Source organism: Lampetra fluviatilis, chromosome 26, assembly GCF_964198595.1.
Source record: "Lampetra fluviatilis chromosome 26, kcLamFluv1.1, whole genome shotgun sequence".
Taxonomy (NCBI): domain Eukaryota; kingdom Metazoa; phylum Chordata; class Hyperoartia; order Petromyzontiformes; family Petromyzontidae; genus Lampetra; species Lampetra fluviatilis.
Genome location: NC_136300.1, coordinates 7,353,880 through 7,425,968, shown reverse-complemented (window position 1 = coordinate 7,425,968; position 72,089 = coordinate 7,353,880). Strand labels below are relative to the sequence as shown.

The following is a 72,089-nucleotide window of genomic DNA, read 5'->3' as shown; positions in this document are numbered from 1 at the left end:
ACCAACACTGACCAGTGCGGTGAAGTATGGTTAAGCAACCCCCATGACATATATAGGCCTTCATCCAGCAGTGGAGCGACAAGGGGATGAATATCGTTTATTATTACCACGTGCTTAAATAAATGTAGCTCCAATGCATCTCTACATGTAAGAAAAAAACATGTTGTTTGTGTAATATGAAATCGGGTGTTGTACAAGTCGATTGCAAAACGTACAACAACAATGAATAATGTCAATGATTACAGCAGCTCCCTGCTCGCGTAACCATTGGGGAGGCTCAGATCTTCACTGCTGGCCCTGACCCAGAGTTGGAAACTCCACATTCCCATGGAACTAGCCAGTCTCTGCTCAGCATGACCAGGAGATGGCCATCATCTTGCTTACCCCCAGATAGATGATTGGCCGAGTGTACTGCCAAGGACCCAAACAGATCGAACGGTTTTGAACAGGGAAATATGTACAGTGCATGCAGCTGGTCAAATCAAGGTCGTTGGATGTATTGTGACAACAATGAAAAAACGCATCCTTTTACTTGATACAGCTATCGTGCTGTGACGGTTCCACCAGAAGACGGAGGCTTTTGTTGCCTCCGAAACGTCATGATTTTTATTTTTATTTTACTTTTATTAATTTAAAATTTTTACCTATGTGACTTTACCGAAAAAAAAAACCCTAAGAAAAAGAACGCATCGTTGTGATGAACACCCCCTTCATCAAATCCACTGCTAAATGAACACCGCCCCATGTCGCTTCAATTACGCGGGGGAGAGGGGGTTGTTTGACCATACTTCACCACTCTGCTAAGCATGGTGAAGGTGGTCGGTGGTTGGGAGGTGGTGGGGTGGGGGAGCAGAGCCGATTCGGATACCGCCACTCGCCGCTGATGTTCGACGCGACGAGGAATCAAACTCAGGACGATGGGCCGTGGTTGGATATCTGTAAACACACGCGGGTATTGCTCTTTTTTTTCATTTAGATTGAGCTGTGAAATGCTGTATATAGTGCAATGATAACGCCTTAATGAGCCAATAGTTTTCGCAAATCCATCTTAACAAGATCTTTCCATTTACGCTCTTGTCTCGCCTGTTTTATTTTCCGTATGCTTTGCTGACTAATGTGGCCTTTGGGACCCCGAGTTATCAGCGCCGGTGATGCCCGTCAGCTCCACACAGTCGCTCTCGCTGAATTATTGCGCTAAACTCGCGTCGGCTATGATCTATTATGGAGCGTTCGCTGCTAAATCATGGAGGTTGGCGCGATGCTAACCATTTAACTCTCGCAGCGTTGCAACGAGCGGCCGTCTCTTCGGAGACCGCACGTCACCTGCGCCCTCTCTCTCTTTGTAAATAACGCACGCGTCCGCTGCGGGAAGGTTGTTATATTGTTGCTGAAATTAATGTCGCGTTCAAATGTCCGGTGTTTACACTGCACGGGCGGCAGCCGGGGCGACCCTGTGGTCTAGCAGAAGGCTTTGGCTCGCGACTCGCAGGTTCCGAGTTCAAATCCTCAATGTGGGGGGTTGACTGAGCCAATCACCATCGACTGTTTGGGGTTAATGCAATGCCACTATTTTGTACTTACATCAACGTGATTTGTTTTTGCTCGTCTCCTGTTTACAGCTCTGAGCCGGAGGTGGAAATTCCGCGTTCCTACGGTGGGGATCAGTCAATTCATAACACAGCCACCGTCGACTTTCCCAACAATGCGGTAACGATTTTATCGACCCTGCGAGGAAATGGGTTGAGTCAATCCCTGCACAGGATTTGAACTCGCAATCTGTCGATTGTGAACCGCTGTTCGCTCTACCGCTGAGCAACGTCAACGCCAACTTATTTTTGGAAGACAATTACATCGTTGGTGCATGGAGTGACTGGCTCCCGCCATGAGAACGTGGAATTTATACCGCTGGCTTAGGGCTGTAAAACATATATTAGTACCATACAAATGTGTTTTTAAGGAAACCACGTTGACGTTTGAATCCCAATTATTTACGATGTATGATTTCGTTTTTTGAAAGTATTCCACGCATTTCCACGATGTACACATCTGGGTGCAATCTTCTGCCATCAGCCATTGCGTCTGGTTCTCCCAATATTCAAATCTGCGTCTTCACAGGGATGACAGATTGTGCTGGAGCAAAAAATACTTGGGGAAGGCCACGCCGCTCGTTTTTATTTTTGGCTAGGAAAGCTTGAACACGGTGCAGGAATGAGCTTAGCCTTAGCACGGCTTGTACTATAAAATACAAAAATCCCCCGTATAGTTTTAACAGACTGCATGGGCAAGTGCCTTTCGCGAGCACCTAGGAAGGCCGGGGCAGAACTCGAGGTGGTGGGTGGCAAACACCACGCCCGGCCACCGCTGTCTCCCAATTGACGATGTTTACACATCGCACCAGGTACTCATTTGAAGCTGAGTCGACCTAGGGGAGGCCCAGGACCGGTTCACTGGTGTTGGCCATGGGCGGGAATCGAACTCGGGTAGCCGGGTTCGTAGAGCAGTGCGCTAACCGCTGCGCCACCGTTCCCCACACATGTACAGACACGTGCAATTTTATCTCTGCACCCAATCATGTACATTCGCAATGCTCCCACAAATCCCCCATTAATAAATGTGTTGAGCCCTTATTTGTTTTGCCCGAAGTATTTACTGTTTCGCTGAGCCGATAGCGTAACGAATGGACCATTCTCTCCAACGCAAAACGATTTGTGAGTCTGTCTCAATGTAAGGCCGCCCATACATTTTTTCTGCTACCCTGTGACATACAATATGGGACACATCATGTACACACACACAGATACACACGCAGATACACACCCGCACACATGTAAGCCATACGTTCACCAAACAAAGATCCCCCGGGTAGCCTTAACAGACTATAGGGGCAAGTGCTGTTAGCGAGCACCTATGAAGGCCGTACCGGCACACGAGGGGGTGGGTGGCCAGCACCACGCTCGACCGCCTTTGTCTCCCCAGTGACGATGTTTACACACCGCACCGAGTCCTCATTTGAGGCTGACTCGACCTAGGTGGAGGCCCAGGACCGGTTCAAATAATCGTCACTGTATGTTGGCCGTGAGCAGGAATTGAACCCGGATCGCTGGGTTCATAGCGCACTGCGCTAACCGCTAAACTATCCGCATACACGCAGATAAACTTTGTACATTGACACGTATATTTAACAACAGCTATGCACACAGAGAATAACATAAACACCCTTTAGCCCACGAAGGCTGTTTGGGCCAGCCAGTGTTGTTAGCGAGGACTTATGAAGGCCAGCATGGCACACAAGGTGGTGGGTGGGAGTGGCGAGTACCACACCTGGCCGCCTTTGTCTCCGCAGTACCGCCACTCACACAATGCACTGACGTAGTCATTGAAGGCCTGAGTCGATTGAAGGCCTGAGTCGACCGAAGAGAAGCCTCAGAACCGGTTACGATAATCACCACCGATGTTGGTATCGAACCCAAGCTTCGCCGTGTTCGTCGTGAAGTGCGCGAACCACCACTCCGTCGCTTCGCTTTGAACACGGCCGTAGACGCCATGCGATGCGTTCCACGATTTTTCGATGAATCTGAAAACGGGGCCTAGTCATGTAATTTCGGACGATTACAGTCAATCAATCAACCCATATTGGGCCCGATTTTTTTTTTATTGATTGTAATTTTGATTGATTGTAATCGTCCGAAATTACATGACTAGGCCCCGTTTTCAGATTCAGGTTCATCGGAAAATCGGGGAACGCATCGCATCGAAAACGGGGCCTAGTCATGTAATTTCGGACGATTACAATCAATCAATCAACCCATATCGGGTCCGATTTTTTTTTCTCGAACTGAATCGGCTCTCGGACGCAAGCGACTCCATCGAGGCGTTCCACCGTGCCCTCGTCCAGAGGCATCGACCGTGGCTGAAGGTGGTCGGTGATTGAGAGGTGGTGGGGTGGGGCAGAACCGATTCTCATACCGCCACTCGCCGCTGATGTTCGACGCGACGAGGAATCAAACTGAGGACAACGGGCCGTGGTTGGATATCTGTAAACACACGCTGGTATTGCTCTTTTTTTCATTTAGATTGAGCTGTATATAGAGCAATGATAACGCCTTAATGAGCCAATAGTTTTCGCAAATCCATCTTAACAAGATCTTTCCAATCGCTGGTCTCTCCTCGGCCAGGCGTGCGGCACCAGCTGGTGCGTTTTTTTCCAGCGCGATTGTGGAAAAAAAATATATTTTGGTTTTCAGGTTTGATCTCGAATTGTGGCATCGCATGAACGTGTGCGATTACTTACACCGCAGAAGTGTGGTGCAAGGCGAGGAATCCGTTCTAGCATGAAGACAGCGTGAGTGAAAACCTAATAGATATTTCTCTTCTTGGTTCTTTCGGTAAAGTCACGTGGAATGGAAATAATAAAAATGAAACATAATAAATTTATTCTCACGACGTTTCGGCCACAACGCAAGCAGCCGTCCTCAGGTGAAGAACAGGTCTGTCGAGAAGACAGAGTCTGAATGACACACCCCAGGCTTGGAGGGTCTATTTAAGCTGGGATGGAGGGGGAAGAGCGAAACTTATAGATATTGTTTTTTATTTGTTAAATCCGAATATCGTCCCCTAGTGTGCACACGTAGATTATATATATACACACACACACGCGGTCAAATATACTACACGCATCCACACGCAACGCACAAGCAGTCTGTACACAGAGAAAAACAAACAGAAACAACACGGACGCATTCTTACAAAAAAACCCTAGGTAAATAAACAAACAAATGCGAGCCCACACCTCCCCAAACTAAAACAAAGTTATCAACGCCAACGAGTGATTAACGCCGACGCAACCGCACAATGGCGGTGGTAGAGAGAGGGGGGGGGAGGGGAGTGAGAAGGGAGGGTGGGGGGGAGACTTTGGGGCTTTCAGATTTTCCACCGCACGCGGCTCGGTTCTCATAGCAGCCGCGCCGGGCCCAGCCGTATCGCGGATACGGCGAAGCGGCGCCGAATGATCGAAAAGCCACTCCGAGCGCGCGTCCGCCGCTCAAAAAGGGCCGCTCCCCTCGCTGGCGGAGGAACCCAGATCTCTTTTTTTAATTCCTCCCGTGCCCAATCCCAACCCAGAGCCAAACATATCCAGCCCCCCCCATCCCCTAAGCTCCCCCCCCCCCCCGACAACGCTCTCAAGTGCGCCGCGCTCAGGTCTCCAGCCACGGTAATTGCTTGTCGCTCGGGGGCGAAATGCGTTGTCCCATTCGAAGGAGCCTTTAATTACTCTTCATTAGCCTTATCGGTGGCTCGCAGGCAGTGCGTGGTACAATCCCCGCAGTCTTGCGGGGGCGACAGATTGACATTTTCAAAGTGTATGCGTCTGCGTGGCATTGTGAGCTTTTTTTTTTGCCTTTGTCAATAATGCCATTCTCGTTTTGCCTTTTGTGCGTCGCTTTTACCTTGCGACGAGATGATGCGGGCGAAGTGTGTTTTTTGTTAGGGAGGGTGGCTGGGCTGGGCTGGGTTCACGGGTTGGCACGGGGCGGAATGGATGATTAGGCCTTTCTTTGACCGTGACTGAGAGGCACGGACTGCCTGTTTTTATTTCAGCCTTTGTTTTGCTTCATATAGTGCCGCAGCTGTTCCCAACAATAGCGGCGATGATAATGTCATTTGGCCATTCACGAAAGCCTAAAGCCCCGATTCTCAAGACTCTTTATCAGCAGGATTCTGCTTGGGATGTTTGGCGAGCTCCCACTTTTTGTCAGTCTTTATTTTGTCTCACGTGGGAGTTAGCCGGATTTTCCGGAGACGACATCATCATCATCATCAATCATCGCAGTGGCATCAAAACCCATAACGAATTCGTTAAATACAATCTGATAATTATTTATTGCACAGTAATTCACTATGGCCAAAATGATAATGGCTGATACCATCATCATCATCAAATATATATTTTTTTCCATCACATCAAGACACTATAATGTGATGATGATGGTGGTGATCATCATCAGCATCAAAACACGATACCGTGATGATTAGGATGATGATCATCATCATCATCATCAATTACAGCATATAAGCATAAACACCCACAATGCATTGATCAAATTACAATTTATTGCAGTAAAGATGAAGGCGCAGCCCTGCAATTGATGGCATAAGCCACTGCTGGTGGAAGAGTCCTCCATGAGCACAAGCTCTGCAGATCCCATAGAGAGGATATATTGGCCTACTCTTCCACGTGGACCAGACGTCTTAAAGGTGGTGGAAATAGCCACGCGTTATCCCCGAACACAGCACGTGTTCGTCTGCGACATAAGGAGCTTCCTAGCGCAGCGACGACTCTGGAAGTGCAGCGTGAGAAGCGTGGCACTGCGTCGCGCCGCGGCAGCATCTATTTACGGGCAATTCAACAAAGTGATGAAAAAAAATATTAATACAATGGCTTAGATTTTTAAGTGGCACGTCATGAGATCATTTTACATTAATAAAAATAGCAATCCATGGCACTTAAACGGTGATCCCGCTGTGCATTATCAGCGGTGTTAAATTGCTACATCACGTAGAGCAGTTAATTTATCAAAGTAAAAGCCAGATTAGAGTAATTTAGGGCTTTTTAGCAGCTATAATAAACTCTCAAATGCTATATTAACAACACCGCTAAGCGGCACAAATAACTTGATACCACATGCGGAGCAGAAAAGCCATTCCGCTAAATATTACATTAGCACATCAATGCCTGCAATCTCTCTGCTGCAGAAATATAATGGGATACCGTTACTGATAAATTGTCTTGTTGCCTACACAAATACTACACTCTGCTATATACATTGCACGTGTTTTTTTACGAACTTCAAATTTGTCCTCGTCATGGAATGGGTTTAGGGGTCACCGGGAGAGATTCGGGCACACCCAATGCTTTGACTGAGCATGGAGATGCTTGGGTTTAGATTGACGGATTTGCTCTGGAAAGAACATGTGGCATAAGCCAGAGTACACAGATGATGTCCATGAGCATGGGCTGATCGTCAACATAATCACTAGCGATGATCAATCCACTGCTTAATGAACGTCTCTCTCGAGCCACCAACCACCTCTCGCTGTCCTGCATTGTAACAATCCACCCAGCGCCTGCTTGGTTTCCTCACTCCATCTCCATGGTGGACGCCTCCTTGCTCTGGGTTGTGTTCCCTCTTTCACTGGCCGTCATCCCCTTCGAGCGGAACGTTCTGCTCGAGCCCGCTCATTTGTGCAGCATTAACAGTCGACAAAATGTCTCTGACCTGCGTATGCGAAAGAAGTCCAACAATCTTGCAGGAATGCGTGAGCAAAGTTGTTCAACACACGTTTGCTCTCTAAGCCACGTGTTCCTCTGTTTGTGTTTCAATGTCATTTTAATTTTATTTATTTTACCAGGTAACACCCACTGAGCTATATAGCTCTTATTCTTAGGTTTTTTTCGGTAAAGTCACGTAGGTAAAAAATAAAAATTAATTAAAGTAAAATAAAAATAAAATAAAAATCACGACGTTTCGGAGGCAACACAAGCTTCCGTCTTCAGGTGGAACCGTCACAGCACGATATCTGTATCAAGTGAACGTCTTGATTATTTATTTTATTTTTATTTTACTTTTATTAATTCTAATGTTTTACCTACGTGACTTTACCGAAAAAACCTAAGAATATGAATCATTGCAGTCACGAAAGCTTCAAATCTAAAACTATATAGCTCTTTTTCAGAAGCGACCTGGCCACAAATGATAGCTCAACAAAGTGAAATATCGCGTGGACATGTATAGCAGCCAAATGCTCGAAACGCATGTTTCTAAATGTGGAGGGAAAAAACCGGAGGACCCGGAGAAAAATACACGCGACCACGGGAAGAACATGCAAACTCCAAATATACAGCAGGCGTCAGAGTCGAGATCGAGCCCTCGACCTCCTGCATACCAGGCGAGGTAGTTAAGATCTCGCCACCTAGGCTCACACAAATGCCACGCATTCACCTCGCCATGCTGCGCTGTCCACTGTTCAGCTTTTGTTCCACCTTTTTTCGACGTCCACGTCTCTGATCCATGCCACAGCATACAATTCAGCAGTGGTTGAAAACGTTCTTCTTTAGGCACGTGCTCTGTATTGCCATTCATTACTGAGGGGGGCAAGGCAGCCCGCACCTCCGATTAGCACGGTTGACTCCGTACGGTGCGAAAGAAGTTCAACGCGCATACATGCACACAGCCCTTGCCTCCACAATGCTGGATTGCAAGCACGGGTCATCGTGTCCTCTGCACCAGATCAGACTCTTAGGTTTTTTTTGAATTTCGATCGCTGAAGGTAAAACGTGGGAGAGGCGCGGCCCTGCACTTCCCTACTGATGCTACTGCTGATAGAAGCGTATCCCACTAGACGGAGCTCGATATGGTAGTTTGGCCTCCTGTGTCTACAGTGGCCAAACGTCTGGAAGAGGTGGATGTACCCACACTTTACCCCACCACGTGCACACTCATGGATGGCCAGGGTGGGGGAGGGTGAGGCTGAATTGAATGCACGTGCCCATTGTTTCAACTTCCGTGCCGGGCACTTCTGGGTTTCAAGTCGAGTGTGTGATATATTTTTTAATAACCCCTTTGTTCTTTGTTTTTTTTCGAAAAGGTAAATATGAATAAAAAATGAAATATCTAGCTATATGGATTACAAAAACACAGAGGAATAGGGGGGGGGGGGGGACGAATACTCACCGAACCTGCTGGTTCCCGGTGCCTTCCACACATATCTACAGTCAAATAAACACTTGCAGGCAAATTATATTTTTGTATGTAGAGGAATAATACTCACTGCTGAGGTCACTAGCTACTTTCTATTTTTCTGTCAGGCCACAGACTTTCGATCATCTCTCAAAGCATCCTGGTTACCACCACCACATTTAACTAATTGAACAAAACTTAACAGTCAATTTCTCCAAATACAAAGACCCCCCCCCTTGTAGCCTTAGAATAGGCACAGAACCGGTTCAGATAATTATGCCGGGTATTGATGACCGTGAGCAGGAATGGAACTCGGGTCACTAGGTTCGTAGCGCTCCGCACTAACCGTGACACCACCGCTCCTCATAATGCACACAACGACACAGATCCCACCTATATAGCCTGAACAGACTTTTTGGCCACGTGCTATTAGCAAGCACCTATGAAGGCCGGCATGGCACACAAAGAGGGTTGGGTGCCCAGCACCACGCCCTGACGCCTTTGTCTCCACCGTGGCGATCTTTACGCACCGCATCAGGTACTCATTTGAGGCTGAGTCGACCTAGCGGGAGACCCAGGACCGGTTCAGATAATCGCCACCGGTGTTGGCCGTGAGCGGCAAAATCGAACTCGGGTGTCGTAGCTCAGCGCGCTAACCACTGCACCACCGCTCCCCACCCTCGCTCCCGGTCTCCCTTCCCTCCACCTCCCCTCCTCCTCCTTCCTTCGCTCCCTCTCGTCCGCTCCCGCTGCTCCGGGATTGACACATCCGCCACGGTGCGTGAAGGGGGTACGGCCCGATCGCGGCGTGAGACCGCCGGTCATTCATCATCCGCGCCCGACAGCTGATTTCACGGGCACACCTCGCCTCCGCAGTGAACGCGCGCGCATGTGTTGTGCCGTTGTGCGTGCGTGCGTCTGTGTTGTGCATGTGCACGTGTGTGTACGTGTGTGTGTGTGTGTGTACGTGTGTGTGTGCTTGTGTGGGCAGAGGGGGAGAGGCGGTGTACCGGTTAGCGCGCTCCGCTACAAACTCCGGCAACCCGAGTTCGATTAAACGCTCATGGCAAACACCAGTGACGATTATTTGAACCAGTTCTGGCCCTCCGCTAGGTCGATTCAGCCTCAAATGAGTACCTGGCGTGGTGCAGAAACATCGCCACTGGGGAGACAAATGCGGCTGGGCGTGGTGTTAGTTTTGTGGCAAGCGGTAGTATAGTAGTTACAATATTGTATAAGGAACATTAGGATGCAAATAGTCAGTATTTCACATGGGCTTACCTCTCCAAAATGGTTCCGTGTTAACTTTAACACGCAATATTAAGATTTGTAATACAATTTCTGGTCTGATTGCGGAAGTAAAACGCGTGCCGTACGCCCTCCTCAACACCACACATTCAATGAATTACTAATTACTAGAAACCCACGCGTATGAATAATTCTACATTGGCTTCAACTCCTGAAGGTCCCGGCATATGGAGCAAAACGTCGGACAATGTGCCACAATCATGAACACTTACGCACTGATATTCATTTACCTATTGAAAGATACTGTTTCTCCTTTCTTTAATGGCTTTCTAGTCATATGTTGAATCGTGGATTCATATATATTTATTTATTCAAATTTCATTCGGAATCTGGAATGAATCCCATAATTCATTTGGCCTATGATTTCGTATCGTTTTATATATTATACAGTATTTTCAAGATAAAATACAGTACTGTAACATTTCACAATTACTGCCATGAACAGATATCGGTGTAATTTCTACGGATCTCATCGAATGCATTCAGCAAATGGGATTCTTCAGGGTACAGAGACGGGGTGAAAGTGTGTGGGAAAGCATATTTTACAATCCTGTGAATGAGGCAGTGAAATTTGATGCAAGTTGGCAAATAGTTTCCGATTACCAGATATTGCATTATTATAATTATAATTATTATTTTTAAATAACTAATTCAAGTATCCGACTGTATACCTGTGGGCCTGAGCCAGTAGTGGAAATTCCACATTTCTCAACCAGGGACCCATCTCTCCTTTGACAACCACTCTTGACTTCCCAAACGTGATCGTTGATTTATTAACCCCAGATGGATGATGGGCTTAGTTAACTCACCCGAGGAAACCCACACATATGATGGATTAAAACTCAAGAATCCATTACAGATTAGGTGGCCAGGTTGCACTGAGGGATGATACTATATGAGATCATTGAGCCGGCGCTGCTGAGATTCCGAGTTAGTATCTGGGCGGCCAGATGCAATTAAACTGGGTTCTCAAGTAGACTGAGTTGGTGGTCTGTGCCCATTCACCGATGGCTTTATGTACACTTTGGGTTTTCAATTCATTCGGTTTTCTCCAACTGAGAATTCCCACACTTCATAATAAATGATACGTACCAAACACTGCTTGCCGGACACGCGAAAGCCCCTGAATGTAGCTCAAGAGGCCTCCTGATGTGAGCAATATCTGTGCCATCGTCTTCCAGAGCTGCATATTGGTCAGACATCTGTTCAGCCATCTCCTGCCTGTGTCATACCACTGCAGGTTACGAGCTTGATACATTGGGTACAGATTCAACACATTGCCCCGAAACAGGAAACACACCAAATAGGCAACGTTGTTGTGCAATGGCCCTCCTTCAGGGCTATCCAGGGCTATTTTCCAAAACACCGTCTATTTCATATCTTCATAGATTTTTGTTGTCGCCTCTCTCTAGGACAGTGTTGTTGACGACTGTGTTGGGTTTTGTTATATGTGTGTGTGCACCACTGCCAATGGAGTATGTTGTGTTACACATTGGACAATCTGTACGAGATCCACCAAGCCCCCGTGGGCCATCACACTCGGGTTAAATACGATTGCAAGGCCGCTGTATACGTTAGAGTGCGTGATTTGTAAGGTTAAACTATTGGACAAGCTATACACACACACAGATACACTGAAATAAGTATAACACATGTTCAACAGATAGGACCGCGTGTGCCAGAAAATGATGTACAATAATATTTCTTAGTCGATAAGACGAACACACAATAATGTGTACTGAGCACATGGCTCAATAGCTCTGTTTGTATGATGTCTTCAGTCTGTGTGCTGGGTGTTTATTCAATAATAGCCATTCATAACGGCTAACGAATTACCTATTGATTTCATGGGCAAGATGGAAAAGCTAGACAGTCACGTTTTTATTTAAAATAACAATAAGCACATATACATATATTAAACTCAGTTACAATAAAACATGGTGGAGTGGTGGCATAGTGGTTTTGCACACAGCGCAATGATGCCGAACAACTAAGTTTAATTCCTGGCCAAGGCTCACATCAGTGGCAGCGACATCTGAACAATCTATGGGCAGCCCCTACACAGAGTGGTGGGAATGGTCAAACAATCCCAATAACTGAAAGCCATAGGGAGGTTTCCATCCAGCAGCGTACTGATCAAGGACCGTGCGTCCAAGCATCAAAACGTACAAAACGACATTTACGAAATCTGTAAATGACGTGAAAACCCCATCATAGCAGGCATATAGTGCGGCCCGGAAAATCACGAGTTTTAAAACAACACACCGACGCTTGTAAACAGCACTCGGCGTTTGGGCATTAGGCACAGAACTATCAGCAGTTCCTGAAGAAGTGTACTGTGGTCCTCTGGGCACGTGTCTCGAAGCCCGGGAGTTGGTTGCGCGATTCTTTGCCCGCGAAATGGTGCTGAAATAATTGAAGCCAGAGGCTGACGGGGCCCAGTCTGCCCAGGACCGGTATTTAATCTTGCACCCTCGCGACTGATAGTGAAGCGCTCAACCCGCAGCGCCACTTGACCGGACACGCATTTTAAAGGTTCAGAATGATGAGCGATGCATGAGTGCAGGCAATTTTCCGCATTAGCTGGCAGTGATTTAGAGCTGGATGCTCAAAAGGTTCCCTATTTACAACATTTCACAGCGGCTCTCATCCCCCCCCCCCACCAGCCCCGACAACGGCAAGCAAACAAAAAAAATCCTTCCATTTGAATAAAAGCATTTGGTACACACCCGAAAAAAATAAAAACCGGTGGCTTGTGGGAAACTTGAAAAAAAACGCCGCCGCTACGTCCTTCAGTTGTGTTTAATTTGGAGAGATGGCAGCAGATGGGGAGTTGTTTAAAATTGTTTGTACAGAACAGTGGGGGTGAGGGGGGGTGTCCTTCATGGAGTATTTGTAATTTAAAGTAACAAGCAGGGGAAAAAACTGGAAATCAGAGGACAGCCATGGGCAGAGAAACCTGGGCCGGGTGGTCCTGCACAGCTTAAAATGTGGCAGGAATCCGGCAGCATTGATGGCTGGGGAATTGAGAGTAGGACGCAATTAAATACACAGTGCAAGATTAGAAGTGATCTCAATCGAAAATTTCGCTAATGGGAAACAGGGTGGAGCGGTGGCACAGCGGTTAGCGCACTGCACTATGAACCAGGCGACCTGCGTTTGATCCCAAGCCAAGGCTAACGCCAGCGGTGAGTGGAATCTCCCCTAGGTCGATTCAGCATTACATGGGATTGCCATTTTGGTTGAGTGCTGTTTGATGAGCGGTCTATGCAGGGCTTGTGAGAAGGTTCGCGACCTGGTGAGGGTAAGAGACAAATGAAGGGGGCTTCAGAAGTTGTTCTGTGACGTAAACTTTCAGGAACTATTATCTGTCACAACGTGTCCTGCCCGCCGTTAGTTCTGATTGGACATGTTCCTCTCTGATGACGTGATGCCAATAGCAAGATTGGGATATACAGCACCGATTAAGAGAAGCAAATGCCTGTGAACAAAACTAAGCGCGCTTGGGGACTGCAAGTCACCGGAAGTTATAATGGGCGATGTTCAAGAATAATGGCTGGAGTGGCAGCCAAGGAACTAGAGAATGGTCACAACGGAGATGGAGCAAGGAAATCGGCTTTGTGTGCAGGTGTTGGGCGTGTTATCGCAACTGCTGGGATCATATGGAAATGGCTTTGGGAGGCCTTCCTTGAGCAGTGGATCGGTATAGCTGAAGACGACGATGATGATGATGATGCGTATCTCTTACAGTAATTGGGAGAGAAAAAATGTAAGCAAAACCTTTGGCTAAGGGCCAGTTACGATGTCACTTGCAACGGATGTTAGCCATGGTCGGAAATCAAACTTAGGTTACTGGGTTCGCTGCACCGTGCACTGGCCACTGCGTCACTGCTCCAACCACTGCAGCAAAACTTCAATATCTGACTGCATATCAGCTTCTGGAGCAGTGCTCTTCACTAATTTTCAGAGGGGGGACACTATCGCCGATAAGACATCATCGGTGTGTGGGTCGCCACACATTTGAAACCATTGGCGGTTTGACAGCAGCACGCTGATGATGGGGGTGTTGTCACGTGCAGTGTATTGTCGGGGACCGCACGTCAGGGGGCCGCACTCAAGGCCACCAGGGGCCGCACCAGGGGCCTGCGGGCCATGCAATGAAGAACGCCGCTCTCGATTATTTATGTCGTGTCTGATTGTCGGCCGCGGCTAACAGCAGTGGCGAGCGATATCGGAACCGGTCCGGAATTGGCCTCCCCCCACTACTTCACCAGCTCGCACTCAACAGCGTGGGGAAGTATGGTGAAACGGCCATCATTGCAACAGTGGGGAGAGGCCTTCATCCAGCAGTGTATTGGCTCAAGGGCTGCCCGTTATTACTCTGGCAGAAACCTAAGTGAGCTCAGCTAAGCGCTTTTTAGTTCACCAGGTAAGGCCCTCTGAGCTATTTAGCTCTTTTTTAGAAGTGACTTGGCCACAAATGATAGCCCAACGAAGTGGCTTATCACGTGGAAATGCATAGCAGCCGAATACTCTCAACGCACGTTCCTCAATGTGGAGGGAAAAACACCGGAGGACCCGGAGAAAAAATCCATGCGACCACGGGAAGAGAGAGAGAGAGAGTGACACTCAAACTTCAAATATACAGCAGCAGGCGTCAGGGTCGGGATCGAACCCACGACCTCCTGCACACCAGGCGATGTCGTGAACATCTCCTCGCCACCGCGGCGCCCAAAGCTTTGGGCACCGCGCCGTTATCCGCCAGGCGTGTCCCCCTCCGTGCGTGCCGCGCGGTGCGTTGCCGCATTATGTATGGAGGCTGCCGGTCTGCGGGTCGTACATCACTCGGCGTTTCCCGTGACTTCGGCCGTGGAGAAGGCGAGAATCTCGCCGGGCGCTCTCGCTGAGGGGCCCCTTTGAATTGGTCACCCAAGGCGCTCGCTATCGAGCAGGGTCGATAACTTCATTAGACGCCGCCCGCCTATAGCTTTCACAGCCCGTTAGCCTTGAGGCCACTGAGCATTATAGCGCGCACACACACACAAGATAAAGATCCCCGTATAGCCTTTACATTGTTTGGGGCAAGTGCTGTAAGCGAGCACCTATGAAGGCCGGCACAGTACACGAGGGGGTGAGTGGCCAGCACCACAATCGACCGCCTTTTTCTCCCCAGTGCCTGATGTTTACACACCGCGCCAGGTACTCATTTGAGGCTGAGTCGACCTAGGGGAGACCCTGGACCGGTTCACTGGTGTTGGCCGTGGGCGTAGTGCAGTGTGCGGGCCAAAAACATACCTGCTAAACCAAGGTGCAACTCGTGCGCACACTCATACACGATGTGTTGTGGTTGCGCGCTTGCTGATGGAACACGTTTTGCTTTCTTGCATGCGGAAGGTCGGTGCTGAGATTGAGAGCACTTGAGAAGCCTTCTGTAGGTAAGGCAAGTTCAAATCCCGGTCGAGGGTTGACTTAGCACACCATCCACCCCACCACACCACCCCACGGCCGAATACAATGAGCGGGAGGTCATCGGCGGTTGTCCTGCGGTGAGAATGATCGCGACCGTATTCGTGTGGCGTTCGCAGCGGGGACTCGATTCCCCTAAGAGATACGAATGACGCCCAATCTGACTTGGGCACGGAGGATGCGTTTACATTAGTTTGTCTTCCTGTGCACGCCGTCTTCAGTGGGAAGTTAAAAGTCGAAGCGATCCCTCGCTCAAATGACCACTGAGTCGGAGTGCCCATCTCAAGTTTACAGCCCTGAGCCAGTGATGGAAATTCGACATCGTCACTGTGGTAGACTATTTTATCGGCCCCGGACGACTGATGGGGGCTGAGTCACCCCTCAACCAGCATTTGAACTCGAGGTCCTTCCGATCGCGAGCCTCTCGCTCAGTGGTAAGGAAGAGGGTTAAACGCACACTGGGCTAAGATGTGTGGGCCTTAACTGAGTTTCGCTATATATATACGACTCTGTAATATACTGTCTCTCTGTAATACAGCGGTTTGAGCCAGGAAGCTCTACGGAATTGCAGCTGAAGTTGTTGTTAGCTTACGAGCAGCGCGGGCTGTTTATCACTGTGTCCGCAGAGCTGCTATCGATTTTGCGAAATAAATAAGGTCTGCTGGGGGAGACTCCGGGCTGCCCGGTGATGGGTGATGGTCGGGGTTGGTTTGAAGTGTGTTGGGGGGGGTGGAGGGGGGCATGGGGGTGGGGGTGGGGGTCATATTAACGACGATACAAAATAGAAAAAGACAATGCCACGTCATCCATCATTGGGAAAGAGCCTCGGCACACTTAAACGGGGCTGTCTCTTTCTGCTAACTCCGCTTTAGCTCGATGCGGATGTATGAGCGTGTGTTCGCACAAAGGCATGATTAGCCAACTGCTCATGCCCGCTGTATACAAGCTGCAATCGGATCGCTATTGTCCTGTTTGTTTGTTTGTGTGAGCGCGCGCGCGCCCGCACACTCAGGGCACGCGTCTTTGTCTTCGCGTTGAAGGTGGAAGGGGTTCGAGCGCTGCGCTAAGAAAACCCCGCGCGCCGAGTTCGATTCACGCTCGCGGCCAACATTAGGGTCTGGGCGTCCCCTAGGTGGACTCAGCCTCAGTAGTAAACATCGCCATTGGGGCGTGGTGCGGGCCACCCATCCCCTAGTGTGCCGTGTCGTCCTTCAGAGGTGCTCGTTTAGAGCGCTTGCCCGAATAGTCTGCTCAGGCTATACGTGGAAATCACTCACTACTGATGCTAGCCGTGGCCGGGAACGAAACTCAGTTTGCAGGATTCGCGGTGCGGTGCTTGAACCACGGCACAAACCGCTTTCCTATCCCATAGATCGACTCAGCGTGAAAATTAGGACCTTATCAACATCGGTAATTGGGAGATAAGAACGACTGTGCGTGTGTACGTGCCGTGCTGGCCTTAAGCGTTCACTTCGTGCAATAGTCGCCTCTTTTATGCAAGCTAAACGCAGTACGGGCGCAGACGTATTGCTGCCAACAGTGGTCTTCCTATGGAGAGAATGACTGTCACAAGATAAATGTGGAAGTTACATCACGGGCTACATGCCGTAAAGAGGAAATGACCACCGCCACATTCTGAAAATGACGTCGCTTAAATGAAGGCAATTACGAAGAAAGAAACAGAGAGAAGGATGTGACCATCTCAGATCGGCAGGTGACGCAGTTATTGCAATAGCCAGTGGACATTCATTTCGAGAAATGGTCGAAGAGCTTCGTGAAGGACGATGTAAAGTTGGGCTCAAGGTAAATATACCAGCAAAGGAAACGTCACGTGGAAAAAGTTCGCTGAACAGAAGAACATAATTGTCGGAAGAAAATTATTGTTGCAGGCATATTGGGAAGAGGTGCCAACTGCCTCGTCTGCTATACAGGAGGTTGTGAGTTCGATCCCGACCATGAGCCCTGTATATTTGGAGTTTGCGTGTCTGTCTCTCTCCCGTGGTCACGTGATTTTGTTTTCTCTCCGGGTCCTCCGGTTTTTCCCTCCACGTTTAGAAACATGCATTGAGATTATTTAGATGATTTTGCTGCTATGAATGTCCAAATGATGAGACGCATTGTTGAGCTATCATTTGTGGGCAGGTCGATTATGAAAAATAAGTGAATACCTCAGTGAGCTTTGCATGGTAGAATGGGGATGTCTACATCATGGGACCTAGTTTGCCAGTCGAACACCGTTTGAGACGAGGCCCAAAAGAAAGCTGTCTCTGGTGTGGACCAACCAGTTTAAAAGACAATGCATATATTATCAGAGTATGTTTTTGTTTGCATTCTGACTACAAGTATTGTGGTTAATGCAGACATGATCCCTTGTAAATTATGGGTTTTTTGTTGCCAGAAAAAAGGGGGAAAAAAGATTCTCAGAATGGGGATGGTTTAGTTTCATTCCCGTTTGTTTGGGTGATGTGTTTACCTTTCTTGTTCTTTGCACGACTATCGTGTTTTTTTTTGTACTGTTTGTTGTTGTAACGCTCTTACCCGCCCCTACTGGACATGTGGGAATTATAGAGCTCATCGGATTCCTCCGGTATGAATACATTGATTCTCATTCTGAACAGCGGCGGCGTTGCGGAATGTGTGGCGGGATGTGTGGCGTTCACTCGGACGGCCTAAGGCCCGCGACCGATGGCACAATTACGTGGGGAGCACTCTTGCCGTCTTACACGCGTTAAACGTTTTACGTTGTTTACGTTTCTTTTATCCACCCTCCTCCTCCTCTCCCTCTACCTCTCCCTCCTCCTCTCGGTCATGTTTACATCCAATGTAAAAGTGAAATGCAAAGCCGGAAGGCCGCTCTTATAAACTGGCCTAGCCCGGTGCGTTATGCTTGTCACGTTACTCCAATCGATTATGCAACCCATTTCGTTTGTTTGTTCTGCTTTTGTGCCGACTTGATTTTGTTCCGCTTATATATATTTAAAAAAAATGTTTAGTAAAAAAATAAAAATCGGTTCAAATAGGTGCTTGGGTGACTCCGTGGACTTAGAATTGTCATGTCAGGCTCACTTGGCGGGTACTGCCAAGATCCTGGGTCAGAGGTCGCAACCGGGTACCCGATACCCGTACCCTACCCGATACCCTGCTACCCGTACCCGGCCGGGTACGGGTACCCGTTTGCAACCCTGGTGCGGCCGGGTACGAGTAGGCCGTGAGTCACTGGTGAGTAACTGTCACTCATTTCCCAACGTCTTGTCTCTTCTCACAATTCAAGTTCCTAGAATCAACCTACCCGCGCCTGCAACATGGCTTCATCCCAGAGGTCGCAATCAGGTACCCGATACCCGTACCCTACCCGGCCGGGTACGGGTACCCGTTTGCGACCCTGGTGCGGTCGGGTACGGGTAAGGAATCAAAACCCGTTTGCGACCTCTGCCCTGGGTTTGAGTCTAATCACGTGCCCTCCCCTCCCCCAGACTAAACAGGTTTCTCAAGCGTAGAGAGTTGACCAACTGCGAACTGGACTCACAACTTTCCAATTGTGAGTCGTACGCTCTAACCGCAGTGCCACCCATCCATGTAAGACACGTAGAGGACCCACTTTATTATTGAATGCTCTGACCCACCGTAATTGAGTCCACATTGTGTTATTTTTTTTGTTTTGAAGGTCTTAAACTTAACAACGGTAGTTTACCACGGCCGACCCAAGTTTCGCGAAAAGTGCAGCCGCCGCTAAGTATCCCTTAACTCGTTAAACACTGTTATACAATTACACTTCCTTCGCTGGCAGTTAAAGGGCAGTTTACGACCTATTTAAGCGCTTTGCGACAAACGAGTTTTCCTTGTATTGACACGCAACAGTTATCGAGGCTGGGCCCTCTCTATGGATCGACGCGGCTGGCGCAGCGTTAATTAACAGTGTATTAACGCTGAGATATACGGCCGCGACTCTTGCGTTTAAATGTACCTACATCGGTCCCAAGCAGAAGGGTGACCACATTGACCAGCAACTCTCGTTTTTAATGAGAGCGCCGCGGATTGGTCGATGACATCGGGGAAATCAATGCACTCTCTTTTTTTCCCTTTTTGTGTGTGCGCGTGCGTGCACCCGCGTGCGCGTCGTTTGTTTACTCTCTTTCTCCTGCAATGCCATGAGTGTGAACTTACCGGGCGGCAATTGCTACTCTCAGAGTCTGTTGTGACCTGAGCTAATCTTGATGACATCGGAACACTCAGAGGCAAGCGCTCTGTGGCCCTTTTTTGTTTGTGTACGGAGCGTGTTTCCCCAAAAATCGGAGGTTAATTGCTTCCAAGGGTGATGGTGCCTTTCGCGACCCAAATGTGTCATTTTCTACGGGATTACAAAGTCTATTGAATGAATGAGACTAAGCGAATTCGCAGTGGTCACGTGGCTCAGAGGTAAGTTCATTTTAATGACCTGGGTTAAATATCCAGATTTTAACCGGCAGTGATTAAAACGTGTTCTCGTCGGTCAAACGTCTAATTTTACACCAGTTTTAGTAAAGGCAGTTGGGTGAAAAACTGTTTTTACGGAATGTAATTTAGCAACGTTTTTCACCAAATACCAGTGCAAACTGAGTTTCCATCAACAGATAAATTCGGCTTAGCGAGGATATTTAAAGCAAGTTGTTTGTCACGATAATTCCATAATCAACGTCTTCCAGTGGAAAACATCTTTTCTCGCCGATTGTTGGCAGAACATGGCAAAATTTGCGGGAAACAGCAGAACAAAACTCAAGCAATTATCAATTTAGCTGCAGGGGGTTACTGACCAATCATCTCTGTGGAGTTTGAGGAAAAGTATCTTAAAGTAGAACACCGTGATACAAATGTAAATAGAACTTCCGTTTTGTTATCCAGAAGGCGATACCCACGTTCCTCCAAATACAGTAATATTCACTCAACATAATGGTGAATAATATGAATAGCAAAACCATTATAAAAAATATGCTCCCTTCACATATTTGTCTCTCCGTATAAATTATTTGTTTATACATCCCATCAGCTACGTGGCCTTCTGGGAGTGCACGATTTCAGACGCACTTTTTTATTCTAGATCTGAAGTTTTCGTGACTGCAAGGATTCATACTCTTTGTTTTTTTCGGTAAAGTCACTTAGGTAAAACATTAAATAAATGAAAACAACTAAATTAAATCACGACGTTTCGGACGCTTGTTTTGCGCCCGAAACGTCGTGACTTAATTTAGTTGTTTTCATTTATTTTATTTTTTAACTACGTGACTTTACCGAAAAAAACAAAGAGTAAGCACTGTTTAATACGAACAAACTGCACCTCTTTTGATATTCTGCCTTATCAGCAATACAGCGCAGCTCACGATGGTGAACTGCCGAATGTTTACGGGCAAAGGCCCTCTCTGTTGAATATGGGTCCTAGGTCGATGCAAATCTATACCGTACGTAACACGCAATAGTCATTAAGCGTCATTGCCCAGATGATAAGTAACAACATAAATAAGCAGACAATACGCCTCCCTCGCATATTTCCTAATATCGCTTTTAAGTAAAGTATAATTTGCATTACAGCATAGATATCTGGGATGTCCTATTGGTGATTAAACTAGTGTAGGCGTTGCGAGGTTTCACATCAATAGCCCGTATCGCATTTCAACTTCCAGTGGGATATTTTAGTTACAATGCACTGTCAGAGCCAATACGCTCACAATTACACCGGCTCATCTCATCTCGTGCCTCATTTATTCGCACGGCTTTATTTATATATTATTTTCTCACCAATTATATCCCAATTGTGCTGTCGGCGTCAGGGGCATAGAGTGAAATATCCATCCATCATGGGAAAGCCCCTATAGACAGCAGAGCGTCTATTGACGTTAAAGGGGAACAGCACTGAGAAGAAGAAACAAATCACGGCAGGGTCTCTCTCATAGTGCCTCTTCAAGGAGGGTTTTCATAACCACGACCGCGCGGTGGCACTACCTATGAGTCATGCGTCCGTCTGCCTCTTTATTTGTTTCACCTCTTCCCCTCTAAATCAAATGTTGTGTTAAACGTGTTCCCTCCGTCCACACAAGCGGTACAATTGGTAAGACGATGGTTAGTCGGTCGGCAGGTTGGGTATGGTGGAGGTACACTGCGGGGAACTCACAACTCTTCCAAACACGTCTGGCGAGCGTGGACGAGTAGGCCAAATACCCTCTAGATGGGGTTCTCTAGAGGTCAATCAAGTGGGGGCCCTTCCACTCGGCAGTGGAGCAATTGCAGGGCTGCACCTTTACCTTTTGTGTGTGTGTGCTATATTGCCAGGAATAGACTTTGTAGGTACCGGGTCAAGCTAGATACAATGTTACCGTCTACCTTCATAATAAGCAATGATGCGGCACTCATCTCTGTATGTGGCCTTGAATCGGTGGTGAGATGTTAACTACCTCGCCTGCTATACGGGAGGTCGTGTGTTCGATCCCGACCATGACGCCTGTATATTTGGAGTTTGCATGTTCTCTCTGTGTTCGCGTGGCTATTTTCCTCCAGGTCCTCCGGTTTCCCCTCCACATTCAGAAACATGAATTTAGAATATTTGGCTGCTATAAATTTAAACACGATGAGCTATCACTTGTGGCCAGGTCGCTTCTGAAAAAGAGCTGTATAGCTCAGTGGGCCTTATCTGGTTAAAAAAAAATGTTTAGTTCATAGTTTATTTAATCAGTGGTGGAAATTGCATGGGCTCATATCTCCATAACACAGCCTCCTGCTGACTTACCACAAAAAGATACTGATTTTATTGATGCCGGAAAAATGATTGGCTGAGTTGATGTGGCAACCAGAATTTGAGTTGATGTGGCAACCAGAATTTGAACTTGCAACCTTGCAATTTGTGAGTCAAGCGTTCTGACCTCACTGCCATCTGGGTGCATATTGAGGTATGTGTCTAGTGGACATGGGGCAATGTGTATACACTGCTACAACTACTATGCTCAACATCAGTCGTACTTCACTGTGGTAAGAAATCTTTAAAAACAATTGCTCCAGGACTTGGACATGATATCGAATAGCCGCATCAACATTCACTTCATAAAGTTTCCCTCTAAGCGTTCTTTCCTCGCAGGGTTCTTCGCACTTTAAAAAAAAAACTAGTTTGCGGTGTGACGGGCAGAGAGGAAACTCAAAAAAGCCAAAAGGGACGTCAACATTCATCTCAAACTAATGAAAGCGGCGCGTAATTCTAACGTCCATGACCTTAATTCCCTGTAGGAACTTCAGACGGGGCCGTGTGTTCTACCAATGGGAAACGATAGACATCACTACCTATTAATGCCATATGGTGGTAGGAATGTGGGTACTTAACTTTTAACATTTTGCAAATAAACTTGCTTTTTTTCCTACTCCTTGAGCCACTTCGTTGCCTCTCGCTTGTACCTGTAATAGATCCCCTTGGGTCTGTTCTCTGGATCTTTATTGGGAGGACCGCTCCGCATTAGGATGTTTAAGACGCAACTGAGCGGCGCAACTGCTTTTAAAAAAAATAGGGGGCTGCGTCTGCTTTCAAGTTGCCAGAGTGTTTGGGGACAGACGGGCTAAAGCCAAATTGCCGGGGTGTAAGTTTCAATATCATAAACCCTTTGAGATGCAAGGCGAAGGGAGAGTGCGACGGACGGTATGCTAGTTGGACGTTTTTAACGGGCAAAAAGGCTGTACTTGTGTGTAAATAAAATGTTATGCACTGTTCGGTGCGTTAATGCGTGCGCGTGCGTGCACGTGCGTGCGTGCGGGGAGCGGTCGTGTAGCGGCTAACTTGCTGCGCTACGAGTCTGGCGAAACGAGGTCGATTCCCGCTCACGGCCAACACCCAGTGACGATTATCTGAACCGGTCCTCGGCCTCTCCTAGGTCCACTCAGCCTCAAATGAGTACCAAGTGCGGTGCGTAAACTTCGCCACTAGGGAGACAAAGGCGGCCGGGCGTGGTGCTGGCCACACACCACCTCATGTGCTGTACCAGCCTTTACTGCTGTGACTTGCTAACAGCACTTGCCCCCAGTGTTACAATCAATACGGGGGATTTTTGTCTTTGTGTTATAGGTGGGGAGTGATGTTGTGGTGGCTAATGTACTTTGCTCTGACCCTAGAGCCCTGAGTTCTCTTCCCACTCTCGGCCAACATCAGTGACAAATATCTGAGCCAGTCCTGAGCCTCCCCTAGGTGAACTCAGCTTCAAATGAGTATCTGGTGCAGTGAGTAAATATCAGTAATGGGGAATAAACTTTGCTATGATCCTGGTCAGCACGGTTTCGTTTTATTGAAATAGTAATGGCAAATGGTATCTGAATCTGTCATGGGCATCCTGTAGGTTGACTCAGTCATACAAAAAATATCAGTTGTGGTGGTGGCTTTCCCGTAACCAGTGGTGAAAATTCCACATTCCCATGATGAGAGCAAGTCAATACCAAGAATGACCAGTGCTGACTTGCACAAAAATATTCCCTATTTTATCGCCCCCTGATGGATGATTTTTATCTTCCTCTATAAGACAACGATGGACTTGTTTACCCACAATGAAGATTTTATGTTGCAATCTGTCAAATGTAAGACGAGAGTGGTATTAATGTCAACTGCGTTAAAGACATGTAGATTAAATGAAGGCTTTAAATACGAAACAATCTGAAGCTAAACTCGAAGAAGTATTTACTGACAACCGTCATTTCCCACGACTTTGTTTTTCTCTAATCTTTAGGACAGGCTGCACTCAACAAATCTTTGTTGCGACAATATTGACATTCACTGTTGACTTGGAATGTTCCTTTCAAAGATTTCAACACGGTGCGTACCCAACAAGACCGTTCCTTTAGGCACGCAGCTTACTCGCAGTGTCAACCGGGTGATGTGCGCTGTGCAGCCTGCATCTGCCCGTTAAAAATCTCGAGCCACGCCGCATTGATATGAACGGAAGAACGGACGGAACCAAGTGACGCGTAGTGCACTTTAGAGGACGTCCACTGGTGAGAGAGGGAGCAATCAAACATGTCCACCTGAAAGAGCCATTGCATCGCAGCATCGTGAGATGTCACAGAGGCTTTTGCATAGGCCTTCATCCAGCAGTAGACTGACCATGGCCGACGACGACGACGGCGGTGAAGTACGCGAAGTGCCATTGGAGAAAAGAAAAAAAAGGCCGAAGCACTTTTATGCGCGCGCGCGGGCGTGTTTATTGACACATTAACGCGCGCGCGCGCACACACACAGCCAGACACAGCCACAAACAGCCCAACGCTGACGGCGGTGTAGGCACGGAGAGGTGAACCCCCGTCGCCCGCAAGGCAGAGTTTGTGGCAGCGTCTGCGCGTCCCCCCGCCACACACCGCGAGCGTGGCGCCCCAGGTCAGCACACGCGCATGCATTTTTCATGAAGCGCCCCCCCCCACTGCCCCGCCCCCATAGATGTAAAAGTAGCCCTGGATTAGGGCGATGCACGCACGGCCGTGATTATAACAGTGTCACTGATTTATCTTGGAAAGCGTCACTCGGACTTGAGCTTGTTGCTGTAAAAAGACCTGTGTTGGGATTTGTGGATAATTGTTTTGTTTGTAAGGAGTACTCCGGAGTAGATATTTGCTGTTTTTCTTTTGCGATTGTTTTTTTTTTAGTACGTTCCACAACTGAGACGGCAATTCACATGGAACTAATGTGTACATCTTTATGAAGGAGAAACGCTCGTAAGAAATACTCATCTACGCTGGGTTGGTGATGGTGCTTTGTTTGATACATCTGTCAAACCACTGGTTATGCCATATCATTCCATAGTTATGCAGGAATACATATATTTGTTTTAATTATTTGTACATTTTTATTTAAAGCTTTCGTGACTGCGGGGATTCATATTCTTGGTTCTTTCGGTAAAGTCACGTAGAAGGGAAATAATAAAATAATAAAAATATGAAACAATAAAAAATTCTCACAATAAAATAATACAAATATATTTCATTATTTCCCTTCTACGTGACTTTACTGAAAGAACCAAGAATAATTGTACATGTTATCATCACACTTGTTTGCCAAGAAAGCCTAAGTATCAAGGTTCTTTTTCAGGAGGGTCCTGCGAAGTTTTCATAGTTGGGGGCGAAGTTTTCATAGTCGGGGACGATGTTTCATGCTGCTGCTGCGTGTTCCCAATTGATGAATTTGCAGGTAATTTCTCAGCGTTGGGATGTTTGGCCAATGTCAGATGGATTGTTGTTTCGTGTTTTTTTTGGCTTCGAGAGAAAACACGAGAACCCGGAGAAACCAAATGCAGAACAGGGATAGAACATACACATGTACACAGACACACACAATCGAAACCCATGTCCTTATTTCCGTGTGTCACAAGATACATCACTGGGCAACCGTTTCCCACATTGAATTCTGGATAAGAAATGTAAAAGTAATGCTCGTTTCTGGGGTTGGTCAGGTGTCGCGTGGGCTCAAAAAGGCGACACTGTGCATGCAAGGTGATTGTACTGAGCCAGCTTTACTGAGAACCTGAGTTCAAATCCAGGCTTACAGCCAGCTGGATAGAAACTGGATTCTTAAGGATAGGGAATCGATGGGTTTAGCTTGGTTGCTGACACAGTCACGTGCGTCAAATTGTCCCTCAAACCAGGAGTAGAATGTCACATTTCTATAGAGCGATCCAGTTAAAATACAAGACTAGCTATAAAATGAAATTTGCCACATCATTATCAGGCATACCCAAGCTGATGTCGTGGATTACTCTCCAACATACCTGCGTGTTGAAGTAGTCATAAATTGCCACATTTGTGCCGGTGATAAATTTATTCATTGGCTGCGATCTGATCTAAAAATATATATATATTATGAATATAGATCATGAACCCTGGCCCCTGGATCCCTGGACTCATGGATTCCTTGACTCCCTCAACCCGTTACCCATAGATCCTTTGACCGCTAGACCCCTTGACTCCTGACCCTGGATGCTGGACCCTGAACCCTTCTACCACCTGACTCAATGACCCCATGACCCCTTTATCCCTGGACCCTTTGCCCTAGACACTGGACCCTCGACCATTGTAACCTGGGTGTAGGATGTTGGACCCTATACCCTGGACCCTTGACTCCTGGACGCCTGAAAACCGTTACCCTGAACCTCTTCACCTTTGGACCCCTGACCCCTGGATCCCTTGACCCTTGGAGCCTGGACTTCTGGGCAATTTGAACCCTGGACTCGTTAACCCTGGATTTTTGACCCATTGGTCATTTGACCTCTGGACCCTTGACTTTTGAACCCTTTTACTTGTGGATCTTTGACCCTGAACCCTGAACACTGGACGCCATATGCTAATCCCTCGACCTTTTGACTATGACCATGGATGTCAGATACTGAACCCTGGACCTCTGTACCCCTTTACCCCTGGATCATATAACCCCTGAACCACTGGACCGATTGACCCTGGAGCCATTGACTCCTTATTTTACACCTGTAGCATTTAACTACCAGGCCTTTTGACCCTGAACCTTTTAACTCTTGGTGCGGGATGCTGGACCATATACCCTGGGCCCCTGGACTACTTGACCCCTTTACCCCTGGAATCCTTGACCCCTGGACCCCTAGACACTATAACTCCTGGGCCTCTTGACCCCTGTACCCGTTGACCCCTTGTCCCATTGACCATTGTACCTCTTGAGCTCTTGAATCCTGAACCCATGGACAGCTGAACCCCCTGACCTCTTGGTCCTTTAACCCCATTTAACCCCTTGGCTCTTTGACCCCTGGACCCTGATTCATCGTGCTTACGAGGTGAGTACGAATAGCAGGCACTATATCTTCATTGGACGCCCGCTCTTTTACATCAAGATGAAGCCAAAAACTGCTTTTCCACTGTGCAACTGAGCCGTGCCGGGGGCCTTGCCAAGTCAACCCATCACGGCTCAGAAATGCAGAACCCGAGCCGTGCTACTGACGTCACATGTAATGCCGAGTCACGTGTTTTATGAACATTGTTAACCTCACACCTGGCGCTGCTTGGCCCTGAGCCAGATTCAGGCGTCTTGTGAGGGCACAGTATCACGGCTTGGTTTCGGCTCGGCACAGCAAATGCGCAGTGGGAAATTACCCCACGCCTCGAAGATCCACGCTGGCACGGGTTGGATGTGCCAGTGTAAATGGGGTAAAAAACAAGTGTCTCCGAACTAAACAAGTGTGTTGTGGCACTGCATCACTGCCGCCGCTGCTGCTGCTTGCAGTTGTTCGAATTTGCTCAAGTTTATTTTGACGGTGATCGAAGACAAGAGGAAGGCAATGCAATTCGTCAGGACATGATGCTCGTTTTATGTTTGTGTTTGCATATGCACAATGGCTCTCCCTTTTTTTTGTCCACGTGTGTTGGCTTCTTCTGTGAAACTCATGTTCAGTGCGAGTTTTTTTTTTGGGGGGGGGGGGTTGAGGCCCGGCACGGTTTCAGGTATCACTCTCCACTGACGTCAGTTGTGGCCAGGAATTCAACTTTGGTTGCCGGGTTCATAGGGCAGGGAACAAGCCACCGCACCACCGCTTCACCAGATATCGTGTGGCTAGCATTCCAGCAATAACATCTCTCTTGCTGCGCTGGAATCGTAACACGGTGATCGACAATGTCCAGGCTTTGAACACTTTTGCAAATGTGTAACTGAGACTTGCCGATGTGCCAAAGAGCACAACAGCAGTCTCTTGTGTTTGCGTCATTGACAATGGATGATGGCGACCTTGAATATCTGTCATCCCAAATGTTGATTGTAATTTTTATTTTGGCCAGTATGATTTTCCATTGTATTTGCACTTGTAACTACCCTCTCTAGAAATGCAGGTTATATAATGCCACTGAACATTCTGAGTATGTCCAGGCGGCTGTATCTAATTCCACAAATGTTTGTACAACATTGTTTTTTTTTCTGCTGTTGTTGCGCCATGTCATATTAAGCACCGTGGGATCAATGGATCGGCGTTTTAATTTAGTGGCAGCAGAGAGGAGCGAGACAGACATTATAGCAATAATAATTATTACGGAAATAAAAACGCATCGATTTCCTTCAAGAACGGCCAGCGCACACTGTTATCAGGAGAGATGAGTAACACGGAAACATGCCTAGCCAACAAAAAAAACTGATAAAAATGGGTTTTCACATTCTGACCGGTTTGAGAGTCATACTTAAACTAGTGTGGAAATCACGCTTACTTAGAAATTGAAAAGTATAGATCTCAGTAAAAAAGAAAATGTTGGAACACGATTATCTCTTGAATATAAGCGCACAGTGCCACAGAGGCACTATGTTGATGTGTGCTTGCTGTGAATACACACAAATGCAAACCATGTAGCATAGATATAAAATGCACATTTGGAAAAAAACGCACGCGTTCAAATAGTCATTCTTGCCAACCGGACTGATGTAAGTTTTGGCTGCTGATTTTTAAACCTATTCACTGAAAACCAATATTAAAAGCAAATCACACCCCTTAATAACGTAATTTTTAATATAAAAAGATATATATATACAATATTTCCAATAACAATTGGAAGGCAGTATAATGGGAAAAAAAATTGGCAGTTTCCAGACACATAAATTAATAGGAATGACAAGTATGAACATGTGAAAGCATTGGTATGCTTATATAAATGGTGCTACGAGAGTTACTTTAAGATAATTATAGTAATGATTGCACATGAACAAAAAGAAAAAGAAAATTGTGTAAGCATCGGAGCAAGTGATGTAAGCAAATACCTTCTAAGGTCAATGAGATTATTGCTTGAAATAGTGTGTTTAAACAACGTAATACTTTATTTGGTAAGTTTATTTTAAGCGAGTTGTAGGTTTTGAAAATAACAAAGATAGAGACCCCCCTCATAACCTTTAGCAAACTGTGCTGTTTCGCGAGCACCCATGAAGGCCGGCATAGCACATGAAGGGGTGTGTGACCAGCACCGCGCCCGGCCGCCTTTGTCTCCCCAGTGCTGAAGTTTGCACACTGCACAAGGTATGCATGTAAGGCTGAGTCGACCTAGGGGTGGCCCAGGACTGGTTCAGATAATTGTCACTGGTGTTGGCCGTGAGCGGGAATCGAACTCAGGTCGCCGGGTTCGTAGCGCAGCGTGCTAACCATCGCGGACAAACACACCTCCTTTGCATCATCATCATCATCGGTAAGTAGAGCGTTTATTCAGTATTTGACGTGAGTTATTATTGGTCGTAAACAGGAATCGACCTCGGGTTACTGTGTTAGTCGTGTACTTGTGCGGATCCCTGGGCCGCTAGTCAGACGGGGAAACAGACGAACCGGCTGACTAAGATGGGATAGTTCCATTCGGCTACGGGATATAAATCCCAAACTAACCTAAGCGGAATAGAGCCATGATGCAGTGGCGTCCGCTGAACCACAAACCCGACGGCCTGGATTTGATTCCTGGCCACGGCTAACATCAGCAGTGTATGACATTGCACATTTTTTTTGTATTTGGCTGCTCTAGATTTCCACGTGATAAGCCACTTCATTGGGCTCTCATTTGTGGCCAGATCGCTTCTGGAAAAAAGACCTCTCAAGCTCAAACTAGATTCGAAGCTTTCGTTACTGCAGGAATTATTCTTTGGTTCTTTCGGTAAAGTCATGTAGAAAGAAATAAAATAAAATAATAATAATATAATACGACGTTTCGATTGCTACACAAGCAACCATCATCAGGTACAAATGAGTGAGAAAACAAACGTAGAAATATAGTGCAATGCAACACAGAGAGTCGGCCAACATAACAGTCAACACTCCACCTGGTTGATTCCGTTCTTCCAAAGATTGCTAAATTTGAGAGAGAGACAAAACATAGACGCGGAGACACACAGAAAGACACACAAGCAGCGGGAGACTCACACAGAGACAAACAGAGAGAGACACACACACAAAGGCACGCAGAAAGACAACGTCTCTGTGTCGATGCCTTAACAAGAGAGAGAGTGGGGGGGGCAGAGGGGCAGTTGTGTGGAATTCCTGCCCATGGGGGACGGAGGAGAGAATGGACTTATGAACAAGCACGGTAGAAAGCAAATTTAGTAAAATTAGGAAGTGTAATGCAATGCAACACGGAGAGTCGGTTAGCTACACATTTAATGCATAGCCTGGTTGATTACGTTCTTTCAAAGATTGCTAAATTAGAAGCTAAGTGCTCTTCTTGCTGTAAGGCACGAGTTGCAGTCACACATTACCGAAGTTATTCATGTTTGATTTATCAATTAGATAGAGTGTGTTTTTATTATTATTATTCATTTGATTACATTATTGTGTTATTGTTCTAACAACGTTACCACAGACAGCAGAACGTACAAATTCCCAAGTCTTAGCCAGAGCCCATAAGCATATGAGAATCATGCGCATCGGAGTAGATGCATAATGCGCACACAGAGACGTCGATTCACCGTTTCGCCTAAAAATGTCACGAAGGGAAACCGCGTTTAGTGAGCGTCGAAAGCTTTAAGACTGACAAGACACAAGAGGAGGTAGGATACTAATGGACAACTTTTTCTATCATTTCAGTAATGAGCACCGCACTAGGTATTCATTAGGTCCGAGCAAACCTCGGGGCATCCCATAAAACATCCGAGTGCCGCGTTGCGTGGTCAGTAATAGAAAGGCTGCTGTACTTATATACTCATTTTAAAGCTGAGTTGATCTAAGGGAGGTCCAGGACTAGTTCAAATATTCGTCATTGATATTGGCCTTGAGTGAGAATCGAACTCGGATCGCCGTAGACCTCAGTGCGCTAACCGCGTCACTACCGCCCCCCACACACACAGACAAGCAAACAAATGCACTCAACACACACCTGGGTATGGGCACGGATCACAAATCAAGTATGCACTCGCATTCAAAAAAACAATAACAAGCTTTTCGCTGGAAGAGCATAACACCACCGATTCACCCGAAGCCACTTACTTTGGAAGTGGCTTTTAATGGCTTATTTCTTGGAATAGTGTGCCGCTTTGTACATCCCACCGTGTAAGCGTTCTCGATTGGGCTGCGTGTGCATGGCCTTGCTCCCTTCTCTCGCAATGTGAACGTCTACCACTGTGTTTGTTGATGGAGATGGGTAGTGTCCCGTGGTCGTGTGAGCACTGAAGCACTGTGCTGTGCACGTGCTAGGTGATGTGTACTTGTAGCAGCACGCGTTTAATAGCGACACTGATATTTACATGATTTGGTTAGCGCGCGTTGTGCATTAACCGCAGATGACACATTAGTGTGCACTTTATTTAATTACTCTTTCCATGCATATAGGTTTACGCATGCACACACACGCGCACACTGTTACATTAACGAAATAGGACATTGCGTGTGATATTGTTACATCCCAAGTCGAGCATATTTAATGTATAATAATCTACATTAATATGTGATGCAGTCACGTGATCTGTAGTTGTTTTTAATCCTCGTTTAATCCTCACATTAAATATATTTGACTTTTATTTTTTTAAGATCACTCTGCGTGTGGATTGGGTATACTCTCCTGTCCGCGGGGAGTTTGCCCTCGTCTGCTTGGCTCCCACAATCAAAACAATGAAAATACGTCTTTCAAATCAGCTGGGCTAGACATCCCAAGCAGAACTGCAGAAACAAATATTCTCGAAGATTCATGTTTAATTAGATTTCTACACTACAAAAGGCGATCTTAATTAGCATTACTACATAGTCGAGGAATGTGTTGTCAGTGAGCGCCTACTAAGTTAATTTAATGTGGTCATGATCTGGTAGGGTTAGAATCATTATCCCTAAGAAACGATGTAAGTTACCCTTTATTAACAGACGCATGTAAAAACAAATGTACACACACAACCTCCAATCTCCCCCCCCCCCCCGCAAATGCCATCCATCCATTCCTATCGGATCATAACCATCTCAAGGAACAAGAATGTATACATACAAGCAAATACGCATGCACACGTGTGCCAGTCCCTTCCCGTACCGTACACTTTCAAAAGGACGCTCGTAAACACGCGGGCATACGCTTACACGTGCAAAGCGTCGCCTACATTATATAGGCAGCTTTTTGGGATTGGATTGCAACCCCTAAATACTAACCCTCCGCTCCCCGCACAGACCTCCCTCCCCCGCCAACCCAGCGTACCCTATTTCCCAGCAGCAAGCTTAATCAAAATGCACATGCCCTGCAGCGGATGGGGATGTCTGTACTCGCAAGGCTCCATCTTTTATCATTCGGAAGCGTTTGTTTATTTTGTGTGCGTTGTGTGTGTGTGTGCGTGTCTGTCTACATGGGAGCTTACGTTCTACCCCCCCCCCGCTCCCTCTCCGGCGTTACACAGTAATTAGAATTGTTAATGCGCTGTTGCAATAGCGAAACATGCGGATTGAATATTATTGCGACGCACGGAGTCCTGCGATTTGTCGCGGAGAAGCCAAGGTGGCCTGGTCACGAGGCGTCTTGAACCAAGATGAATTTGTGAGCGATTGGAATGACTATAACGCGAGTTGTTAGGTAGGGTATCGGAATAGAACTGAGAGCGTTGGTGTTCAAGATCTTTACAAGTTATGTTTTTTGTTGTTGGCGTCCTTGTTAACGACACGATTTAAGATGTCGTTTGCGCAATTCGGATATCAATACACACCTGCAACACAGGTAAGACTGAACGGGCGTGTGTCTGTGTGTGTGTGTGTGTCTGTGTGTGTGTGTCTGTGTGTGTGTCTGTGTGTCTGTGTGTGTGTGTGTCTGTGTGTGTGTCTGTGTGTCTGTGTGTGTGTGTGTGTCTGTGTGTGTGTGTGTCTGTGTGTGTCTGTGTGTCTGTGTGTGTCTGTGTGTGTCTGTGTGTGTGTGTGTGTCTGTGTGTGTGTGTGTGTCTGTGTGTGTGTGTCGTACGGTGGAGTAGCGATTAACGCGCTGCGTTACAAACCTGGCGACCCGAGTTCGATTCTCGCTCGCGGCCAACACCACCAGTGACGATTATCGGAACCAGTCCCGGGCCTCCCCTAGGTCGACTCAGCCTCAAATGAGTACCTAGTTCGGTGTGTAGTAAACATCGCTCACTGGGGGGAGACAAAGGCGGCCGGGCGTGCTGCTGGCCGCTCACCCCCCCTCGTGTGCCGTTTGCCAGCCTTCAGAGATGCTCGCTTACAGCACTTGTCCCCAACAGTCTGCTACAGGCTATACGGGGGATCTTTGTCTTTGTGTGTGTACGGGGAGCGGTGGCGCAGCGGTGAGCGAGCGCGCGCGCGCAGTGGCGCTCGGAACGCGTGGTCGAGCTCGGCCATAACGGAACGATCTTGTGCGGTGTTAAAAGATCAGCAACGTGGCATGACAAGAACGGCCCGGTGTAGGGGGTGGCAACACCACTTTCCTATGGCGCCCTGGCCGGCTTAAATAGGTGCTCGCTGCGTGGAAGATAGATTAATCGGTGTATGTGTATGTGTCTGTGTGTGCGCGCTCACAACGCGGAGTAACACGCATTGCCCTACTAACCCGGCAAGGCTTATTTTGAATTGCTGACTGTGCACATCAGCGGTGGCACGTGTGTATCTGACTGAAACTGACCTCCTCTAGGTTGACTTGGCGGTAAATTTGTAGCGGAGTGTGATTAATAATAATTATCGGCGCTGCGGAGTGAAAATGCGGATGGGAGTGGTTATGGCTACACTTGTACCCTCTCCTGTATAAACGTCCGGAGATCGCTGTTTTTTTGTGTTAAACTATACTGTAACCTATTTTATGCGGATGATAACATGCACTTTTAAAAGCAAACATTGGGTTTGCGCCTTTTAATCCAACGGCTGTGCTTGCGACAAATGTTGTCCAATTTTTACAGACACTGGGGACACATTCGGGGGTGCGTGTTGACTTTCAAGAGTAAAACAATGCTGAGAATATGGCAACTAAATAACTACTGTCTAATTATTAATATTAACATCGTTATCAATATGTCATTAAACTCAACACGGCCGTTGCATACAAACACGCCAATGCCCGTCGCGTGTTTTGTATGCAGACAAATGGATATGTGGGATCGAATCGGTATATGGGAGCGGTGGCACAGTGGTTAGCACACTGCGCTGTGAACCCGGCACACCGCAGGTTCGAGTACCTTGGTCACGGCTAATATCAGTGGCGAGTTCTACCTGAACCGGTGTTTGTCGCTCACATCGCCAACCTGCACAGCGCAGCGTGGTGAAAGTATGATCGAAAACTACCATGTCCTTAGGTTTTTTCGGTAAAGTCACGTAGGTAAAAAATTACTTGATACAGCTATCGTGCTGTGACTGTTCCACCTGAAGACGGAAGCTTGTGTTGCCTCCGAAACGTCGTGATTTTTATTTTACTTTTTATTTTACTTTTATTAATTTAAATTTTTTACTTACATGACTTTACCGAAAAAAACCTAAGAATATGAATACTTGCAGTCACGAAAGCTTCAAATCTAGAACTACCATGTCCGTTGTGGCCTTCTTTTGTGGATTGACAGAGGGCTGTAAAGTAAGTTTTATTATATCTTAAGTATGTCTCCGTCTGCTATAAAGAAGGGACCTTGCTTGGAACGTCAAACTATATATTTTTTCATTGTCTAATGGCAAATGTTCAGTTATTGTACTTACACTGCTTATCTTTCATCCCCTGTATTTATATATTCACAGGCTACACAAATAATGTGTCCACATATGTGTACAATATATTAATTAACAACCATACATTAAATTTCGATTTAAAGCTTTCGTGACTGCAGGGATTCGTCTTCTTGGTTCTTTCGGTAAAGTCACGTAGAAGGGAAGTAATACAATAATAAAAATAAAGGTCGTGAGAATTATTTTATTATGTTTTATTTTTATTATTTTATTACTTCCCTGACTTTACCGAAAGAACCAAGAAGATGAACCATACATTATTGTTCCAAAACTCGAACTCTACGCTGCATGTATAATTTACAATGCAAGTGAGAATCAATGGTTATTCCACTTGTTGGTGTGTCGTTGTTAAAGTTACTTTAAGACAATATCAGCGACCTCGGTTAAATCCCTGGCTGTGGTGTACAACAGGAGTAATTATAATCTGGTCCCCACTAGGTTGACTCAAGCTAAAATGAAAACAGTGGTGTGTACACTTGCACGGTCCGACAAATAACTTTATTGGAGTTTTAAATTGCAAAACAAATGTACACACATATTCTTTGGGTCTTTAGGTAAAGTCACGTAGAGAGAAAATAAATTAAATAATAGAATACGACATTTCGATTGCAACTCAAGCAATCGTCATCAGGTAATAATGAATGAGAAAACAAACATAGTAAACTTGGAAATATAATGCAATACAACACAGATAGTCGGCTAACACAACAGTCAACACCCTGCCTGGTTAATTACGTTCTTCCAAAGATTGTTCAATTTGAGAAAGAGACAAAACACAGACACGGAGACACATAGACAGACACACAAGCAGAGAGAGAGACAACACAGAGACACACCGAGAGAGACACACACACATAGACACACAGAGAAACAACGCCTCTGTGTCGAGGCTTTAAATAGAGAGGGGGGGGGCAGAGAGAGGGGGGTAGAGAAATTAGCATGTCAATGAGAGAGTTATGTGGAAATCCACCCCGTAGCGGCCGGGGGAGAGAAAGAGCAAATGGACCTATAGACAAACAAGCCTGGCAAATTTTAGAGAGAGAAATTGGAAGTTTGAAAAAACAAACTTCGTAAAATTTGGAAATATAATGCAATGCAACACTGAGAGTCGGTTAACACACAGTTAACGCATAGCCCGGTTGATTACGTTCTTCCAAAGATTGCTAAATTGGAAGTTCAGTGTGAGTTGTGTAGAAATCCTCCCCGTAGAGGTGGTTCAAACTTAATTTGAAGCTTTCGGGACTGCAGGAATTACTCTTTGGTTCTTTCGGTAAAGCGTATAGAAATAAACTAATTTAAATCATAGAATACGACGTTTCGATTGCAACACGAGCAATCGTCTTCAGGTACGAATGAATGAGAAAACAAACCTAGTAAACTTAGAAATATAATGCAATACAACACAGAGAGTCGGCTAACACAACAGTCAACACCCTACCTGGTTGATTACGTTCAAAACGTTGTATTCTATTATTACATTTATTTTATTTCTACGTTACTTTGCCGAAAGAACCAAAGAGTAATTCCTGCAGTCATGAAAGATTCAAAACAAGTAGATAGGTAAAAAAAGAATAACCAAAAAACTACGATGTTCGATAGCATCAGATGACGACCGCTTGCGTTGCGATCGAAACGTCGTAGTTTTATGTTATTTTCTTTGAACCTATTTACGTGACTTTGCCGAAAGACCCAAAGAATATGAATTCCTGCAGTCACGAAAGCTTTAAGTCGAAATAAATGATTAATGTTTGAGCAAGGTTGCTAGTGAGGCTTTTGGTCACTTGTGTCAGAGATGCTTTGGATAAGGAACAAAATGATATTAGGATTTAAATGTACACACATTTAATGGACGTTTTTACTTTGCAGAACGGGGCAATTTTCACCATATCTGGGTAGGCCTTAATCCAGCGGTGGATTGGCCAGAGCTGATGATGATGAATGTGGTAACTTGGCAGTCATTACCATCGCATTTAAACCGATAATTAGTACAGTATTAGTACATGTATGTGATATAATGAATGTGTTTCAAACCATTTTCTCTTTCCATGTTATCTGCACATCACCTACACATCAAAACATTTATAACAAGGTAAATATTGCACACAGTTTAGGAATAATTAATTATACTTTATCCCAAGTTGCGTTTGTAAACAAACAATATTGTCTTCTTGAGCTCATTCCGTTGAGTTAGTAAATCAATCGAAGTCTACTTCACGTTGCACGGCATCTATGAACTCTTTTTTAAAACGCTAAACTGTTTATTTTTTAAAAGGTAAGGCCCACTCTACTCTACACAAAGGTGTAGACAATTACACAACATCTATTCCGCTACATCACCGCTTCAACCCTAATTATATGCAAACTATCAACGACTTAATTACTTTAAGGAAGAAGACTGCTGCATTGTTCAGGCATTTCTATAACCAGTTCGTCGAATACATTCGCCATGAAGGAGTGTCATTGCCTGAATCGTCACCGATGATGCATGTGCAGCATTCATTTTGGGACAGTGCTTTGAACGGAGGTGTTGCGTTTTTTGTCACCAAAATGCTGGCAGTGATTTTGCACACCACACCTTTCGAACCAATGTTTAAGTTAACAGTTTTGATTAATCACGGTTTACTGGCCAAAAACGCCCCAAAACGCCAGGTGGCCAACATCAATCGACACGATTAAATTATAATAGATCATGTTTTAACAGGTTATTTTTTTTAATTTAATTGAGCAATGCTGTAATAAGAAAAGTATACGATGGGAGGGCATTCCAAAGTGGAGCGGTGCACGGTTGGCCTCGTACGGTGCGAAAGAAGTTCAACATACATACATGCATACACGGGAAGAAGCAGAAATATAAGTGTTATGACCTGGAGTGTTGTGGTGGTTGAGTGAGTGGGTAGGTAGGTGGTTGTGCGTTGTTTTGACCTGTAGTGTGGTGGTTAAACGCAGTGTGGATGAGATGAAACAGTCAATCTGGATGTGATGTGTAGTAAGGTGTATACACACATGTAGGTTCAGTATAAAAACTAAGTTGTTCATGTACAGATAATGTTCATGCATTTGTAAATGCTTTGAATGTTTAAATCTGCAATAATGCATTGATTGCATGTAATATATGATAGATAGAGTAAATACATTGTACACAGGCAGGCCTCAATGTACCCATAATACATTGTGTCTACGCAGTGTACACACTGGGCTTAAGTAAATACAATACTTTGGCAATCATCATGTAATTTGGTAATTAAAGCCGTTGTATCACCATGCACATTACTGCCAGGTTACGCGATGATATTAGAAAAGTGTTTTGTACGCTTTAACGTCGGATTTCCTTTACAATTCGTACGTCGCATTTAACAGCTCGAAATGAAATTTAAAACAATTCTTGGTTCTTTCGGTAAAGTCACGTAGAAGGGAAATAATAAAATAATAAAAATATAAAACAATAAAAATTCTCACGACGTTTCGACTGCAACACAATCAATCATCATCAGGTGTGAAATCCACAGCAAGAACATTTTCTTGCTGTGGATTTCAATAAAATGTTCTTGCTGTGGATTTCAAGAAAATGTTCTTGCTGTGGATTTAACACCTGATGATGATTGCTTGTGTTGCAGTCGAAACGTCGTGAGAATTTGTATTGTTTTATATTTGTATTATTTTATTATTTCCCTTCCACGTGACTTTACCGAAAGAACTAAGAATATGAATCCCTGCAGTCACGAAAGCTTTAAATTGAAATAACCAAGTTCAATAGCGATGGAGCGTTTGGCATTTGGGCATGGGTGGTGGTCAAACAGTCCAAGGAAGGAATTGGATTCTTAAACGGGGGGTCCGCCTCAAAGCTATAAAAGCCCCAGAACTCCTTTAAATGTACTCTGGCTCTGAGTGTATAAGGTATAGAAGGTATTGCATCATTTCAAATGTATGTTTTAAAAAACGTTGCACTTTCGCTGAAGTGTTGTCCTGTCACTACACATACGTACACACGAATTCAACGTATTCATTACGGTCATACGTTTTAGTTTCAATATAGTAGTTGTGAACACCCATGCAATTTTGAGATGCTCAATCAAAATATGAGTTTTTTTTAAACGTCATGATTAAAATGTGCCAATTCTAGAATATTTTATACAGATTTGTTATCCTATCAAGAAGTCGCAAGTTTATTTTAAACATCAACAAGCAGCATATATGTATAGATTTATTATATTTTTGGGGTCCTCAAAATCCAGGGTCTCTGACTTCAGCCCCTCAAGCGGCGGCGTTAATGGGGCCCCATTCTGCATCGCTATGCACGCCAACTATCAAGAAGACTCGTAGAGTCTATGATGCTTATTGTTCTTCGAAGAAGGATAATTTTTAATAAAATGTTAGCTTAACTACACGTGACAGTTTAAGTCAGTGTTCATAACAAAGGTCTAAGGTAGTTTTTATTTTCTTTTTTATTTTAATGTGTATTGTTTCACGACTGCTCGCGAAGTTGTTACATTTGTTAAAGTAGAATTTTAAAACAGGGAGCGCATATTTAGTTGTTTGAAGTTCATTCGTGAAAAAACAACGAAGCATTTACATGGTGTCACGTCGTTGTGGCAACGTTACATTACTGTTCTTTTCATAATTTAAAGGAAAAAAAGTTCAGGTGCAGCTCTGCAATGGCTTATTTGTGACATTGCTTGGAGAAGGGCCTCCAATAGAGGGAGCTACAGAGAGACTTTGTAGATGGTATTTGGCCTCCGCTTCCATGCCCTGTAACAATGACATGAAGATGGCTGGATTGCACAGTGGCAGCGTTCGACGACTCACGGCTTGCAAGGTTACGAGTTCAAATCCTGGTCAGGCATCGACACAGCCTCTCATTTCACCGGGTCGGTAAAACGAGAGCCACTTAACAGGACGTCAACGGTGATCGTTCCACAGATGAGGCCACCTCTTGTCATAGAAATATGGAATTACCCACCACCGCCGCTGTCTCTGAGTGGCTCTGTCTTGTGCTTCATTTAATTAGGGAGACACACTGGCTTGCTTTAGCAACAGCCTAGTAGCTCAAGCAAATATAAACATTTACATATATTTATTTCAGCCTCTTGCATATAAATGATATATTCTGTGAGTGGCCACGGACTTTAGAAAATAAATTTTTAGTTTTAAGTCCAAGCATGAAGTAAGCCCTGGCCTAGAATATTTGTAATACTGTACACGAGCCCTTAAAAGACCAATGCACTTATTCCATTATACAATTAGTCCTTAAATACGGGTCTTCAGGCTATGTTTTACTATTACGCTGATGTGATTTTCTTTTCGGTGTATAGTATTCCAGTTACGTTTTTTTGTTGTCGTTAATGCATCGCTCTGTGTGCACGCACTATTGCATATATATTAGACTCGCATCGCACAGTTCATATGTTGTGCTCGGTTCTAAATATCATTCACTTTGAGCCTCCAAGTTCTTGAGAGAACATTTGCTGTCTCAATAAACGTACACGTAAAATAAGAATGCTAATTATAATTATAAAACAAGAGTCTTGATACTGTCACTCAGAGAAAATATCGCATACATCCACTATATAATATATTTTCCTATGCGTTCATCTTTCAATAATTTGTATTTATCTTATAGAGTATTTTATTGTACGATTACGTTGTTAATGTGTCCATGTAGCCCACTGTTTTTTACGCGATGCGTATTTAAAATAAGCTTTAGTTTATACAGCCGCTTGTTCAGTTTTGTGTTGCTTTGTTTATTTACATGCAGTCATGTACATGCATATAAATTATACACAGGCTTTCACGACCAATATTATGATTCGTGATGGGTTTCTTTTGGGTTAGGTCGCGTAAAAAAAATGTGTGTTGTAAACCCCCCGCCACCCGACACAAATGAGCCAAATGCATCACTGCATCAGCAGCACCACCTGTGTTGTTGTTGCAGAGCAATCTGACCACATTTAAATGAGTACCACGTTTCGCTGGAGATTACATCCAGAATCATCAGATTGTTAATTGGCTATGTCAGGTGGCAGGGGGTTTACAACACACATTCTTGTTACACGATCTACAACCAATAGAGACCAATTATAAAACTCGCGTTGTAATTACAGGGCCCTTTATTAATCTACTGCAGGAGGAAGGCCTCTCTACGCCTATTGGTCAAGGGAGTCGTCTGACCATGCTTCACCACGCTCATCAGCGTTGTTTGGCGAATGAGGTATTCAGTATCGACTAAGATATCACTCATAACCGATGTTAGCCATGACCCGGAATCAAACTCTGGTCGCCAGTGCAATAGCGCAGTGTGTTCCCACCAGGGGCGGTTTCTTCATTAGGGCGATTGGGCGACGCACCACCAATGTCATTCAACCACAGAGTCACGCTAGCCGTCACTGTGCCTCTGGATATAGTCCAATCAGCGTCATGCTACGTTCTGTGGAGTACCGCCTCTTTTTGGGCGATTTCACTCCGGCTGAGAATCGCCCCGAGTGTTCCCATAGACTTACATTCAAAGATGTTTTTTTTCGAACGGGGGCGCTGCAATGCATTCTCTATGGCTTCCAGGAGGGCTCGCCCTAACGTGCTTACGTCATCATACGTGCTTACGTCATCATACGTAAGCACGTTTCATCCAACAATATAATTTGTCGCCACCTAGTGGAATCTTTAATAAAAGAAACTTGAGTGGTTTGTTTTAATAGTGAGTATAGAAACAAACAAGATGTATTGTAAGAGTCACTTTATTTTTCATTAATATTAAAGAAGTGAAGTTGCCTTTACATGCTTAAGCTGTTCATTTATCCATTGCATGGGTGGACCTTATCCTTATCAATCATCCAGACATTTGCCCCCCCTGAGAGATTTTGCAGGAGCCGCCACTGGTTCCCACCCTCCCACCCCATGTAGTCCATGTACAGCACCATCATTCACGCTACATCGCAATGCTACATCACAGACGCCCGTTGCTGAGGTTAGAACGCTAGCCACACAACGGTGATGTCGTGAGTTTAAATCTCACTCGAGGGTCAACATCATCCCTCTGCGATGGATAACCCCAGAAGTCGGTCCGTGGTGACAAAGCATTACGGGACTGTGCTGGAAATGATGTACAAGCACGCAACAAAATAATCGTAACATTGTAATTAATACCGCTTTGTATGAGCATATTCTATACGGTATTCTCCAGATTATGAGATGCACCCCCCCCCCTGAATTTTAAAGAAAAATGTGGGGGTTGCAGTAGGTGTATGTGTCTGTGTACATGATTTTGTCTGGTGTACATTGCTAGATTTGTAGAAATCCATTGTCACTGGGCTCAAGTTTGGGGTGAGTTACTTTCCAGAGCATCTTAAAATATGGAGAATATGGTACATCGTTTCTGCTATGAGACGGTGATAATTTAGAATGTGGTATTTTTTCTTTACTTGTTCCACGGAAAGACTGGCCCCTGCCATGAGAGTGTGGTATTTCCACCACAAACTCAGTGCCACCATCGGAGACGATCGTCAACCCAGGGAGACACCGCGACTTTGAGCCGTTATTTAAACCGCGAGAGCCATTGCTTTGTGTCCACGGATTGCTTAGAACAATTAGCATCGAGACGTTATTGAAACTGATGCATGCTTTCACCAGAATCCAACCTCAGTTTTTTTTTCTTCTTTCCAGAGCGGATGCGATGTGCTCATGTTTCTCCACCCTACAGACTAATCAGGCAGCTGCATTATGAAACAGCTGCAGCGTGCGTAGAGTGAGGCTTGGGGTGGTATTGGCAGGTACCACTCAGAGTCCCCGTAGAAGTGACTTTGAAACCACTTTAGCAACGGAAATACACTGGAATTATACACCTATTCTGACATTTTAACACCTCAGAATGTTCTTTGTCACAAAACGTTCCTAAAATACCCCAAATATTGTAGTTTGATTTTTTTTTCATTTTGAAACAAAAAAGGCAAAGTGATTCCCAGCTGTAATGAGCAGGGAGCTCATCGACTGTTTGAAGCCACGAGTCAGTGGTAGAAATTCTAGATTTGAAGCTTTCGTGACTGCAAGGATTCATATTCTTAGGTTTTTTCGGTAAAGTCACGTAGGTAAAAAAATTCAAATTTAAATTAATAAAAGTAAAACAAGCAAACCCGTAAAAACAAAGTTTTTCACTATAAATCCTTTATATGCGTGGCAGCGAACTTAATATAAAGGATTTAAAAAAACATATTCGCCTGTGGACGACGCGGGGATCGATCCCGCGACCTTTGGCATGGGAAGCGAGGGCGCTACCAACTGCGCTACTCCGCCACGGCCTATGGAGGGGTTACGCTCTGGGCTCTTATACTGTGACGTTCAGCCAAAGCCAAGAATGAGTTCTATTTGAATATATGTAAAATATTTTTTTTTGCCTAAAAAGTGTAAAATTTTGGGAATTTTTTTTCACGAACATTAATTGTCTGTCACAACGAGTCTGTGTGGAAAATGTCAGCTCGATTGGATCACGGGAAGTGGGTTAAAAAGCGACCGAAAGATTTGCACTGTCGTAAGCAAGCACGCAAGCAAGCAAGCACGCAAGCAAGCGAACTTAATATAAAGGATTTAAAAATATATTCGCCTGTGGAGGACGCGGGGATCGATCCCGCGACCTTTGGCATGGGAAGCGAGGGCGCTACCAACTGCGCTACTCCGCCACGGCCTGTAGAGGGGTTACGCTCTGGGCTCTTACACTCTGACGTTCAGCCAAAGCCATGAATGCGTTCTATTTGAATATATGTAAAATACATTTTTTTGCCTAAAAAGTGTAAAATTTTGGGTATTTTTTTCCACGAACAATAATTGTCTGGCACAACGAGTCTGTGTGGAAAATGTCAGCTCGATTGGATCACGGGAAGTGGGTTAAAAAACGACCGAAAGATTTGCTTGGTCCTAAGCAAGCAAGCAAGCACGCGAACTTAATATAAAGGATTTAAAAAATCACGACATTCCTATTTCTCGGGCGAATCTGTCCATCGGCCAATCGCTATTGACCTCCTCACAAAGTGGTACTCGTTTTATCGACCCCCGCAGGAATGATGGTCAACGCCGACCAAGAGTTCAACTCGCGCCCTTCAAATTGTGAGCTGCTCGCTCGATGGCTGAGCTATCCGGCCGGAATGAGACGAAAGTTTCCCTGGCTGTTGGGAGGATGTGTACCCTTCTTTCTTAGTGTTGGTGAGAATAATAATAATAAGTCAAATGCCTCCATGACCAAGCAAGCATTAGCAGCCCTAAGCAGAGGTCGCAACCCGGTACCCGATACCCGTACCCTACCCGATACCCGGCTACCCTTACCCGGCCGGGTACGGGTACAGGTACCCGTTTGCGACCCTGGTGCGGCCGGGTACGGTTACGGGTAGGCCGTGAGTCACTGGTGAGTCACCGTTTGTCACTCATTTCCCAACGTCTTGTCTCTTCTCACAATTCAAGTTCCTAGAATCAACGCACCCGCGCCTGCAACATGGCTTCATCCCAGAGGTCGCAATCGGGTAGCCGTGCCCATACCCTACCCGATACCCGGCCGGGTACGGGTAGCCGGGTATCGGGTAGGGTACGGATACCCGATTGCGACCCTGGTGCGGCCGGTTATGGGTACGGGTAAGGAATCAAAACCCGTTTGCGACCTCTGGCCCTAAGTCAGTGGTGGAAATTACACATTGCTATGGAAGGGGCCATACCCTCTATAAAATAACTATTTTTGATATCTTTCACAGTGGCACTTACTCTTTTATTGACTTGAGTAAGAGTGAGTCGATCTCAAATGCATTTCAACTTGCAACCTCATAAATGCCATTTTGAGCGCTCTGCCAAAGTAAAGAACATGTACAAAATAATGGAATGTTTGAATTAAAACATATATATATAGAAATTACAGACTGAGAATAACAATATTTTACGACACTGTAAAGCACTCCTAAATATCAAACGTGTGACACATTTATATTTAAAGTATGCAAATTGTAGAGTATGCACAGCAAAAAATGTAACAATACAGTATAACTAAAGTATATTGAAGGATGTGCTATCACTAAGCGTAAATAACTGTGTATATGTGTGTGTGGAGTGAGTGGTAGTGTAGCGGGTAGCGCTCTGCGCTACAAACCCGGCCCCCCGAGTTCGATTCCCACTCAAGGCCAACATGGTGAACCGGTCCTGGGCCTCCTCTAGGTCGACTCGGTCTCAAATTAGTACCTGGTGCGATGTGTGTAAACATCGCCACTGGCCACCCACCCCCTCGTGCGCCGTCTCAGCCTCCAAAGGTGCTCGCTAACAGCACTTGCCCCAACAGTCTGCCAAGGCTATACGGGGGATCTTTGTCTTTGTGTGTATGGAGTGAGTGGCATCCTTATAGCCGTTTACTGTGTATATGGTGTTATTTTAGCTGTTGCCAAGTGGCTAATTGCAAGTGTTTTACAGCACAGGAGGCACTTTTACTGCCTCGTCGAACAATTGTAAACACGTTTCTTGAGAACAGCGGTAATGTCACGACTGTAGTGAACGCATGCAACCCCCTGTTGTAGAAGTGTGAGCCAACAACGGTGGACAGAGTTGCTGCTAGGAAGCAATGTCAACTAAAGGCGCACTACCAAATAATTTAAGTAATCGATTATTCTCACGATGACCCCAAACAGTGAGACGGACATCGCAGTTGTCTCCAGCACCGATCTGTTACTGCCACGGCAATAAATATCATATCAGTGGCCACTATTTAACCAGTTAGCGAGGCCCATTGACATGATTACAATTGGGAGATTAATCCGAACAGCTGTTACATGCAGATAGACCGCAAGGCAAGTGGGCCAGAAACACTGTTACAGCAGGTAAAGCTTATCTTGGCCGACCACACTATTAAAACATTTGGGCCATAAAGACAATTCTCTATCCACTTTGCAAGCCTCAACACATCCCATTAAAATGAAAGGTGTGACTGTGGTGTGGCCACGACCCACAACAGTACGATGAACAAGTCTCATCTCTCCACGAGCCGCACACATTCTCTTTTGATCGTTGCCTTTCCCTACCGCGTGAGGCCTAGCAATTGACGGAAGGCAATATGCATCCTTTATTGCAGGGATCTAGGCAAGGGTGGGTGGGTTTTGGAGGAGTGATATGTCGCAAATATTTTGGCAAAAATAACGTTTTTTTTTTCATGCCGAACAACATGCGCTACACTCTGGAAACACACCGGCGATGTTGAAGCAAAGTAGTTTTATGCTTTAGTTTTTTCCAATCGTAAATTATCATACACAGGGTTAGCTTACCGTTGTATACGTAGTATCGAATAGTAGCTAATGACACACTGGGAAAAACTGGTGATGTAAACACATATTGTTTAGTTACTTCAGTGGGAAGGGTATCTGTACAGCATGGAGTTGTGCTGGTTTATCAAGACGGACATTGAAGTAGCGCTCATAGATTGGTGAGCGAAGAGAAGACTTAAAGACAAATATTGGGATGAGTCTACAGAAATCGATCTAGGAGGTCATACATCAAGCGTATAATTGGTGTAGAATCTGGCAGAAGGAAGAAATGCCGAGGTGTGGTGTGTTTTATGTATGTATGTATGTTGAACTTCTACCCACCATACATAGCCAGCCGTGCTAATCGGAGGTGCGGGAGAAGGACAACAAACTTAACACAAAAGCAGAAAATCTAGATTTCAAAGTCCATAGCACCAGTGGTTTCCTAATATCAGAAGGAAGAGCATTCCAGACGTCCGCAGAAGCGCATCTGAAAGCGAGCGATGCAGTCACCGTCTTTGTTCGATGGCTCGCCAGAAGCCGCTGCGAGGATGAACGGAGTTCGCGTGATGGTTCATGCTCCTTGAGATCATCGAGATATTGCGGTTCGTTTGTTGCAAGCTCTTTGTGTGTAATGAGTGTGACCTGTCGTCGTGGTACACACACACACAGTTATGGTACTGGCTGTGATGGCCTTGGTCTCGGTCGTGATCTTGACCACAATAAAAGACAGCCGTGTCTGTTTTTCGTCGTCGTGCAGCGCAGCTTTCCGATGTTTGTCCAGGTTGCGCCGCGTGTCGTTTCTCACCGTGCCCATCGTTTTTCTCCACGTGCTGAGTGCCTCTCTTGGAACTATTCACCCAGTAAACATGAAAATGTATGCTCAATGTTGGGGGCCAACGTCGGTTCAATGGTTCCAACCACGCGCCAACGTTGCACGTTCAACTGGACATGAATTCAGTTTTTCAAGAAGCTTTGAGCGTGTTGAGCGGAACTTCGGACATCGTTGCTGGCAACACGCGGCACAACACGAACACACATCGGAAACATGCGTTCTCTTGCAAGCTGCTAAAGAGATTGACAAACTCTGCCTTTTCTCTCGTAGCTCGTGTTGCACAAGCCCACTGCTGAGGTGTGCGGGTCCCGGCGGGAGGATGGCATCTGCACGGTTGGAGGCAGGGTTGGGATTGGCCAGTGCCCCATGCAGAGCCCCTTTGACCGAGGGCTATGCGTAGGAGGACTGGGCGCGTTTTCCGCAGCCTCCCCAGCCTACGGAGCTTACCTCTCCTACCACGGACAGCCGCAGTCGATCTATACGCCGATGGTACGAAGCACCCTTCAAGCACGGCTATAACAATGTGGGTGAGAGCCTAATGGTGAGATTGAGGGCGCCACGGTGGCCAGATGTTAACTATCTCGCCTGGTATACAGGTCATTGGTTCAACCACGACCCTGATGCCTGTATATTTGGAGTTTGCATGTTCACCCCGTGGTCGCGTGGATTTTTCTCCGGGTCTTCTGGTTTTTCCCTCCACATTTAGAAACATGTGTTTAGAGTATTTAACAGCTATGAGGCCTTCCTGTACACATAAATTGTGGAATTCCCTTCCTCAGTCCATGAGGGCATCTTAGTCTGTTCCACTTTTTAAATCGCGTCTAAAAACTAATCGGTATTTACAGGCTTTTCCCGTAACTTAAGCTTACGTGAAATACTTTGAGGCCTTGTGCGAATTGCGATATAGAAAACCGAGTTTATTAATATAGATGGCACAATTAATGATTAATATTATTACTTTAGTTTGGTCGAGTAACATTGTTGTAAGCGCATACACTTGTACAATCGCTTTACGACGGAATTGGCCAGTTGACCAATTCATATTTCAGTCTGCAGTAGACTCGGCCTTTTTGTTGTGGACCTGCAGGCTGGATACGAGCTTGCGGATGGGACCAGGTCGGCTCTGGCCCATGGCTCTTACTGCACCTACGATCCCACACTCTCCCACTACCCCTGCGACAGGTACTAACGGGACGGCCACATTTTCAGCTCAATCGGGTTGGTGGTCTCGACAAGGCCAAGAGCATTGTACGTACAATGTGTTGGGCACATGACTTGTGTGAAAGGCATGATGGGAGTCGTGACTTCCTGTTGTTTGTAAGCATGCTTTTCCATGTTGAACGTAGGTAATAAGCCTACTTACTATTCACCAATCCTTGAAATGGGTGTCCAAAGTTACATTTAGTATAAGCTAATACTGCTACCAGAGACGCAAAAGTCCAACACATTTGTTTATAGAAACTACCAAGGCTATGTGTATTGGCATGTTTGTGGCATGCACATAAAGCTTTGCTAATGATAAAATACATAATTGAAAATCACAGTCATGTGACTTTCAAGATGCTACTTCAGTGCCCTCTAGTGATACCACTGGAGTATGACTTCTAAAACCTTTGGTGAAAATTCCACATTCCCATGGCAGGGATCAGAAAGTGTAATCGATCATTACTGCTGACTTCTCTGTAAAGGGGATACTAATTTGCGTCATCCAAGATGATGTATTTGGTATAAACTTAGCATCCCTCTTTATGAGATCTTGACCTCCATTTACAGCTTTGGCTGACCATTATCTAAAGTTGCCAAATGTCCAGTGATTTCAGAAATGCTGTCTGAGGGCCTCGCCGTTGAAGCTTTTCTGAATATTGGGACTTTGTCTCTAGTTTAAAATTCTTCTGGTCTCATGCTCAAATCACGTTTCTGGCAAAGGGTCGGGGCTATCTGAGTAGTCTGAGGGGCTAGATGAGCAGTGGGAGGGGATAGCCGAGCAGGAGGAGGAGGGGCTAACTGAGCAGTGGGTGGGGCTAACATTATATAGAACCCCAAGACCCTTGAACTCTGTAGGCAGGGCTAGTAACGGAGCAGGCTTGGCTATGTAAAAATTAACCCGTAAAAACAAAGTTTTTCCCTATAAATCCTGTATATGCATGGCGGCTAGAGTCCTCTCGTCCTCTGGCTTGAGATGGCTGCCACCTATGGGTCAGATGATTGCCTGCCACCATTAAGCAATTGGTAATTAAATATAAAAAAAAAAATCCTAAAAAGTGTAAGTTATGGAAACAAATTTTCACGACAATAAATTGTCACGCACAACGAGTCTGTGCAAAATGTCAGCTCGATTGGATCACGGGAAGTGGGTTAAAAAACGATCGAAATATTTGCACGGTCGTAAGCGCGCAAGCAAGCAAGCAAGTGAACTTAATATAAAGGATTTAAAAAGTGGGCAGCATTGAGAAGGGGGGAAGGTGGGGCCAGCGGCTCACAGTTGTGTCGTCGGTGAGCCTCTCGGAAAGAAAAAAAGCATTGTCGATCCACCCTTAGGTACGGCGCTGCAGAGGCGAACGCCGCGCGGCGCAAGAACGCCACTCGCGACGCCACGGCCACGCTCAAGGCCTGGCTCCACGAGCACCGCAAGAACCCGTACCCCACCAAGGGGGAGAAGATCATGCTCGCCATCATCACGCGCATGACGCTCACCCAGGTGGGCGGTTTCATTCAAATCTGTGAGTGATGTGATGGCCCATCACAGCAGGAAAATGAATGCAGCTTTGGCAACACATTTATTTAACAGCAAGCAAAGGTGTGTACTGATTTCCAGAAAAGCTCAGCCTTGTTCAGTTCTTTTGAGGTGGTGGCCTGGATAAGGCAGAGAGCATTTGTGCGCGCAATGCACATCTTTGTGTGTTGTTAAATCTAGACGGGTGTGCGCTCTGATCCAGGCCAACTGAGTTTTATTCCAATCTACGGCTAACATGAGTGATGAGTAGGTTCAGAACATGTCTTGGGTCTGCACTAGGTTGGCTTAACCTTTAGTAGTCTGTTGCACTAAGAATCCAGCCACCTGGGTTTAAGTTCCACATTGGCTGCGATGACATTGATCTCGAACCAACACACTGCCATTGCACCTTTATCTCCGTTGCTTGGTTTTGCACGAATCTGTTCAGAGCTTCACGTGAGCCCTTTCATTCAGATCTCCACTTGGTTTGCCAATGCTCGCCGACGTCTTAAGAAGGACAACAAGATGACGTGGACTCCCCTGGGCAGCCACAGCCGGGACGAGAAGGAGGCTGAATGTGACAGCAGCCATGCAGGTTCGTTCACCATGACAACTGTTTACCGGTAGCAGAAATCGATGGTTGCAAAACGTGTGGCTGGTCCAGGCATTGGTTAGAAAATGCAACTCGAAATCAGAAAACTTTTTTTTCAACAGTGAATCACTTCCTCTTGTTGAACATAGTATATGAAATATCGTAATATCGAGTAAACATACATATACCACCATTGCACTGATGTATCGTAGTGACTTTCCCACTCCTTTTTTGGCCGATTTGATCTTAGTTCACATTTTAGAAAGAAACGGTTAATAAATGGACTACGTGAAGGTTGCCTTTTCTCACTATTGTGAACATCGTAAATTCAGCAGAGGCCTTGAAGACATCCATTCAACTTCCCCAGAGGCAGTGCTTTGGGTATACGACCTGTATGAGTTGCTATGTAAAGCCGTGCCAACCCATTACGAACAAAGAATTGTATCGGCTGCAGAAGGATGGAAGGCTGAGTTGAGCCCCAATCTTCAGTTTAGCTCACAGCCTTCCGATCGCGAGCCAAGCATTCCAACCACATTGTGACTTGATCAGATTGTTATATGGATTGCTCATACACACACACACAATCTTCACTTCTCTATCTGCAGATCAACATGAGGACAATGGTGACGACTCTCGACTGATGGACAAGGGGGACGAGGGCAGAGGAGATGACCACCGAAGAATTTGCAGCCCAGCCACAATGAGCAAGCGCTCGTTGTCCCCTACAGGGATGCACAGCAGCAGCAACAGCAGCAGCAGCAGCGACAACAGTGAGAGCAATCTTGCCCTGACTGTCCAACAGCATGCACCGCCAATCCCCAACAGCGACGCTGACGACGATACGCAGCACCTCGCCGGCCACTCGAGCGGTGGACATCGCGGCGTGATCCGAGACAGCGGTCTTATCGCCGGCGCCACCTGGGAAGGACGAGCCGAGCAGAAGCCTCCGGCCGCAGACAAACCCAAGATCTGGTCCCTAGCTCACACGGCGACTGCTCAGATGGGTGAGCAGAGCCGCTGGTCCCCGAGGCCTGGCTCGGTGAGTGCCCTGCCTTACTTCGTCCCACCGCCACCGCCGCAACTTGCCGTTGACTCCGGGGACAATCCCTCCACGGGCGTGTCCCCCATGGAGGGATTGCGATGCTGGGCGAGCGAGGCCTACCAGGGAGGCTTTTTGGCGGCGGGAGACCTACTGTGGGGAGGCGATGGCGGCGAGAGGGGATCGTCGTTCTGGACCGATGGCGGTGGCCTGAGGTTCAAATTGGCCGCAGAGAGGGGGACGGATGGCGCTGGGCGGTCATGAAGTGCCCAGCCTGGCTTGATGCAGTAGTGACTCGGAGCCCTCTACAATGGTGCGAAAGGGGGGCTTCAAGTGTAAAGAAGATGCCTTGAGGCTTAGAATTTTAAGAATAGATCTTCCTCATATGAACATAAGACAGATCTGAAACATAGTAGGATGCAATACCTTGGCTGTGGCTGATCATTGTTTTAATGCGGTGGGCTCACACGAAATAGATTTCTGTAAGACGAAGGTACTTTGCAAACCCACTGGCTATCAACAAAGATTCGTTTATGAAGCCATCCATATATACAGACGTAGACACAATTTCAACCGAGAAGATGGGTACAAAATCATTGGAAGGACGTTATCAACCCGTTTAAGTCATAACTGGCTGTGATGTTCCCATCCTACCACCTTCCGAAGTTAGTTGTTATTTTCGGCTCTCTAATTTTACATTAACAGGTTAAAATTTCTCACACCAACACAACCACCTTCGGGCACCGACCTCGAGGTGGCAGCGGCTCTGTAATCCTACATTGACATGCTAATCTCTCACATTAACATAGCCACCTCAGCGCACTCGCCGTGGAGGCCGCTCATCGATCTTACATTTGCATGCAATTTTTTTATCTGGCAGCACCTTAATTTGTGGAAACCCACCACGAGCGCCGCCGTGTACCATCACTTACATTAACATTTGCTGCCCCGCCTATGCCGCTGACACAACAATTTGCCTTTAGAGGTTAACCCCCTTTTCCTGATGACGCTTGTGTTGCGATCAAAACGTCGTAGTTTTGTTATTTGAACCTATCTACGTGACTTCACCGAAAGACGAAAAAAATAAGAATAGAATAGTTGCTGATTTATCCAGCATCGCCACAGTAGGGCCAAAAACTTTTGAGGAGGGTCCTTCTATCATCACCAATGACATTGTTTCTAACTATGGGAAGAAATGGGAGAAACCTGAGGAAGAACATACAAAGCTGCACAGAGAAAGGCGCCGGAGTCAGAAATCGAACCCAGGGAGCTTTTTGCCGCGAGTCACGAGTGTTACCACTGCACCAGCATGCAGCCCCATTGGACCGACGAGTGGACACATGTGAAGTGGCACGGCGAATGCTTGCCGTCTTGAAGTTGTTGGTCGGACCCATACCTCCATAATGGAATGGTACACTCTGCAAGCAGTTCTTTCTGAACAGTGTTGTATTGGATGCGGTGCTTTTCAATCACTTTTTACCCTTTAAATGGCCATATTATCAGGATTATCAGATACACTTTCTCCCCCTATATTTTACAGCAAAGGTTGGGGTGCGTCTTATAATCCAGAGAATATATGCCCTTTTCAGAAGACATGTTTTAACCTAGTTGTTCAGAATCATCGTCCAGAAGACATCTCTCTCCATATTAAAGCAACAGGTTTTATAATAATCTAAGAAGACTTTCCACAGTACCATATTATCCTCATTATGAACACACACTTTTATTAAAAATGACCCTAAAGTTTTGGGTCCATCTTATTTCCTGGAGGGTCTTGTAATCTGGAGAATACGATATTTAGGCTGGGGAGCAATATGGTTAGAGCACTCAACTCACAATGGCAAGGTTGTGAGTTAATATGCAATTGGTAGTTCACTCAGCTCATCATCTTTATTGGGATGATAACATTGGTGCCACTTTGTAGAAGTCAACTGTGGCTGTTTTATGGAAAGACTCATCCCTGCCATGGGAATGTATAATTTCCACCACTAGTTCAGACTATCATGGGGATGAGTTTACTTGCCTCGACCCCTTAGTTAAGAGTGGAACAATCTTAATTATATTTCCTTTGCATCCTTTGTATGGTTGGTATGAAAACCTTGGAATATTCCACTACTTGCAAGGGGGGTAAGGTGATGTATCTCCAAACCCGTTCCATGAATTAACGTTTCTGAGTGCATTGATATTTTTAACAGCTTTCCAGTTATTGACAATAAAACCAAATAAAAACACAACCGTTTTGAATATTCAAAAAAGAGTATCTGTGATTTATTTAATGAGTATATTGGTACAGACGATCACACACAAACGTTGTGCAGTCTAGACTTTTCTTCACCTGGGTTCTTTTTTAAGTACGTATTTAATCGATTGCTTTTTGTTTAGTTGAAACAAAACACAGCGCCAACGTGGTATAAAGCCAGCCAAAAGTAAATAAAACACTTTAAATAAACTACTCGTCTCAGCAACGCGTGATTATGAGCAATTTTGACTGCTGCAAGTACCCCATTGTCTCTTTTGTATTGATGCTGTTTTGGTCATGGAAGGAACAAGACCACGAATAAGTGGCACAACACCGACTATCTGTGCTACCTCTTAGAGGTTGGTAAACGCAGGCAGGTGTCTCGTATACGCTCCCCAAACCAGAGCGTTCACGAGGGTCCATAACGCTCCTGCCACATCAGTGGGCCAGTAGTGGTGAGTGCGGTTGTCACCTGTCCCGGTTTTCCCAGGATCATCCTCTTACAAAGGCAGTTGCTGTCCTGAGAAATATGTCAGTTGTACCGGGACATTCAAGGTCCTTTTTGATTGGGTGAATACTAATACAAAATATAACTATTCACACTCAACGCATTTACATGATGAGCTATGAAGCTCTGTTTTGCTGATGTTTAGTCAGGGCGGATCAGCAAATTACATCAGAAAACAATAATACAATACAATAAACGATTTGAGTGCAAACGAGAGAAAATATAAGCCACTTAAATAAAAAAAAATATATCAGTACAAATTGCATAAGTAAATTCATTTCTGATGGGTTTTTTTCTTCAAAACTAAATGCAAGCTTGGGGCAAGGCAGCATAACAACAACAAACCCAGTCACAGACCACACCAAGACAACAACACACAGTCTCTCAATAACATTGCACATTAAAATTGAACTATATATATGGGTAAGAAACTTCTGGAATTGTTAGAAATGCTTCTTCCTATGATTCGTCCTGGATTTGTTTGTGTTGCTCAGAGGTGGCAACCCCACTGTTGAGACCTTGGTCCGAATACAGGGAGCTGACTGGACAAGCCCTGAGGTTTATATGATGATGCCAAGTAGAATTCCATCGCGGGATGAGCCACTTTGTTGAACTATCATTTGTGGTCGCTTCTGAAAAAGAGCTAGATAGTTCAGTGGGCCTTATCTGATAACATTAAAATTGTTTTAGGTTGTGCACAGTACTTGTGCTGCACTTACGCATAGTACGGATTTTATAAGTGGCCACATACACAAGATTTGTGGCAGCTTTGTCTGGAAAATCTGTTTTCATGAGCTGGGTGAATGATAAAAAAAACACAAAGGGAGAACAATGCAGAGGCAGGAAGCAGAAGGTGGGAAAAGAACACGTTCATCTTGGAACATCTAGAGTGTGGAGACACCACACTGAGGGTGGCTAGGGCTCTATCCACTGCTGGAGACCTGGAGTTGCATGCTGGCGAGTTACGCTGTTGATCCAGTCCTGGCTCGGCGATGCTATCTGGAGGTCCCCACACCCAGTGAGTTCTGGTCAGGGGCGGCCATAGGATCTAGAAGCTGCCTGCCCAACCCAAGAGTTGCCCATCAGAGAGAGAGAGAGAGTGTCAAGATGAACAATGCGGTTACCTCTCCTGACGGGCCCAGGGCAGCATGGAGGTGAATTGATTGCTGTGTGGCTTACAAGTCAGGGTTGTGGCGAGAAACCAGCGTTAGGAATTTGGATGCTGACCCAAGGACGCAACCCACACTACGCCATCATCATGATCCATGGGCAGATAGCCCGTAGGCAACCATTGCACATTGTTTCCACTCTCCTCCGTCTTGTGCCAATATGTGGCCGTCCATAAATGACAACACGCACCTAGGCAGGGGGGGTGGGTCAGACATCTGTGACGATGTGTGACGAGGGAGTAGGGGATTGAGAAATGTGACGTCACATCAAAATGCGCAACTTTAAATAAATATAGAATTGTTATAACAACACTAATTGTTATAACAACACTCCTACACCATCAGAGTGCAGCGCCACATTAAATACGCACTACAATGACAATAATTTAAAGCGATTTGAAGCATGTTTTATTTTCAAAATGGAAATATGTTTTTTTTTGGGGGGGGGGCAGAGCTTTTTGACGTCATATTTGAGGGGGGTCTGCCTTTTTGTGACGCCGTGTGACGAGGTGGGGGGGGGGGTAAAAAATCGTCCAAAATCGCGTGACGTCATTTATGGACGGCCCCTGTGCTCAAGTAGTGCGCCACATCTCTCTGGCACCAATCTCTCATGTCGCCGTCAAACCATTCTCTGCGAGGTCTTCCTCTTTTTCTGGTTCATTACATTTTTTCCGAACAGCAAACTTAAAATGTTCCGTTGTTGCCCATGCTACATATGTCTCCATATATTGGAAGTTTCCTTTGCATCACCAACAGCATCAGATATTTTTCCATGTGCAACCATTGTCTTACTTCTACGTTAGTCACTCGTTGGGTCCAACTTGTATGCAGTGACCTTCTGTAGCAATACATTTGGAGTGCCACTACAGGAGGCATTCAAATTAATTAAACATAAAAATAGGAAACTTACAAGTTAAAATCCAAGTCGGAGGTCAACTTAGCCAGGTAAAAAAAACAAAAAACTACGTGCCATTTTGTGGAAAGTCAACAGTGGTGACCGATGGAAAAATAAATGCCTGCCATGGGAATGGAGAATTTACACCGCAGGTTCATAGCTGCCAGTGCAAAATAAGGGCATCACACTATTCCTGTTTGAAAGCAAATGAGTTGACCTTTGACTCCCTTGACAGACAAGTTATCCCTATTGGCATTACACCAGTTGTAATTATTATATATATGCGCATATAGTGACAACAACAAAAACCCCCACAAATATTGTAAAAGTTGTAAATTCATGTAAACCAACATCATCAACCAAAGTGCTGTTACCGAATCATACACACCAAACTGATTACTATTATTTTTTTTCATTAAAGTAACATCTTTTAATGTGGGGACTGTAGTGCAGATTTTAAGCTGAGCTTTACCATAGCTCAGTTTTTTGGGTCGATGTTCTCTTCCGTCGTTCGCGACACACCGTCTGCACCACTCGGCGATGCGTGCGACGGTACGCCGTGTGTGTGAAGCTGGCCGGCATGGATAAACATTATTTCCTGTTGTATTTTGTCAGATTAGCGCGTGTAAGTCCTTAAGAGGATCGGAAATGGCTTATATGGTTGTGGGACTTAACTGCGGTAAATACCGCACGTAATTTGTAAATGCCCCGCTCTGAAAATTGCACTGAGCATTTGGTCCTGCTTTGGCCACGGCTGAATTCAGGGAAAGAGCACCGCAGACGCGCTGACAATGGGAAGAGGCTTTTCAATGGTGAATAACAGCTCCGTTGTGAAATCGTAGCCGCTAGCTTTAATATTGTATGCCACCGTTGTTGTGATTTTCCACGCACTCAATAACGCTGTGTACGATAATAGTAATCCAGTGGTCAACTGGCAGTCGGCGGTGTTGGTCACCTCTATTGGTGACTTTGAGCCAGTGGGTGAAAATTCCACATTCATATGGCAGGCACCTGTTTTATTAGACCAGCTGCTGATGCATACATGTAAAAGACTGAATTATGTTCGAGCCAGAGTGCACAAAGTATGTGGTAGTGTATACTTACGTTGGTGACACCAAGCCCGTGGTGAAAATTCCATATTTCTATGGAAGATTCCATTATAGTCCAAGGATGATCACTCTTGACTTCCCTCTGAGGTATAGAACTCATTGCCATGCTGCATCTGGAGATGTTTTCTGCAAGAAATGATACACTGTGAGAACTGCAAGCGTAGCAGACGACGGCCAAGTGGAATTGAGCCAGCTATTAAAATCCAATAAGAAAAAAATGCAATAATCAGTTTGAATACCTGATCGTGTGAGTCGATCGTGAGACTGCCTTTTGGCGCCTACATGCCCAGAGCACGTTGCGTAATGTCTCACTGTCCCAGTGAGCAGTGGGGTGGCGTTCTTCTCGCTCGGGAGCCCCACGCGAGTAGTTAAATGCCACATTCACGGTCAGATGGCTTCACTCTTTACTTCACGCAAATGGTAAAAATTGTGTGGAATAGCATCAAATTGGGCAATTGGAGTTTGGATGAAACTTTTGAAAGAAAAAAAAACTAAGGCTCAAAACACGTGCAATACGGTGGTGATAAAAGTAGCGTTTTAGTTTAATTCGCATGGACATTCACTCCGTTTAACCGAGGTCAGCAAGGCACTTAGATGCAGCTTCTTTGCATTCATGCATTCTATCCCGAAGAAGGGCTCCAATATGACAGATGTTGAATATGAAAAAAAAATGTCTTCACTTGCCTGCCATTATGACGCCATCTAATAACGCACCTTGCTTATGTTTGATGGATTTTTCAAATATACTGAATATTGAGTAGTCTTCCCATGAATGGGCGAATCTTCACTATTCGAACATTGGATTTTGCCGCCACTAACTCAGGGTTTCTAATGAAAATGAGCAACATTTATACATTGATTGAGCCAAGAGGTAATTTGTCGGAGGACTTTTATAGCAAAGCAATTGAGATCCTGAGATCAACTGTCGCCAGTCACAAAGCATTGAACTGGTTTCTTCAGCTTAGTCAGTTGATTGCAACAGTCTGGCCATCATCGACAGCCAAAAACGCCAGCATATATATATACACGTTACATAATTGAGCTTGCTTGAGCTTTGAGGCTTGAGAATTTTGGATAGTTCGACATGTGGCAACCAATCTCTGTGGAGCGTTATAGGATGCACCCCTTGTGTGAATTGAAGACCTTTGCCATCCGTCGTGTTTCGAAGTATACTTTCTTCATCTTGTGTCATTCTGCCAAAAGCTAAATTAATTGATATAATTGAGGACCCCACCCACCCCCACCTCCCAATTAAACGGTGGCCGCATGCATTTCTCACATTTGTCTCGCATTTGGATACCCTTGAGTTCACATGTTGACTGGGCTCGACTTGTCCCATAATCTCTTTGTGGCAAGTCAACAGTGGCTGTGCTATAAACAACTGAATTAAATTCAAGTCAACGTGTGAAGTGTATCGCTGCTCAAATGAGGTTTGGGAGGTGCTTATTTCCATTGGCTGCACTAATCCTTTTGTGGAAAATCCACATTCCCAAGTACGAAAACAATTTACTAAGCGGACAAATACTGATTTAAAGCTTTCGTGACTGCAGCGATTCAACTTCTTGGTTCTTTCGGTAAAGTCACCTAGAAGGGAAATAATAAAATAATAAAAATAAAACATAATAAAATACAATTCTCACGACGTTTCGGCCACAACGCAAGCAGCCGTCCTCAGGTGAAGAACAGGTCTGTCGGAAAGACAGTGTCGGAAAGACGCTGGCCGAAACGTCGTGAGAATTGTATTTTAAAGTTTTATTTTTATTATTTTATTATTTCCCTTCTACGTGACTTTACCGAAAGAACCAAGAACAGGACAAATACTACTGACTTCCCACAAATGTTCCGACGATACGACTGAAATTTGAGGCCATAACCTTTCAATTGTGAGTTGAACACCTGCACCCATGGTGCCACCAAGACAGATTATTTACATTGTTTTACAACAATAGCGTTTACATCATTTACATGACAGTTTAAAGGACACAACTAAAGGTCCCCCCTCTGACAGCTGCAAAATATTTGACGGTCAAATACCTCACCAACTTAAGTGCCGGCAGCCAGTGCAGTATTTGTGCATGATGTCACGATCTTTTTTTAAATAAGTTCCCATATTCAAGCTTTTCACATATCCGTATGTATCTCAGTCGCGCATGGAGTCGGATTTGTCGATTTGGTATTGCGCTGGAATGAGCGTGGACAATTCTCATTGCTGAAATAGATAAAGGTGCTACACTGCGCGATTATTCTCAAACATCTGTCCATTCAGAACAATTGGAGTGACCGATTCAGGCACGGCCAGGAAATCCTTGAATTTAAGCGTATTAATTTATCTGCAATCATATTTTCTCGAGAGTCCTCTGTATTTGCTGCCTTACCCTCCAAGCAGGGCAAATCCTCCCCCACCCCACCACCCGATACATAAAATGAAAAATGAAAATGTTCCTCCATCTGTGACGCTTCACCCCCCCGCGCCCCGGCCCGGTTGCAAGCAAAGCCTTCGCTGAACGATTAGAGCCAACAAAAAACAAACAAACGAGATGCGGAATTAATACGGTCGCTCACGCGAGATCTGTTCTATATGCAATGCAGAGTGTTAGTGCGCGGACTACATATGGGTTCGCCTTCAAGAGAGAAAATGAGATTCATGTCCGTTTCAGCTTTATTTTCCCGTGCTGTTTAGATTTATTTTGTTCCCACTCTTTAAATCCTCGCGGAGCATTGTCAATCTCGATAGAAATGTAACCTGGACGATGATAATAATAGTATGCAATGACTTCCTGCTTACGCGAATATGAGAATTAGTGCTCCGCTTCACTAGTAGCCCTGCTGGAAATTCCACATTCCTATGACGGAGGCCAGTCTCCCCATTGCCCATTGTACATTGTTTAACGTGACTTCTCTTTATGCATATAACTATAATACAATTTGATAGCTCTTAGTAAACTTACATAAAATTGTATGTATTTAAAAAAAATCGCTTACATATTTTAATTGTGGCTTTGCAATGTTTAGAACTAGTAACTCTCGGTTATTAATTGGTTGTCCGCTGATGTTGTACATTTCTTACTAGAGCAATACTAAATTATCCAGGGCCTCCTTTGGAAGCAGAGGCATGAATTCCAAGGGTTCGTGATAGTTACATACGGTCGGGAAAACAAAAACGGAAACATGCACAAGGAGGCACGGAGAGATGCATGCTTGGGGATACATTTTTGAGACAGGAAGGAGATGGACTTGGTTTAGAGAACATCCGCAGGTTAATGAGATCATTCAGACTTAAACAGACGGAGTGGGCTTGGGCAGGATGGGTCGCTCGCAAGGTTGCCAAGAATAATGAGGAAGTGGCAGCCAAGACACTGAGCAGAGCGGGACCACGTCCACTGAGCAGATGGAGCGATGAAATGAGTTAGTGTGGAAGGTGCCAGGTGGATCTTTACATGGCAGATTCGTGAAGGATGGTGGTGGCTTGCGGAGGCCTTCATCCAGCGGTGGATTGACCGTGGCCGATGATGATGATGATGAAATAAAGTTCATAGTTATTTATGTACAATCTACCAACCGTGCAGACAAATGTCTGGATGATAGTAATGGGTCGCTGAGTTCAGCTTCAGCGTTGTTATTCCTGTGCTGTCCATTCTGGTTTATAATGGCTTGTAGGGAACAATTACAAGTTTGTTTTCGTAAATGAACAAAAACAATGATCTTGTTGCTGTTGTTTCATTCACACTGTTGGGGTTCTTGGCTGAACCTTCTGAAATTAAAATGTAACAAAGGCTATGTTATTACCCGACTTTAAGCAGTGTGTGCTATCTGTTAAGCAGTTGCTAAGAGTTCATTGTGTTTAATTACATTCATACAAACCGAATTCCCAGGAATATTGTTGACGTTATTTTATAATTTTCATTACACTGGCCAGAAAAAGATGGGTGAACATTGGGGCAAAATCCACAATGGTCATATGTTTTGTAAAGAATTGTAGACAATTAGTCATTGTAATAAATGTGGCACATTATATTGTGGTTGGCACGGTGGTGCCATGGTTAAGAAGAACCTGGCATCCTGGATTCGATCCGTGGCCACGGCGGGCATCCGTGGCGAGTGATATTCAAACCGATACCCGAGGGATCTCCCCTTCATCAAAACCAGCACTGAACAGCGCGGTGAAGTATTACTAAACAACCGAGAGGCATGGGGAGACCATCATTAAGCAGTGGCTTAACCAAGGGCTGTACTAAATTTCGATTTAAAGCTTTCGTGACTGCAGACAAGGGCTGTACGTTTAATTTATCTGTTAATTTACTTACGGTTATATACGTTAGAGTAAACATGTATAAAATAAGCATTTACTCATCCATACTAGCTCACATTCAGTTCAAGTCCCGTTTAGCATTGACTTGGTCCGTCTTAACTCTAGTCGAAAACATGTGTACCACATTGTGGAAAGTATTACAATTCTGAAAACTGTAATTAAAAACATGTCATGATATGACGCACTCTACATTTTCACGATTTTGATGATTATTACGATATAATTTTCCGTAATTGCATTCAGCATTTTGTTGTAACTTTCTTTTCTACTTTGCTGTACTTCAAGTTTGATTAAGGATTCGTTCTTCTAAAAAAAAGTTATTTGGCAGCATTAGGCTCAGCATAAGCCTGCCATAAATCTTCTGAGCACTGCACACATCTTGAGCATGTTGGCAATTTGACTCGACGATGGATTTGATGGTGGAGCAATCGGTACCAGTGTGCGTTCTGTCTTTCCCGGTGTCTTTTGTTGCCATTACCTTGCGTGTGAATACAGTTTTTTTTATAACGAGAATATTACATCGCCCTGTGCCGTGCAACTGATAGCGCGAGCAGTTTTCCATTGTTTTGGTGCAAAATAAAAATAAAAAATAAAAATGTTTAATGAGCAATTACTCGCTCACGTCACTGTTCGTGGCAGTGTCTCCACTACAGGAAGCTCTCGTGAACCTCGTTGGAGGGTCTTTGGCCGACTCTACCCCACCGCGCACGGTCTGCCGATCGACTAAATGTGGTGAACCCATTTGTCCTGCCGGGATGACAGGGGTGGACAGATTTATATATTTTTTTAAAAACTGGCCCCAATTTTTCGCGACTGGCACGCTGGGATATCGCAACGGCGACGATCTGGATTGCAAGTCCAGTGTGATGCCCATTGCCTTACGGCAGCAATCCGTCAATAGCTGTACACGTACGACTGTAGAAGTACCGGACCGTAATTTGCAATCAGAAGTGGAGTTGCTCATCTTGAACCAGTGGTAGAAATTTTGCATTGCTCTGGTAGGGGGGGCGGGCATGAACATTGATACCAGGACGAAAAGGGTCTCGCACGTGCAAGCTTTCGCTGACGCTCTACAACATGCGTCTGTACTCGGTGTGTTTACGTCGTGAAAGTGACGGTGGCGCAGGAAGTGCTCGAGACGTCGTCCTGCCAGGAGACAACAGGCCTCCCATAGCGGCTTTGCCCGGGAGGGAGCAGGCCCCGAAAGACAGGGGGTGGGTGGGGGGGGGTCCCTGGTTCTACCTAAAAAAATACATGAATGGCAACAATTTCAATTGCGCCGTAACGTGGCGAGGCGATTCGAGGGCGCCGTCGCACGGCGGTGTCCAGCGCACACGGAGTAGGAGCGGCAGTGAACCGTGACACTGACGGACTTGCTGTACTGCCACACCCTGCTGGGCCTGCCTGCCTGCCTGGGAATTTGACAGCGCCCGATGATGCGCTCCGGCTTCAGGGACGCGCGATCTCCACCGCCACGCTGACGACGTGTCATCGCAAAGTGGCTCCTTCGTGCACCTTGCAGGCATGAGTAACGGACTTTGATTTGATTTGTGTTGATTTGCACTGCCCAAAAACCCTATTGTTGGGGCCTGAATGGCGACTGTCAAAAAGCATTATGATCCGATGGGATCCCAGGACCAAGGTCACTTGGCCACGGGCAGGCTGTTTAATGCATGCAGGGTCACGCGGTGATGCTGGTCTGTCCCCCTGACCTCTGTTTGACCCAAGCATCTGCTCGTATCCGTGTATCCATCGTGATGTGGCCATAACACTCTTGCCACGCAGAGTGGAATCGCTGCCCAGTGCTAAGCCCACCACTACAAAGTGTATCTTAATCGATGACCTTTGTGCAGTATTCTGGGATTATGAAACAAGGTGGTGGGGGTGGGGGGGCTGTTATTGTAAGAGGAGGTAGGGGTATGGAGCACACAAGGGGCCAGCACTTAGTTTTGGAGGCTTGCCGTCCATTTAGGGGTTCCCACTTGAAAGTGGGGTGAGAGGAAATAGAGAGAGATTAAGGATTCCAGGACTAGAGAGATGTTATTTTTTGCCATGTTGATTTGTATAAGTAGGTGCCAATCCAAATTTGTGTGTGGATGTTTGATGGACATGTGTCTGCGCGTGCATATATGGGGAGTGGTAGTGTAGTGGTTAGCACGCTGCGCTATAAATCTAGCGACCAGAGTTTGATTCCCACTCACGGCCAATACCAGCGACAATTATCTCAACTGGTCCTGGACCTCCCCTAGGGTGACTCAGCAGTGTGTGAAGTTCGTCTTCAAGGTGCTTGCTAACAGCACTTGCCCCAAGAGTCTGTTTATGCTATATGGGGGTCTTTGTCATTGCCATATGAAGAGTGGTGGCGTATGTTTAAGCACACTGTGCTACGAAACCAGAAACTTGAGTTCAATTCCTGGCCATGGCTAGCATCAGCGGTTAGTGAACTCGTCAACCTGAAATGAATACCTCGTGTGGTGTGTATAAATCTGCACTGGGGAGACAAACGTGGCTGAGCATGGTGCTGGCCACACCACCCCCTGGAGTGCCATTCTGGCCTCATTAGGCTGTAGCAGCGAGCTTTGTCTCTGCATCTATTGGGGGGGGGGGGTTGCAGAGTGATGGTGAAGTGGTTGGCAAACTGCACTGCAATCCGAGTAAAATAGGTTTAATTTCCCACCATGAACAACATCAGTGGCAAGTGGTTATCTGATCCTATCCTGGACCTCCCCTAAGCTGTTTCAGCCTTATGACAGTATGTGGTGCAGAGGTGTTGTGTGTGTAGAGGAGTAACATGTTAGGGATCAAATAGGGAGTCTGGGGAGAAGCCGGTGGTAGCCGTAGAGGTGCTTCTCTCTCCGGTCGGTGGAGTCGGCAGAGTCCACGATCCGACACGAGAGAGAGAGACCGGAGCTAGCCGGCAGGGACCCGGACTCAGAGTAGGACCCCTAGCCTCTGGGAGTTGTGTACCCTGCTGTGTAATATTGCAACAGCTTTAATAAACCCTGGCGAAAGCCCATAACTTACCTCCGAGTGCGTCCGTCGGGAGCTTCTCTACATGTGTATCAGCAATGATCATTCTGGTGATGTGGTCTCTACTGCAAATGTATGTGCACATTTATGACATCATCATACCTAAGAAAACTTAATTCTGGATTCCTGTGTAACAAAAAAAAAGCCTCCGCTTAAATGGACATGGAACGGTTCCCATTTTTGTTTGTGAGCTAATGGTGCAGACCTGCAATTGCTCGCCCACGCCACTGCTGGCGGAAGGGCCTCCACTCAACGAGATGAGCTCTGTGGAACTCCCTCTAGTTCAGTGGAGGCGAAGAGTCTACAACTCTAGGGCGGAGACCGGTGTATGTATGTTTAAGGCCACCACTGCTGCCAGCTGTGGAAATATAAAACCCGAGGCTCAGCTTAAAAAAATACGATCCTTTTATCCAAGAATTCCAGAAGACAATGCTTTTGATGATGACGACGACGACGATGATGATGATTAATGTAGTTACGCAAATGTATTTGTGTTGTTTCAGTGCCTGGACCTTTTTTGGGGGGGGAGGGGTTATCCTCTCCGGCTAAATCCATTCTGATAAACTTTGAACCTATGGCGACATTTATCACCTCCGACACTTGAACTATGTCAAAGTGGCTATCGTGCTTCCGAAAACATTCCGCTTCCAGAGACCCCGTGATTGATGCGCTCTCGGCTAAAACGCTTCTCCTCCTACTGGCACGAGCACGCAACATCGCTGACCCCTGATTGACCTGTCTGCTCTGACACCTCCTTCCCGGTTAGAGTTTGTCTCCGATAGCAAGAGGTGGCATGTGGCCTGCTCCAGACCTGGAAGTTTGTTCAACTGCTAATCTTCTTGCTGACAGAGCTGGGATCAATGGGAATCTCTCTTTCATTTAATTCATTTTTTTTTCAGTCAGGCGCACCATCATTGCACACTTTAGTATTCGCACATGTGCGTGCCTTTCCCGGCCTGTGCTTAACATCACGCATGGTGTTTGCGACTGATTTAAGTAACACGGATCACTTGCCAGATTTAACCCTGCCCAGCGGTTGATACTTTCTGATAAAAAAAAATCTGTGAAATCCCTCTTTCTTTTTTTGCTTCAATATTTTTTTCGTCTTCAAACATAAATCAAAGGGTCTTCTCGATTAAAGGAATATGTGCGTGCTGCTCAATACCATTGGCGGTCATGAGCCAGTCATGCAAATTCCTTGGTGCGAGAGTCAGTCTCTCAATCGGAAAATCACTTTTGATTTCCTACAAAGTCGTTGAGTTCTCGTTTTTGTTGACCCTGCATGAATTAACGCGTGACTGATTTTTTGTTGTTGTTGAAATAACATCAAAGTAAAGAGTTACTGACGCTGAAGGCGAAACCCAGAGGTTGCCCGTTCATTATCCCGTCAGGGCAGTTGAAACGATGGTGGCCGTTTCTTAAATTCCACCCCCCCCCTCAACTGCCTTTGCCCACTCAGCACTGTAACTGAAGATGGGCACATCACAGTTAGTCGGGTCGGCAATGCCACAGGCGCTGTGATAAGGTGTAGATATTTCGATTTAAAGCTTTCGTGACTGCAGGGATTCATCTTATTTTTTTTTACGATCGGAGGAAACAACAAGAAGATGTCTTCTTGGTTCTTTTGGTAAAGTCACGTAGAATGGAAATAATAAAATAAATATAATAAAACATAATAAAATAATTCTCACGACGTTTCGGCCACAACGCAAGCAGCCGTCCTCAGGTGAAGAACAGGTCTGTCGAGAAGACAGAATCTTAATAGAGCCACATGACTCTGTCTTCTCGACAGACCTGTTCTTCACCTGAGGACGGCTGCTTGCATTGTGGCCGAAACGTCGTGAGAATAATTTTATTATGTTTTTTTTATTTCCATTCTACGTGACTTTACCGAAAGAACCAAGAATAAGGTGTGGGTACTCCCATTTCTTCAAATAAATCTGTCCAGCATGGGAGAGTGGTCCAACAGACCGTCTAGCGGAGCTCTCCAGAGCTCCCTCCAGTGGAGGCCTCGCTGCAGGAAGTCACGTGAGCGAGCCTATTGCAGAGCTGCATAAATAGAGCGCCGTAGAGCTACATTATCCATAATTATTACAAAATAAGTACCAGATTGCGGTAAGGAAACGTGTGCTAATGGACAAGACTGGTCCCCATCGTAGCAATGTGGAATTGCCATCACTGTTGTATGGGTGAAAATAAAGATGATCACCACCCAATATTTGCTGTAGAAGAGAGACACTTGATGTTTTGACATTCAGTCTAGAATGCAACACGACTAGAGTGTTTATATATATTTCTCACTGTGGGCATACATATCTAGAGCTCATATTCAACAGTGCAGTAGCATTTATTCTCCTGTGCAACTATTCGGGATGTTGTTTATGCGTTTAAGATTTTATATGAAGTAATTTAATTCCTCACTACGTAATTATGAAGCTGTAATTGCATACTCATTTGTGAGTGTGTAGGGGATAGAGGGACAGAGCCTTGGATGTGAATGTTGCATGTCTAAGGGTTCACTTTAAAGGGTGGAGTGGTGGTGCAGTGGTTACCGCTCTACGCTACGATCAACGACTAACATCAGTGGTGAATGATATCTAAACCGGCCCTGTTTGTCATTAATCTGCACTGACGAGTGTGGTGAAGTATGGTCAAACATCACACATATTTGAAATGGGGGAGGGCCTTTGTCCTGCAGTGGATTTACAAAGGGATGTGAATTTATTATAATTATTATAAAGCGATTACTAAGATGGCTTTGGAAAACATTTGGTGTGCAAATGTGCCAGTCTGCCGTCACAAAGCCACATCAGTGATGCGCTAGCTGCAAAGCAGCAACAGCAGGGATGAGTTGAATGCATGTGATGTGGTTAGAGGGAGAAGCCAATTGGAAACAACTTTGAAAAGCGTACGAATGACTTAACACAGATTTCTTGTGCTCGCAATACTCGTGCTGCCAGAATATAATAGAGCCACATGCCCTAGTAGTGCCATATATGTGTTAGCATGTATGTGTGTACGTGTGTGTACGTAGGGGGGAGCGGTAGTGTAGCGGTTAGCGCGCTGCGCTACGAACCCGGGTTCGATTCCCGCTCACGGCCAACACCAGTTATTATTATCTGTGCGGTCCTGGGCTTCCCCTAGGTCGACTCAGCTGTAAATGAGTACAGTACCTAGTGCTGTGAGTAAGCATCGCCACTGCGGAGACAAAGGCGGCCCTTGCGTGGTGCTGGCCACCCACCCCCTCGTGTGCCGTGCCGGCCTTCATAGGTGATCGCTAACATCACTTGCCCCTACAGTCTGTTCAGGCTATTAGGGGGATCTTTGTGTACGTGTGTGGGGAGCGGTAGTGTAGTGGTTAGCGCGCTGCACTACGAACTTGGCGACCCGAGTTAGATTCCCCGTCACGGCCAACACCAGTGACGATTATCTGTGCCGGTCCTGGGCTTCCCATAGGTCGACTCAGCCGTAAATGAGTTCAGTACCTGGTGCTGTGAGTAAGTATCGCCACTAGGGATACAAAGGCGGCTGGGCTTGATGGTGGCCACCCACCCCCTTGTGTGCCCTGCCGGCCTTCATAGGTGCTCGCTAACAGCACTTGCCCCTACAGTCTGTTGAGGCTATGCGAGGCACCTTTGTTTTTGTGCACAAGATGTTGTTCCAAAAAATTAAATACTGTACGGACATCAGAATCTGAATATTTAATTATACTGGAGGAATCCGATGAGCTAAAAATATTTTTTTTCACACATGTCCAGCAGACGTCCGTGACATGTTCCAATTAGATATTTTTAGACTTATTAGAACCAGAATAACGATCTGAAGATTCTAGGAAAAAAAACATGCTGTCCTCTAAAGAAAAGTTTAAATGTTTTGGCTATATGGTATATATATAGTATTAGTACAGAATGTAAATATGTGTGGCGCACAAGCACGTACATGAATGTTAGAAGTGTTGACATTTCAAGCTATATTTGGCAAACATTTACGCACTTTATGACAGTGATGTCTGAGAAAATATCACTCCTTGTCCGACAAAGCCATGAACCTGACATTACCTTGACAGATGACTTTCTGTATGTGGGTGGCCCATTATTTGTCGCTGCCCATAAATTATTATAAATCAAAGGTCTCCATTATCTATTAAGTGTGCTGTGTACATCTTGTGATGCAAAGGGACCGCTGCCACTGGGGGTGCCTTTGGCTAGACTGCCGTGGGAGATTTGGAAAGATCGAGATGAGATGTGATGCAAGGTTATCTAGCACCACTTCACAATGAGCCACCAGTGTTTGCCCTGTTGGGTAAGTGGTCCTCGCCACTGGAATGTGGAATTTACACTGCTGCTGCCACTTGGCTGTAAGTCGAGATGGGTGCAACCACCCTCGTTGCACATTCAAGGTTGGAGACGCTTTGCCGTCTTGTGTATGACCGCGAGGACCAGACTTGGGAAGACGAGACCATACTTTAATCGGGCCGAGCTCTGGCATTAATGGTAGTTGCAGAGTCACTGAAGCATAAAGCTAAGTGCTGGGCGTAATATTGTTCTTTTAAGGGGTTTTGGAATAAATGTCAATAAGGATAGGGATGGCAGAGTGTCTGAGTCATTCGCGAACGGAGTAATGGATTCCGAATTCCCTCTCCCAAATCCATTGTCAGCCCCCTAGTGTGTGTTTTTCAGGAACCTTGTGAAAATGTTTTCTTGAGATCTGAGCTCCTGTTAACAATCGCCAGAGAAACGTGGAACCCGTCTAAACGTTGCAAGATCGCTCTCCGACATTAAGAACGGTGGTTGGCGCTGCTGACGAAGTGATACATTTGGCTCGTTTGATTCACGTGTTACTTTTATTCATTGGCTGTATCGGGTAGAGGAGGCTTGATGACACACGTTGTATGACCTCACCGATAGTAAACCAATTATGAATTCTCATCTTGGTTGGGAAACTCTACGTATAGAATAATAAATAAACTCATAATTTGCTGTTATTGCCTATAGTCATTGCACCATGGTAGCTACCGTGGTGCAATCACATTTCAGATTCACATTATGTTAATGTTGGTTACGTAATATTTGAAATGTTTAATGCATTCAATTGTGGACGTTCATGAATGAACATTTTTTTTTATGAATCTTAGAGAACAATGCTTTCAAATTTTCCATATTTCACCATGGCAATATTGCAATCGTTTTGGTTTCATTGAGTCCCTTCGGAAAAGTGTTGCCTCTTTATAGACATTTACACTGGTGGCCCTGATGTTCGTAAAGATTATAGATGTAAATTAACATTTGCTCTCGGAGGTAGCTGAGCCAGCACCACTGAGTACCTGGGATCATATCCAGGCAGGCGCTCATATTAAACCAGCTTCTCAAGTCTAGTGGTTCGGTGGTCTCAGCCCAGTTACCAACAACTGTACACAAAAAAACACGTGATGACATTTTTGGGTGTCACTTAAATTGACTAAATGATGCTTTTTGAGCATAAAAAATATATTGGTTTGAATGTTATGCAACAAGCATTTCTCTGCAACAGGGTGTGTGGAAATGTTTGCTATATATATATGTTTGGATCTTTCGATGAAGTCATGTAGATAGAAAACAAAACGAAATAAAAAATAAAAAATATGAACAAAATAAACAAATATAATAATAAATAAAAATCATGAATTGAAAATAATAAAAGCAAAAAAACACAATTAAAAATATTTTAATGTATTTAATTACTTTAATGCATTTTTTGTTTAATTTAACTATTTTTATTTTTTCGTGGTTTTTTACTTTTATTATTTTCAAATTTTTTTATTATTTGAATTTTTCATTTTAATTTTATTATTGATTTTTTTTATTTTAGTCTTCTACCTATGTGACTTTACCGAAAGAACCAAGAATATTAATTCCTGCAGTCACAAAAGTTTTAAGTCAGAAATGTTTGCTCTCGCGTGTGCCGATAAAATAGTTCGCTTGAAGGAATGTTGGACATAGTTCTATGATACCTGCTTCTGCAGGCTACCCTCGAACACGTGGTCATGCACTCTTCTGCGAGACTTCCCAGTGGCCACTCCTTCTCGTGAAACGATGCCGACCTTCGGATCGAACTCGCGATCTTCGTAAGTGAAGCGTGGAACCAACAGGGCCACATTTATTCTTGTCAGAAAAAAAAACGACTTACTGTAATCTATAGTACAGGAAACGTCTCTTTACCGCAAATCGACTCCACGTATCCGATGGACAAAACTAATCACGGATAAGTGCAGACAATAGGATGAATTTGCCGATGAACTCTTATCCGTGACAAATTTTTGCAAGCCATTCCCTAGAGAAGCATGGGGAAACTGCAAATAAAATAATCGCGGATAACAGGAACAATAGGCCCGCGGATTATAGGAGTTGTCACGGACCCTACGGCTTTTTGCGGATAATAGGAATCACGGGCAATAGGGTGGTGGATAAGGAGAATTCTCCGGTTCTATTTTAGCTGCCTGCGGGCCAGTTGCGAGCACCGTGTACACATCAAGTTGTTGCGATTACACTGTGAGAACAGCGGACAAAGGGTGTGGTTCAACGCTTAGTTTGGCAGTAGCCTGTCATGTGTTCTCTGCTGAATTATCGAAATGCGTTGACAAAAAAATACCTTGTCAGACAACTTTTGCAGAGATACTTTTGATGACTTAGGAACCCATATGACATTAGCTTGGGGCATTAGATGTCCTTGATAGTTGTGAGCCAACATATGTTCTGTCGAAATAAATAATATATATGTAAATGCTGTAACCGTAGGGTGAAATCGCATTTCTAATATAGGTGTTAAACAATTTTTTTTTATTTACGTTTTCTTAAAAGTAATCTTACATACTGTATTACTGTTGTTACATTTCACGAAAGCAATCTAGATCGAGGCTCTTTTTTCTACATCTTGTCTTATGGCTGATGTTGATGTAGAGCAACGAATATCACGTGACATTGAGGTGGTATAAGCCAGTCGATTGTTTCAGGAGTAGTGGAGGCCATACGTCGTGGCGTCCACATCCCTGTGATGATGCTTCCTTCGCATTCGTGAATCTGGAATTTTGTAATCGTGTGGCAAGCGCGTTGAATGTTACGTTTGAAACATCGCGATGATAATTAGTGAATGTTACGTTTGAAACATCGCGATGATAATTAGTGAATGTTACATCAGATCACATTGATGTCATCATTCAATGACTGAAATTTTTATTTTTTATTCACTATCGCGAAGCACAGGGCCAAGAAACTGAGCAATCTTCG

General features: G+C 45.3%; 1 protein-coding gene across 1 annotated transcript; it reads left to right on the top strand.

The window, feature by feature from the left end:
• The first annotated feature begins 24,610 nt into the window (after positions 1-24,610).
• LOC144942140 (iroquois-class homeodomain protein IRX-4-like) lies at positions 24,611-51,832 on the top strand. The gene is made up of 6 exons (XM_078868901.1): positions 24,611-24,637; positions 47,495-47,713; positions 48,312-48,406; positions 49,763-49,922; positions 50,412-50,532; positions 51,135-51,832. The coding sequence occupies exons 1-6, from the start codon at positions 24,611-24,613 to the stop codon at positions 51,830-51,832; spliced, it is 1,320 nt and encodes a 439-aa protein (XP_078725027.1).
• The last annotated feature ends 20,257 nt before the right edge of the window (positions 51,833-72,089 follow it).

Bases quoted from the DNA above. Each gene is read 5' to 3' on its own strand.
- LOC144942140 (XM_078868901.1), top strand. From the start codon at position 24,611: ATGGCCGACGACGACGACGGCGGTGAA. The intron at 48,407-49,762 runs GTACTAACGGGA...ATCCACCCTTAG, and splicing joins TCCCACTACCCCTGCGACAG to GTACGGCGCTGCAGAGGCGA. The intron at 50,533-51,134 runs GTTCGTTCACCA...CTCTATCTGCAG, and splicing joins ATGTGACAGCAGCCATGCAG to ATCAACATGAGGACAATGGT.